This window comes from Ictidomys tridecemlineatus, chromosome 2 (genome assembly GCF_052094955.1).
Source record: "Ictidomys tridecemlineatus isolate mIctTri1 chromosome 2, mIctTri1.hap1, whole genome shotgun sequence".
NCBI lineage: Eukaryota > Metazoa > Chordata > Mammalia > Rodentia > Sciuridae > Ictidomys > Ictidomys tridecemlineatus.
Window position 1 is genome coordinate 7,501,272 of NC_135478.1, and position 72,089 is coordinate 7,573,360.

Sequence of the window (72,089 nt, forward strand, 5' to 3'; positions counted from 1 at the left end):
GCATATTGATATCATCCCAACTGACATGGTTGCCCCAGTGTTGAGGAAACAATGATGCTGACAGTTCCTCCTCTTTTTACCATCTCCCACAGAACTTACTGGGCAGTACTGCATTTCTGCTCGGGCATTACCAAGGAGTATGGATTCAGTGCTCCTCTCCTGCTTAGTGTGGGATGAAACCTCAGGCTCTGTCCTCAGGACTTGAAAAATGGCTCAAATTTATGAAGATGCCAATGGAGACAGTAGACAATGCTGTGGAGCCACTACACTGGCAAAGTAAAGGGCTAGAAGCATAGGCTAATTAGTTCAGCTGTGCAACCTTGGAGGCTCAATGCACAAAGTGCCTAATTAGCCAATAGGTGCACAATAATTCAATCTCTGAGGACTTTTTAATATTAAAGGAAACAGAAAAATAGAAAAGTAAAAGTACTTGGTCTGACTTCCAAGGTGTTGGATCTTTATGTAAAACTAAGGCTACTTTTTCTTCACTATAACAATCAAATATGGGATTTGGTATCTGTCAACTCATTGTATTAATCTGAAAATATGTGGAGAATTAGATTTCTTGTTTCAAGAATCTCACACTATTTCCATTCCTATATGTCTCTAAGGAGAAATTCATATTTCAATTTATTTTTCCCTTTGCTTGGTTTGGTACTTTACGTACTGAAGATATATGGGTTATTTACTAGTCCTCCTGAATCTTGGTTCTTTTTTCTCTAGTGAAAATATATTGATACATTATAAAACCACTGATGGTTACATAGGTTTTTGATAATATACTATATTTAAATACTCCAGGAGCAGGGCTTGGGCTGTAGTTCAGTGGCAGAGTGCTTGCCTAGCATGTATTTGATCCTTAGCACCACATAAAACAAATAAAGATACCTGTTGATCTAGATATACCAAAAAAAAAATTAATAAAATTAAATAAATAAACAAATACTATAGGAGCAGCAGGAGGAAACTATATTTTAATATTGATTTCTCTTTTTAACCAATACATAATAATTGTACATATTTAACATGACATGTAATATTTGGAATCAGGTATACATTATGTAATGTCAAATCATAATGATTATATTTCTTCAATCATCTGTCATTTCTTTATGGTGAAAACATTTAAAATTCTTTCCTATAACTTTAAAAAATTACAGTATATATTTTATTTGCTACTCTCAAACTAGAAAACTAAAATTAATCCTTCCCCATCACTCCCTCCTAATCTTCATGGCCTCTGATAAGTATCATGCTAACTATCAACTTCTGAGACCACCTTTCTAAATGATATCAGGTGGTGCTTGTCTTCAGAGTCTGGCTTATTTAATGTCTTCCCCTTCAATCCATTTTGTCTCAAATGGTAGAATGGCATCCTTTTATGGCTGAATAACATTCATTGGTGTATGTCCAACATTTTTTGTATCCATCCATTCATCCATTGATGGACAGTTAGGTTATTTCCATTCCTTGGCTAGTATGAATTGTGCTTCAGTAACAATGGGAGTTCAGATGTCTCTTCAACAGATGTATTTCATTTCCTTTGGGTACATACACAGCAAATGTATTGCAAAATAATATGGTGGTTCTATTTTTAATTTTTTTAGGAAAACTCCTTGTGTTTTCCACAGTAGAAAGCCTGATGCTTTACTTTCTATTCCCAGAAGTGACACCCCATCACTTCTTCCATGTTCTCATTGCTGAAAGGGAGTCACTAGGTTCATGCCATACATCATGGAAGTCACACAAGGGCATAAGAACAAGGAGGTAAGGTCATTGGGAGTATCTTAGCCCCTCCCCACCTCATCTTCTATCAGAACATTGGGTTTGATACAAAGAAAAGTTTAATGCATACATAATGGATATAGGACAAAGTATGCTGTTTAGCTGTACATTGATAAAATATAGAAGAAATAAATAAATTATTTTGAGGGGATCCCAAATGGCAGATATATAGAGATAGATATGAGAGGAAGAAGCTGAGTATATTCAGACATTTAGAATACCTGGTCTGTACACAATGTATTACTAAACCAAAGTCATTTCATATTAGATGGAGGGATAAAATACTAGGGTTATAGACAAGGATGAATTTACAACACATGACAAATAAACACCAAAGATAGTTATATTTGCATACCAAAATGCTTATTTTCACTTCCCCCTCCCATAATCAATATCCTTGAACAAAAAAGAAACACTAAAACTTTTTTCATTCTATATTGGATATTCACTTGAGAGTTCTCTGACCATATACTTTCATACACTTGGAGACTTTTTTTCTAGAAAGGAAAGAATTGATAAATCAACCTTTTATTCTATGAGTTAATATTGGACATACTATCGGTAGAGGAGAATAGATCCCATTATTCATATTTTTTTCAGAAGAACAACAAAAGTTTTATTTTAACTCCATGTTTACAAAACATAGTGATTCATACATGAACTGGGTTTTCACTGGGTTTAATACATTAAAATGACATAATCCAACCCTACTCATGCATTACTTTCAGAGATACAGCACAACTGGAAATAGAGTTGCCATCACGGTGGACATTTCTAAAAAGCAAATGCCTGTGGGTGCTCCTGAGCCCTCAAAACAATAATAATAGTAGTAAAAACAAAAGTAACCGACACCACAGTTCTCTAAGAATGGCTGTGTTCTGCACATTGTGGAAAGATAATAAAAATAGCCTTCTAGAGTTTCAATATGCTTCATAACATGGATTTTGTCTCCCTTAGTTTGCTTGCTGCCTTCTGAGATCACTTGATTAGAAGCCTGTTTTCATTGCTTCTTTACTAATTGCTGTTGGTCTTTGTAGGCTACATGTTTTAAGCTTCTGTAAAGAACATTACAAGTTATTTGATGTAATTTAATTTTGTACTGAATGTTCTTCAAAGAATTTTATAAACAATACAACATTTTAAATGAGTCTTCAAATTCTCTTGTTGTTAAACAATATTGTTGCTTTTTCCAACTTTATCTATACATGATCTAATTCCAGGTAAATTTAAGAGGAATCCAAGAATAGGCATTCTTCTAATAAAGCCAACCACACAGAAAAGAAGCCCCTGAACAAGTTAAAAAATCCGTAATTTTCAAATATCCTGCCTCTCAAAGGCCAACCAATAAGAACTACAAATATACCACCTAGGAAAAATCCTGTAGCTTTCATTTTATGTTTTTGGGAAAAGAATCTGAATGTGCTTTCTAAACTGATTATAAAAGCCTAGCCAGTCACAAACAAAACATTTCCAAAGGCCAGTAGTACTTTGTCAAAAAAAAGATAATCATTCCAAACAACAGGAAAAACTGTTAATCCCATTTCAATTTTCTGGGTGTCTGTTAAGGAGATCATGGTTGTAGTGGTGAGGGCAGTGGAGGCAGCACCTCAAATGCCCAGTGTGGAAAGCTGAGTAGGGAGAAAAGAAGGCAGGAAGCAGCCCAGAAGCTGTCACATCTTCCGGAGACATCCACTATTCATAATTTTAAACCATACATTTCTCTCAAAAGTTGAGAAATTAGAGAACAGGGCACACACCTATAATCCCAGCAAAAATGGAGGCTAAGGCAAAATCACAAGTTTAAGGATATCCCAGCAATTTAGTGAGGCCCTAGCAATGTAGCCAGAACCTATCTCCAAATAAAAAGGGCTGGGGATGTAGCTCAGTGATTAAGCATCTCTGGGTTCAATCCCTGGTACCAGAAAAAAAAGAGTTGAGAAATTAATCTATGGAAGGTCTAGTGGTCCTGGGAAGAAGTACCACATTGAATATGAATGTAAAAATATCTTAAGTTTCTCCTCTGAAACAGTGGATAATTTGCTTGATGTTATATAAGGTAAAAGTGTGCCTATCTCTGCCCTACTGTACAAGACTTTGGATATCTAGATAAATGACATTCAGTTTATGCTTTAAACTGCTTAGGTTAAAGAAGAATTCTCAGAGACATTTCTTAAATTCTCTCTATGAACACAGAATAAATTTCATAGGTCTCTGAGCAAAAACTTTGCATTTTAGACCCCTTCAGTATAGCCATTCCAATGACCTTGCTGATCCTCAATTTGAGAAAGCAATGTTCCCAATAGTATCTCCAGCATCTCTGTGTGCCTCCCAACACTCACTCACTTCCTTCTTAATGGGGTGGACTTGCTAATAGGGCTACTGAAATTCATTCCCTCTTTACATCTGAAGAGCAGTGAGAACTGAGGATCTTTTCTCATGAATGACAGGAGTCATTCCCCAGAGTCAGGAAGGGGCCTCCTGATACAGATGACTCTGGAAAGAGACAGAGGTGTGATTTCCACTGAACCGGAACCAGCATTCTGAAAAGCTGAAAGAACAGGTTGATATTTACTGTTGTATTGTCTTAAGCATGCTGTGTGATCAAGAGTGCTCTTGATGTTGTTCTGTAGGCACCACAAGATTATGGATCTATCCTTCTTCTTTCCAGCAAGTTACACAACCCATCAAATCACTATGTTCTCATGCAAACTTTCCTGTCACATGGGAAGAAGTAGCTCTGTATTTTATATCTCAGCAGATACCACCATGTAGCACCTTTCCATGTAGTATGGGAAAAATGACCCTAGTTTCTCTCCTACTAGCAGGATTCCTCCAATGATGTCTCAATACACTGCAATCATTCTGTGTTCAAATTCAACAAAATTTCTCATAGATTCTTATTTTTGCTTATGAAGTAATTGCTCATTTCACTCCAGAATTTTTTTCTTCTGCCTTTTTATGGGTGTTCTCAGAAAACGAAGTCTTTCTTTTTATTTTAAATAATTTATTTATTTCTTCTACTCTAGGATCCAGTTGAACTGCACATGTTGCATTTATTTATCATGACTCGTTGAACTTCAGTCTGGGACAGTTCTTCAGCCTTTATATTTCACAACCCTGACATTTTTTGAGTCAGAGTTTATTTTAAAAGGATGTCCATAAATCTGAGCTGTGAAAATATTTTATACTATAATTTTTGTAGGGTCTTACACCTTTCAGAATTAAACACACACACACACACACACACACACACGACACACTGGGAAAGAAATTAAATGAACCCAGAAGCAGTACATTTCAAGAAGCACTGATTAGCAAAAACATCAGCAGACAGGGCCTGTTTAGCAGATATGGACTGTCTTAAATAATTATTTTCTCCTGATTAGAAAAGCAGAAAACAAGCATTAAAGGCCGCTCACCTGTTAATCACCTGCACTTTCTCCCATCCTAGGAAGAAGGCCACCACCAGAATAAAAGCCCCACTACATCACAAAGTGCTCATTTTCAGGTGCCATTTAATGAAATAAACTTTTAGCCATAGAAACATCAATGAATTAGTAAGTGCCAAACCTTAATTCCTCCACAGAGACACTAAATTAACAATACATATGGACCAAGTTGCCTTTGTGAGAACTCCAAGAACTAATTAAGAGATATTAGCACATCATGCAAACACAAAGTCAGGAAGAGGTGAATAAAAATGGACAAGAAATGTTGCTGTATTTGCCATCAAGGACCTACACCCTCCCAAAAGCAGCATGGCACAATCAGGAGAAAATTCCCAAGTTCTGAATTGAAACAAGAATAAGAAGGTGGAATATTCATGTAAAGATGTATCTTTCTAGTAGGCTTATGCCTTGCCTGACTTAGAGCACTATAGAGAAAGATACACAGAAAAATGTTAAGGCTCATACATTACCAGAGAGACTGTAGTACCACAAACAGATGACAGGTGGGACAAGAGACCATGGGCTCTGAGAACAAAGGCAAACCTCTTTAATGGTGAAAATTACACAAACAAGCTCAGAGAAAATTCATTTTCTGAAAACGTTTGAGAATTTCTAGGCATTTTTATTGGCAGGGCAATGGTACGGGGAGAGCCTCTGGGGATTAAATCCAGGTCCTCCCATATGCTGGGCAAATGCTCTATTACTGAGCTACATCCCCAGTCCTAAAATTTCTATCAGTCTGTGGTGAAAGTCTTCCACTACATGAAATCAATCCATAAAAACTGTGAGAAGAAGCTATTTTCTCAAAAGCAAAAAACTCAACAAGGAGAACAAGGCATGCAAAAAAAATATGGAAACATGGCCCAACCAGAGAAATAAATTAAATATTCATAAACTTACTGTGAAATATTCTTTAAAGAAATTAGATCTATGATTTATCTGACAAAAAAATAGAAAACATCCACCTGAAGGATAGTCAGTAAGCTAAAAAAGAACACAGACAACAAAATTGGGGAAGCAATACATGAACAAAATGAGAATATTCGCAAATACCTATAAATTATTAAAAAGCAACAAAAATTTTGGAGTTGGAGATTCAATAAGTAAAATGAAATATTTGATAGTGTCATAATAGACTCAATCAACCAGAGGGACATAATCAATAAACTTAGGAACTCATTATTTGAAATTATTGAATCAGTGAAGCAAAATAAAAAGGAACAAATAAAAGTGAATAGATCCTAAGGATTTAATGGGAAACTATTAAGCTGAATTTTTTGCATTAGGGGAATTTCAGAAAGGGAATAGGGTGGAAGAGATAGAGATTCAACTTTTTAAAATAATGATTGAAATTTTAAATTTCTCAAATTTGAAGAATAGACATACATATCCAAACACTAAATAAACTCTGATAAATCCAAAGACACCCATAATATGATATATTACACTCAAATCATCAAAAGTCACAAAGTTCAAACCATGGCAGCATCAAGGAAAAGCAATTCAACATGTACAAGGAAGATCCTAAAGGATTATCAGCAGATTTCTTAGTAAAATCCTTGGACATCTTAAAAAGTCTCAAGCTCAAGCCACATGCCAGTTCAATAAATCAGAATCTCTAGTGGTGAGACTCAGGCATCAATGTTTTTAAAGATCCCTTAGTGCTTCCCATAAAGGCAATCTGGAGGACCAGCGATACACATCCTAATAGATAACCTGCACAAATAAATTTTTTATAAATGCAAAATTTATATGGTAAAGACACAGAAGCTACTGAAAATATATTTATTATAAGAAATTTTAAGTATATAAAAAGAGAGTTTCTCATCTTTCTGAGATTCTTGGATAATTAATAATAAAGTACAGAGGTTGCATAAGTATAAAAAAATTCAGAAATTCATGAGTAAGCTGTACAAAGAATACAGAAACTCCCACAGTTTCACTAAAGACAGTTTTTTTTAAAAAAGCAATATTTAGATATCAAATAGGAGGAGAAATGAAAACCACAAGAGCTTAAAAATGACGTGATGAAGGAGATGAGTTTTGCAGGCCTAGATGTTTAGTTTTGTTGCTTTTGCAGACCAGCACTGCAAATAGATAACACAAATCCTGAGACTAGACTATTTTTCTGAAAAGCCTCCACATAGCCCTCTTGATGTCCTTGTTTCTAAGGCTGTATATGAAAGGGTTAAGCATAGGGGTGACTACAGTGTATGCTACTGAGGCCACTGCACCCATCCTAGGAGAAAGTGAGACAGCTGAACTGAGATATACCCCAAGGCCTGTCCCATAAAATAAGCAAACAACTGACAGGTGAGACCCACAGGTAGAGAAGGCTTTATATTTCCCACCTAATGATGGAACTCTCAGAATAGAGGAAACTATTTTATAATAAGAGAAGAAGATCCCTGCGATAGGAAGAAAACCAGAGATGGCACCAACAAAATACATGACTATGTTATTGGTAAATGTATCAGAACAGGCAAGGTTGAGGAGCTGAGAAGGGTCACAGAAGAAATGAGAAATCTCCACATTCTTGAAGTAGGTAAGTTGTAACACCGTTGAATTATGCAGCTGGGAGACCAAAAGGCTGATGAGAACTGACAACAAAACCAATGAGCCACAAAGGCGAGGGTGCATAATGACCTGGTAGTGTAGTGGATGGCAAATGGCTACAAACCTGTCATAGGCCATTACAGTTAGAAGCAGACTATCCAAACATCCAAAAAGCATAAAAAAAGACATCTGAGTCAGGCAGCCTGCATAGGAGATGACTCTGTTATGTGTTTGGATGTCCACAATCATTTTTGGGACCGTCGTAGAGGTGAAACTGATATCAGCCAAGGACAGGTTGGCGAGGAAGAAGTACATGGGGGTGTGGAGGTGGGGGTCAGAGCTGACAGCCAGGATAATGAGCAGGTTCCCAAGCACTGTGACCAGGTACATGGACAGGAACAGTCCAAAGAGGAGGGGCTGCAGTTCTGGATCCTCTGAGAGGCCCATGAGATGGAATTCTGAAACACGTGTTACATTTTGTGATTCTATATTGGAGAGAAAACTTTTGAGAAGGAAAAATAGGTTGAAAAAAGTAAATAAGCAAACCAGTACACAGCACTATCTATTATTTTGGATTAAAGCAATTCACTAGTAAAGTTCTTTTGTTTGAGGACCATATACCCTCAGCAATATTTCTTAGTTATGACACTCCCAAACATCTTAGAACTCTGTCATCACTTATTTTTGTGGTATTCATCTTTTTCTATACACATCAATCTTAGAGACACTCAACTGAAGTATATTTTAAAAGCAAAATCATTAGAGATAAATATGTAATTATGATAAAATATTCTTTTAAGAAAAAAACAAAGATAAATATCCTTTCACCTTTGAGAAAAAGACCATTCTAATTAAAAGAAAGTAAAAACTATTTTATTCAAATATAATGCAAAAAATTCTCTCATTATATAATATTTATAAGATATATAAGTGCTAAAACCAAAGTATCTGGATTCTAATTAAAAACCAAATATTCATAATCATAAAGCATTTTTATGCGCCAGTTATCGTCATGGATTTTCATCCATTTTTGGCCTTCTGACTTTGCTCCTTTATGGAATTAAGTGTTCACTCAAAACTGTAGGATGTATGTTTTTAATTCTTCTCTAATATAACATCTAACCTTGGCCTGATACACTTCAAATTTTGACAAACATGTTTTGGTTAAATATACCAAATCATACAGCATCACCAATCTCATAGATGTCATCAGTGTATAATAATACCCAAATCATTAAATACATAATAATTAGCATTTAAGAAATATTTTATAATAATTCTCATTTTATTCAGTATTAATTTATCAATCCTATGCAATCTCAAGGAAACATCTGGTATTTCATACTTCTTTGTGTTCTCTCACTCCCTCTCTTTTAAGTTTGTGATGGCTTGGTTAAAATACTTAAAGGGATTTCTTTTATTTCATTGACAAAATATAATCATGTGTTTGGAGGGTATAGAGGAATATTAAGATATGGGTACAAAGTAATTGGATCAAGTTTAAATGAATTTCTAATCTTAAGCATTTGGAAATGTTGTGTCCTCATGAAATCCAACCTCCTTGCTGATGGTTGAGGAATTTAGGGCCATGGGTGAACCAAACCTAGGCCTGACACATAGCCTTCTTATGCCTAACTAACAGCTGTTCGCTTCAATCTTTCCTGATACAGAAATTTCAGTTCTCTTTCACCAGCTCCCTGAGGGCAACTGTAGTCCTCATTTCTCTGAAGTAAGTAAGTTGTAACACCGCTGAATTATGCAGCTGGGAGACCAAAAGGCTGATGAGAACTGACAACAAAATCAATGAGCCACAAAGGCATATCACAGTATGATTTAATTTCAGAGAAAATACAAAAGGAAAAAAAAGTCAGACAAGTGAATGTAATACCTGGAGAGTTTCCACACTGTAAAATGAAAATCATAGCTGGACTTACCTTACAGTGGTGTGTTTAAGAAATTGGGTGAAATGAAACAAAGTGCTTAGACCAGTGGTCATCAATACTAATTGATCATTATATTTACCTATGGGTATTTAAAATATACTGATGCTCTGCCATAGCTTAGAATGAATTAAATAATTATCTCTGTATATAGGGTTCTTAGTGGTCCAGGACCAAGAATCAATGTCTCAGAATACTTCCACACACTAGAAAATGTTCTATTAATAGTATATATGTTATTATCATCATTAAGACTTACTACCTATATTAAAAATATAAACAATTCAATATTTGCCTCAGAACTTCTATTTTAAAAGATCTGAAATATTACCAATAAACTCTGAGTTTTTCTATATCCATGCATAATCCCATTCTTCTATACATCTGTCCCCAAAATGCAAACACTGTCAGGAATTTGATAAGTATATTTTATCCATGATTTTCTAACATTAGTATTGATTTGCTTATGTGTAATTCTCTTGAAAATATAGGAAACCAATATACTACTCTATATTACATCTAACATTTTAATAAAATACCGAATTAAAGTCTTTCTGTGAAGTACATATATTCAGATATAACATTTCAATGCATAACATTGCCTGAAGATTGGATTTTATTTTTTAATTTCTCATGACAACAATTCTATGAAAATTCTCCCACTTCTCTTATCACACTAGTGAGAATTTGTATATGATGTGTGCCTGCAGGATAGCTGTTTTGAGTTATAAAAAAAGATGTCTATTCAATTTTACTATTTAATGCCTACATTTGTTTTTCCAATAGAAAAAATCAGGTGCTATCAAATACTTTCTTTTATTAAGATATCAAAATGAAGCAAATCTCAGTGGCACACACCTGTAATCCCAGTAACTCAGAAGGCTGAGGTAGGAGGACCACAAATTCAAAGCCAGCCTCAACAAGTGAGGCCCTAAGGAACTTAGTGAGACCCTGTTTCTAAATAAAAATAAAAGCACCCCTGGGTTCAATCCCCAATACCAAAACAATACAACAACAAAAAAAGATATCAAATAAAAAATATTCTTGAAGTCTGTCTAATATAATCACTCTCTGAGAGTTCCATGTGAAAATTCTCATCTTATATAGGAAATAATATTTCCATGTCTCAGATGTCCAAACTTGGTTATAAAAGTGCATTGTTATTAATTTTAAAAATTACATACTTATGTCAGAAATGCCTCTATAAACCACAGTTCATGCTGCCACTTCTCAGATGAACTCACTGAATTGCAAGAGAAAGAATCAATGCTTCTGCCTTGGTTTGTTCATCTGTGCTCGAGGAGGTTTTACAAGAAAAACTCTAATTTGGCTCTCATGAGGAAACAAAGTCCTGAAAATACAGTCAATAGGCCACGGTCTGAGTTCAATTTCTTTTTCTAACACTCACACTGTAGTACATAAAGAACTCTTCCCTTCTCTGTACTAGCTTTCCTTATCTGGAAATGGGGAGAATAATACTAAACTCTAGAGATGTACAGTGCCTAAACTTAATAAATATTTGTTCATTATTTTGTAAACAGAATTTGGATCATCATTGGAATTTATTCCAGGCTTATTCATAAAGTACAATCCTACACAGTTTTCATGCCCTATTGTTGTTATATGGTACAGAAGACAAGTCTCTCAGGTCTCAGGCACTGGAGCCCAAGAGAATTCAAATAGAAAGTTCTATTCCTTTCAAGTAAAACAATAATGTTTTTTACCTGGGAGTGATCATTGTAGATGAAATTAAATAAACTATATAAAGTCAGGCACTTGGGAAAGTTTAATAAAGATTCATGACATCATCATTATGGTCATCTTTGTTCTTATCTTCATCCTGACCTTCATGATCATTTTAGAGCACATAAGAGACCGTTTAGAGAGATCCATTTCTTGTGATAATGAGAGAGATACCCACCAGAGCTAGAACTAGTATGAAAAGAGAACAGAACTCCTCTCAGTCTTGGATCCTGACCAGAACCAAGACTATAAACTAGAATAGTGGTCACAGAGGGTGGGAAGGGTAGGGAGAGGTGGTAAAGAGAGAGACTGGATAACAGGTACTAAAATACAGTTAGCTAGGAGGAATAAATTTTAGTGTTCTATAGCACAGAAGGGTAGGCAAAGTTTACAATAATTTATTATATATTTTATAAAGAACTAGAAGAGAGGCATTTTAATGTTCCCAACACAAAGAAATAAGAAATGTTTAAGGAGATATAAATGCTAATTATCCTGATTTGATCATGAAATATTATATACATGTATCAAATTATCACACTGTGCTCCATAAACATATATAAAATTATTATGTCAATTAATTTTTAATTTAATTTTTTATTTCATAGGCCTCTGAGCCAAAACTTTGTATTTGGGGGACCTCCTTTCTGGATACTCCAACTTCTTGTCTGGGTAATGAGGAACTGATGCTCTCTGAGCCCCTTCTGCATCTAGTTTCTTCCACCACACTCACCAGTCAGTGCTGCCACTATGCTGGGGCATGACCAAGGAGTGAGGATCCATTGCCTCTCCTCTGCCTGGTAAGTGGTGAGGAATCAGGCTCCGTCCTCAGAATTGGCAGGAGGACAGACTCAGGCATGGACCTACAATGTAAACAATGACTCTGGAAAGAGGAGACACACAGAACCAACTGGACTGGGACCAAGAAGCTGCAGGACATAGGCCAATTGTTTATAGTTGTATGGGTGGGTCTGAGAGCTCAAGAGGCAGAGCTCATAATTAGCTAAATTGGTTCATGTAATGCTAATCTCTGAGGACTCGTTAATATTAATGGAGCAGAAGCATAAGGAAAGTTGGCTACTCCCCTCTTAAAACTCTGAAGCTTCATAAATCTCAAACTCACTTTTTTAAGTTTAAACAAAATCAAGAGTTTAATCTCATTAAAAGCATGCAAATTACCAAGAAATTTTGAGAAAATTAGATCGGTATTGAGAATCAGATTACATATCAGATAGCATAATTATCTCCAGTTAATAATTTTGACTCTAGAATGAACTGACAGAGGTGTCTCAAATCTCCAACAATAATCACATTATTAGACTTCAAGTGTCCAAATCCCCCTTGCAAACACACCCCATAAAGCAAGACATTCCATGGGACTACTCCTAGTAGCTGAGGACAAAGGCCAGACTCTCTTGGATAAGGCTAAATTTTCACTACACACATCACAACCTGGGCTTAAAACAAGACTCTCTTAGAGAAAAATGAGCATAGTTGCGGGAACATCTACTTCAGCATACCTTTTATGTAACAAAGAAACCCTATCAGTCTGAGTGTGCCTATCATTTGGAAAAGCCAGTATTGGGTTGAGATAGATTGTTTTAAACAATAACTAACCTGTGCTGGTCTTGGTGGCATACACCTATAACTCCAGTGACTCAGGAGGCTAAATCAAACATTGCAAATTTGTGAGGGCCCTAAGCAATTTAATGAGACCCTGACTCAAAATAAAATTAAAAAGGTCTAGTGTTGTAGCTTAATAGTAAAGTACCCTAAATTCAAGCCCTAGTAACAATAACAAAAAAAAAAAACCTTAATCTGTCTAGTAAATACTTTATATACATTTTCATTTATTTGTGCTAATGTACTTACCCCTCCCCCTTAATTTAATGCTATATGTACCTGTAATAAACTTGTGCAAAACTAACAGCTGAAAGTTAACTAAATTCAGTTCTAAGCATTCTAAATCCTGCGACTAAGGTAGTAATGGATTTCCTTCATTAAATAATCCATTTATTCATTGATATTCCCTCATCTCTTTCTTTCTGTCTTTCTCCCTCCCCTCACTCCCTGCCCTGGCCCACTTTTATTTTATTTTTGTTCATACTTTTTCACCTTTGGAAGGGACATTACTTTTGGTCAATATTCTGGTCCAGATTGCCAGCATAATACTAGTCTAGCAAGTTCCTACTCTTAAGTCCACTCCCATTTATATGGGGGAAAGTTACACAGGTACAAATTTTGAGAGCTATCATGACTACTAGGCAATAAGGAACCATCACCAAGAACCCCAATTTTGTCAGATGGGTGAACACAGGGTTCGCCTACTCAAACCCTAGGAATTCTGACACAGAGGCCTAAAGCTATGCCTAAAAGTTTTTGCCTTGGAATCACTACTTCTTCTGGGGCCCAAGGTTTCAGCTCTGGTCCTGCCTGGGCTACTGCATTGAGTAAGAAAAAGAAAGTTGAAATAATATGGAGAAGAATTATAGGTTTGTGCCAGCATTCTCTCCTTCCCTTCTCCTCTTCCCCAGATCCACAAGAAAAGCAGGTGAATCTATCTAGTTGGGAACAAACCTCAGTGTTGAATGTGAGCTCACACTTGCAAAGGCCCTTCATGCCTTTATCTCTGCCTAATTTAGACAACTCAAGTTATTTCAATTGCCCATCCTACTTTTCTATTAGACCTTCGGTAGTTTAGGTAAGTGTCCACCAAAGGCCCATAAAGGCTTAGTCCCCAGAGCAGCACCATTGGGAGGCGGTGGAATCTTTAAGCAGTGGGGTCTAATGAGAGGTCTTCAGAACATGGGGAACATGCTCACAGGGGATAGTTTGACCCCAGACCCTTCTTCTTCTGTTTCCTAATCATGAGGTGAATGGCTTTCCTTGACCACATACCCCTGCCATAACATGCTACTTCCTACAGTCCCAAAAGCAACAGAACCATCTGATAATAGACTGAAACCTCCAACACTGTCAGCCAAAACTAACTTTTGCTCTTTATAAGTAGCTTGTCATTTGTTATAGTGATGGAAACCTAACAGAAAACTATTAGTCTGAGGATGAAAGTGTTTCTTGGTATGAGGAATGAGACACAGGGGTCCAAATTGGTGCCTTGACTTCTGTTCTAGATCTTTTATGGTACTCTGAACATTCAATTTTACCATCTAGTAAGAAAAGCCCAGTCCAGAGATAAATTTCTATTCCTGTCAGGATCACTTATGTTTTACAGTTGGACATAAATCCAACCCACCAGCCATGTGCAGGGCCTTCCTCCTAAGGAATCTGTCCCCTCACCATATGCAGCCTCTTTCTCTCTTGTTGGCACACAGAATGTTCATATGGGCACTGTGTATCTCAGAGGTGCAAGAAAAATATGTCTACCTTCAGGTCATGTATACACTGCTGTTGCCCCGTTTGGGTCAGCTTTTTCACTACTGTGACTAAAAGACCCAATCAGAACAATTGTAAAAGAGGAAAAGTTTTAGGGCTCACAGTTTCAGAGGTCTCACTCCATAAACAGAAGGATCACTTTCACAAGGCTCAAGGTGTGGCAGGACATCATGGAGGAAGAGTGTGGCAGAGGGGAAAATCTCACATGCTGATCAGGAAAGAGAGACAGTCCACTCTTCAGATCCCAAATATATATGCCATAGCCATGTCCCCAGGGAACCACTTCCTCCAGTCACACCCCACCTGCCTCTAGTTATTACTCACTTTAACCCATCAGGAATCAATTCACTGATTAGGTTAAAGCTTTGACCTAAACATTTCTCCTCCAAATCTTCTTGCATTGTCCCACACATGAGTTTTGGGGGACGCCACATCTAAATCATAACTTTCTGCTCCTGGTCCGCAAAAGCTCACTCGCATCTGACAATGCAAAACACATTTAGTCCTTTCCCAAGAGTCCCCATAGTCTCAACTGTTCCAAGATTGCTCAAAGTTCAAGTCCAAAGTATTCTGAAGCTCAAGGCAATCTTGCATTGTAAGCTCCTGTAAAATTAAAAGCAATTTACAAGTATCCAATATATCAATGTACACAGTAAACATAAAAAATAGAGATATAGAAAGAAAGAAGCGGACCAAAGCAAGACAAAAATCCAGCTGGACAAACAAGTCCTGTGGTTCTGTGTTCATCCTCTGGAGTACATGTCATGATATCCTCTCCAAAGGGCTTGTCTAGCTCCACCTCTGTGGCCTTGATGGCTGAAGTACAAGTAGCCTTTCTGTTTTCTTGTCTCTGTTCAATTCCTACAGCTTTCCTACATTTTTGACATTTCTTAATCTCAGGGGTCTCCACTGCAGCTTCAGCTTCCTCCTCAAATCTCCACACCTTGCCTTCTCAGGGAACACTTTCAGGGAATCTGACCCTGCTACACTTTGCCTGCCTTCCAAGGCCTTCCTCTGAAATCTTGGCAGAAGCCTCCATGACCCCCTAAATCTAGCATCCTGCATTCCTGAGGAACTAGCATCATGGGGTTGACACCAAGGTCTGCCACCATCTTGAGCAGTAGCCAAGCCTCTAGGGACCTGGCTTTTTATTCCAGCAGCCTCTGAGTGTCTGGGTGTCTGAACACATTGAAAAAACTTCCTAGGCCCTCTTATGCAAGGATTCCCCACTGGTCCCTTCTCAAGAGAATTTTCACTTTTACTCCTTTGAGCCTGAGATGGGTGTGGTTTTGCCAGGTCCTGAGATGCCCTCAAGCCATCTTTCTTATTGTCTCTGGGAAAATCTTTAGCATTTCTTTAGTGTCAGTGATGTCTTTAAAAACTACAACTTCCTTAGCCCCAGTTTTACTCCTCTTTTCAAGTCAGAAGTGTTTTAAATATTTCTGTTCTGCTTTATGCTCCTGAATATCACAATAAACTTGACTAAAAGCCACCAGCAATACCCATGCCACTTCCTATATGCTATGTTGCCTAGACATTTCTTCTGCCAGATTAATAAATCCATCCCTTTTAAAATCAGCATCACAGAGAGTCTCAGGACACAGAACAAAATGCAGATAACTTTTTAGCTAGAACATAACAAGAATGACATCTAGTCTAACTATCATAGAATACTCCTTTTCCTCTAAGCCCTCTTGAGTCCTGTCTTCACTGTCCTATTGGCATTCTGGTCTTCTGAGCTCCCACCAGAATCAGCCATTAAGCTTTGCTTACAACAACCTAAAGCACTTCCAGCTTACTCTACTAAACATTTAAAAATTCCACCCACCTATTCAAAATGTTCCAAAAACTTATCAACCACACGGTCAGACTAGTCACAGCAAAGACCCCACTTCTAGGTGCCAATTTCTGTTTTAGTCAGCTGTTTTACTGCTGTGACTAAAAGACCCCACCAGAAAAATTGTAAAGTAAGAAAAGTTTATTTGATGGCCCACAGTTTCAGAGGTCTCAATTCAAAGACAGTAGACACCATTTCTCAGGGCTCAAGGTGAGGCAGGACATCATAGAGGAAGAGTGTGGCAGAGGGAAGTAGCTCACATGATGATCAGAAAACAGAAAAAGAACTCACTCTCCAGATGCAAAATATATACCCCATAGCCACATCCCTAGTGAACCACTTCCTCCAGCCACACCCCACCTGCCTCCAGTTACCACTCATTTAATCCCATCAATATGGATTCATTGATAAAGTTAAGTCTTTGACTCAATCATTTCTACTCTAAACTTTGCATTTTATCACATGAGCCAGTGCCACTCATCTCATGACACAGATGGACACCTCAAGGGAGCACACCAGAATATCAACTCACTGGTTCCAATCATCTTACATTCCTAGAAAAGGACATCTGGTCAGCACCAACATGTCCTCTATTACTACCTCCCTTAAATCTCCATAGTGATTTATTTCCCAGGGTCATGCCCAACATAAACATACCTGTAATTGGTCAGTTTGCCCAACATAGCTAGGCCATTGGCCAAAACCCATGAGGTAGTAAAAATACAAGTAGATAGGCAAACACCATGCAATTCAGCTCACTGAGATGATTTGTCTTTATCTTCCTCTCAGAGTGGCAGCCTACCATCTGTTCAGCTTGTAACTGCCATCCATAAACCAAGTAGTTAATCAGTTTAGAGCTATACATAGAGCACTGCCCAAATGACAATGGAAGTGGACATTTCCTTGGACAGTTGCAAAGGCTACCTGCTTGTAAGTAATTGCTTGCATTTATCCAGTAATACATTCCTGTATAAATCATTTCCATTTCATTATGGAACCTATCTAGGTACCCACCTCCTCATTTTTTAATTTCTCTGACATTACCTAAGACATTATAGATATTTCAGGTTTCAATATTATTGTAAGCACTTTAGCCTTAGGGGTAGTGTGTTAATCTTTTCAGGGTGTTATAAAGAATACCATAAACCAGGTAGATTATAACCAACAGAAACTTATTTTTCACAGCTCTGAAGACCAGGAGGCCTAATATCAAAGAATCTGATGAAGGTCGCTTTCACACATAGTGCCTTCTTACTGTGCCCTTACATGGGATAAAAGGCAAAGCAACTCCCTTGGAGCCTCTTTTATAAGAGCATCATGAGGGCAACACCTTCATACTCTAATCACTTCCCAATGGTACCCTTTCTAATCCCATCACGTTGGTGATAAGGTTTCATCATATTAATTTGTAGGAGGATAAACCTTCAGATCATACCAGACTATTTCAATTAATAACTACAATCAAGAGAGTAATTATCTCTCAAATGGAAGTTTTCAGGACTAAAATTCCGGTGGTCACTACAGGTTGGTGATCACAAGTTTTTTATTTAATTTGCAGTCTGTGCTCCACACAGCACTTTCATACAGATTTGTGCATACCAGTGTCCCGATTTCTTACATGACACTTTTTTTTTCTTTTGCAGTACTGGGTATTGAATCTGGGCATGTTATACCACTAAGCTACATCCTCATCCCTTTTTCATTTTTGATTGAGACAGAGTCTCACTAATTTTTCTAGGCAGACCTCAAGTTTGTAACCCTCCTGTCTCCTGGGTAGCTGGGATTAGAGATATGCATTATCATGCCCAAAGTAGTAATCTCTTTTTGTCTACCCAGATATTATATGCCTGAACATGGATTTTAGCTTTATGAGGGCAAGGATTTTTTTCACTGCTATATTCTTAGCACCTAGAACAACCTGGTACACTATAGATATCCAATAAATATTGCCAAATGAATTAATTTAACAAGAACTAACAATGATTGTTGGTAAAAAATGAACTATTTAATGTTTTATCCAAGAGTCTCTGAGTTGATATTTGAATGGTTATATAGACCTATAGGAATGCAAACATCAAGTTGAGATGTAGTGATGTAAAATGTAAAAGGAGGAGAGGTAGGGAATACAACTGAGGGTAACAGAGTGATCACCATAAAAGTTTCAGACAAAGTACTCACAGGGATATTTTGATTAAAGACAGAGAAACAGAGTTGTGAGGGGTGAAAGCCTATATAATTTAGATTCAGAATTTCTTGACGCAGAATTTCTTTTGCTGGTACTTTTGCCAGCTCAAGAGCCCAGGACCAGTATTCTTGTCACTGAACATAAAATGTTCTGCCAAGAAGTTTTTTCAGGGCCCTCTTAATATCTGTGTTTCTCAAGCTATAGATGAAGGGGTTCAGCATGGGGGTCACCACAGTATACATCACGGAGGCCATCATGCCCTTCCAGGAAGATGATGATGCTTCAGAACTGAGGTATACACCAAGACCTGTCACATAGAATAAAGAAACCACAGATAGATGAGACCCACAGGTAGAAAAAGCTTTATATTTTCCATATGTTGATGGAATTCTCAGGATGGAAGAGACAATCCGGGTATAAGAGAAAAGGATCCCTGAAAAGGGAACAAATCCAAGAAGGCCAGTCACCATGTAGAGTATTATGTGATTGATCAGTGTGTCTGAACAAGCTAGCATGAGAGCCTGAGCAAGTTCACAGTAAAAGTGTCGAATTTCCCAATTGGTACAGAAGGATAGACGCAGCATCAACAGACTCTGGATCAGAGAATATGACAAGCTGATTAACCAGGATGTAACAACCAGGAGGCCACACAGATGGGAGTTCATGATGACTGGATAGTGTAGGGGATGACAGATGGCTACAAACCGGTCATAAGCCATCACAGTGAGAAGTAAGGTATCCATGCCTCCAAAAACCATAAAAAAATACATCTGGGTGATGCAGCCTGCATAGGTAATGGATCTTCTCTGTTTCTGAATGTTCACCAGCATCTTTGGGACGGTTGTAGAGATGAAACCAATGTCAGCAAAAGACAGATTTAAGAGAAAGAAGTACATGGGCGTATGAAGATAGGAATCCGAGACAATGGCTATGATGATGAACAAATTCCCAAGGAAGGTGACTATAAACATGGATAGGAACAATCCAAATAACATCAGTTGATGCTCTGAGTCTTGGAAAAATCCCAGGAGTATAAATTCTAAAGCATTTGTTTGATTTCCTAGTCCCATGTTGTTGACACATCAGCTAGACAATTAAAGAGAAAGAACATGAAATAGACACCAGACAGACTATCTCGGCTTCTTTATTTCTTCAGGTAAAAAATTGAGCATGAAATCTTTAATATTATATAATCTAGAAAACCTACATTCTGTCATTCATTATAGGCAACATTTCATGATATTGACAAATCCATGTCTATTGGCCTATGGGAGACTCACCCATTCCCTTTGTCTCTGCCTTAGAATTAACTACAAAAAGTTAGAAGGAATTTTAGATCTAAGGGATAAAACAATCCACATCTGCTCCAATACACACGGGGCCCAGAGACCTAAAGAAAGGTCTGAGTTATCTTCCTTGTGTGTGGCAGGACTGGGACTCAGAGGAATTCAGATGACTCTGAGCAATAAGAAAATTTGAGAGGAGGGGAAATATCTGAAAAAATATTTCAGGATGAGCAGGATGAGTAGGATTTCAGTTTCCAAAGGAAAGGAAGAAATAAAAGAAGAGGAGGTCAGAAGGAAGGAAGGGAGAGATGGAGAGAGGAAGGGAAGGAGGGAGGAAAAGAAAATATTTTCAACAAATGATAAACCATATTAACAAATGACTAGTAGGTGGTGTACCTGTGACCCTCAACATTCTACAGAAACAAGTGCTTTCTGCACATTTGCTACATGCTATTATACAGGTGCTCTTCACCTATAATAAATCAACTAATTGGTCAAACAGTCAAGGAAAACATAATTATCAAGGTTTAAACCATTGCAATGCCATAAGACACAGGAAAGTTCACAAAGAGATGTGGGGATTTCGGTTTGGCCCTGTTTTTGATTTTTTTTTTTTTTTGGTTTGGTTTTCATTTTGGTTTTGGGAGTTTGGGGGTGAGTAGTTGTTGTTATTGTTTGGGGTTTTTTACTGTTCTTGTTTTGTTTTGCGTGCTTGTATTAAGGATCAAACACAGGGACTCACACATGCTAACATTCAGCTACAACCCCAGCCCTCTTTATTTTTTATTTTGATACAAGTTCTCAATAAGTTGCCCAGGCTGCCAATATTTCTAAAATGAAAACCTGGTTATTTTATTTCCCTGCCTGAAATTTTTAGATGTCTTTCTGATGCTGTTCAGGATGATACAACAAAATATCACAACTCCATAGTTAACAAACAACAGAAATTTATTTCTCTCTGTTCTGATGACTGGAAAGTCCACCATCAAAGCAGTGAGGGACCCACTGTCTTATGGGAGTCGATTTTCTTTGTTCATACATGGCACTATCTTGATATGTCCTCACAAGGTGGGAGAGGGTGAAAAAGCTCCTTTGAGCCTATTCTATAAGGACACTGATCCCATTCATGAAGCTTCACAATCAAGATGTAATTGTCTGCCAAGAAGTCCCGTCTCTTAATACCATGGCCTTGAGGGTGAGGATTTCAACATGTGAATTTTTTTCAGGTCAGTCATTCTGAAAATATCTGGAATTCTTGATCTATCATGGGTCCACTCTGATCCTACAACCTCATTTCTCAGCACTTCTCAACTGTTACTCTAAATTCTGAACATACTGAAAACCTTCCTTGTATCAAAATGGGACAGAGCCTCTTATATAACCATGAATTTCAAGCACTCTTCCCTCTAATTTCTTCCTGTATTTCTATATTTGACACAGCTCTCCCCTGTTTAGGCTCTTTCCAACCTCATCCATTCTCAATTCCAACTGATTTCTTGGCATAGAGGATAAGTTGTATTGTTTTTGAAAGAAGAAAGGAAGAGAGAAGAGGGAATATGCTTTTACTCATTAAATAACCAGGCCCTCCTCTCAAGCCTAGGCAGGATATATCCCCAAGTTACCACATCCCAGGACGCAACAGTGTAGCCAGCCCATCTTCTCTTGCCCTTCTACTTACCTCTCACCAGGAATCCTTTCCCACGGAAACATCACCAACTTCCTCTCCACAAGCTTTGTCTGAGTCACTTACATACATGTCCCTGGGTTTCTGTTCTCTTTTACAATGAAAACAAAAGGAAGAATAAACAGAGGAATCACACATTTACATGAAATTCACAGAGAACTGTCATAACAGTAGTTCTGGTGGAATTATAAATAAGGGGAGTCATCATTTCCATTCCTGTCTTGGAAGTTCCTCAGTGTTTAAATATGTCCTTTCACTTGCATGTAGAACAGCTGAATACTTTCCATCTCTGAGTGAGGAAGTTCTCTCTCTGTGTTCTCTCCTCAAACACCACTTTCCCAAAGAGAACAATAGAAGGCAAATGGATGAGAACATTCCCTCCACTGTGTCTGGCTGCAGGAGCCTCAGAACATAAAAAAGAAAAGAGCCATGCCAGGAAAATGCACTGCTCTCCTTCCCAGTGCTATGCCAAGCATCCCCCCATCCATTCAGGTGCCTATGAGAACAGTGGGATATCAGTCTTCCACAAGTAATTAATGAGCACCAGAGAGGAGAGTACTCCAAAGTATTCTTATGATCTCTGCTGATTTGTGGAATGGTTAATGAAAGGATTGGCCTCTGAAGCTGGAATCTCTTCTCAGCTCTATATTAGGTCCTCTGAGAAAAAGATATATAGTCTACACAAACATTCAGGTTTTAGAAGGGAAGTTCTTTTACGAAAGCACTTCTCCCTTAAATGTTTCTGCTGAGAACCATGGATAGAGAAGTGGGGAAGAAGGCCAGGTCTGTCAGGAGAAACAGGGTTGTTATAAGCACGTGACAGTGACAGCAGAATTCAGAAAGGCTTGTTCTCGGATATGGAATAATGAAGACTTTGGAGTTCTTGAGTCAGACAACAAAAAAATGACTAGAAAAGACCAAGACTTTACCACAAAGCATCCATTTGTAAAACCCAGACTGGTAACTCTAACACTGGACTGTGTTATCCACAGCAATTCTGTGCTGTCAGGGTGCCCTAACAACCAACACAGAGTAACCATCCCCATAACCTCCTCAGCTACCCACCCAAATACTATACAATCAAAGTAAAACTTCACTATAAAAAGGCAAGTTTAAGCAACTAATCTAAGCATTCTACTTTCCAAGTAAATATTCTTGAGAGCTCCCTCTCCATGAATATCATTTCTTTTCCCTCATCACTTACTGGGCTATGTAGGCTTGGCAGCATGGACCCACTGCAGGGCCAACTTCCTCAAATTGTGTTCTCTGATGAAGACAGAAGATCTGTCCACTGAAAGAGCAGGAAGACAGAGCCAGGCATAAGGTATGGGGTCTGGTTGACTTCTTCTGGAGAAGGCATGAGTGTCTTAGCCTGGCACTTAAAGGCCTTGGTGACTATAAGCTGATGAGTTTCAAGTTCCACCCCGGAGGCTGTATCCCCACTGAAGTTTATTAAACAAATTGATCAATGGTATGTTCCTTCCTTGATCAGTTTGGCTCCGTAAGGGCAGGAATACACAGGAAGAAGTATCTAACTAATCAATTCCTTATTCCAGGGAGACTAACTGTAGTTCCATCAGGATTCCTCTCTCCTGTGTTCTTCTCCTCTGGGAAGAGTCACTAGTCTTGCTAGATTCCCTCTTGGTGACAAATGTCACCGTTTTCCACTTACAGTTTCCTAATCAGGCAGATGGCTGAGTAGCAAAGGGTCTCAGGATTCTCTAGGGTAGGGATTCTCAAAATTTGGCCTACACCAGGATGACCATGAGGACTTGTTTAAATTCAGAGTACTGAGACCCACTCACCCCCAGTTTCTGTCTCAGTAGGTCTGACTTTAAGTCTGATAATTTGCATTTGGGCAAGTTTCAATTTTTATATCCCCAAGACAGTCTTTTTTTTTTTTTTTTGAGAGAGAGAGAGAGAGAGAGAGAGAGAGAGAGAATTTTTTAATATTTATTTTTTAGTTTTCAGTGGACACAACATCTTTATTTTACTTTTATGTGGTGCTGAGGATGGAACCCAGTGCCCTGCACATGCCAGGTGAGCACACTACCACTTGAGCCACATCCCCAGTCCCCAGGACAGTCTTTTGAGAAACACTGTCCTAGGATTTAGGTTTCTCAAAATCATCACCTTGGGATTTGCTAATATACAGCTTCCTACTCTATCCAAGACTTACCCTGTCAATATCTTCAGGGAAAGATCTCAGAATCTACTTTTTAAATATTTCAAGTGGTTTTTAAAATTTTTATTAATTTTTATTGTGGTAAAATATAAATAGCAAAACATGCCTTTGTCACGATTTTTCAGTGCATGGTTCAGTGGCACCATGTGTATTCACAATGCTGTGGGACGGCACCGCTGTCCATTTCCCAGGCTTTTGATCAACCCAAACATAACTTTTATTTCCATTAAACAGTAACTCACCATACTCCTCCACCTCTAGCCCTTGGAAACCACTATGTCTCTTTTTATGCCTATGAATTCCCTCTTCTAGGTTTCTCCATCTAAAAGGTGAATACATGGAGGTATTCTTTTTATTGCCTAATGATGTTCATCATTGGCACATAATCAGGAAAAGAACAAATTTTAAAAGGAAGAATTGAATTTTTATTTTACCATAGAGCATAATATTTTAGTTTTTATATACAATATTATCTAACCTCAGTATTGGAAGCAATATTAAATCAACGGTATGTTCCTTCCTTGATCAGTTTGGCTTCTTGGATCTACCTATTATGATTTCAATTTGATATTACATTTCGAGGGATCTACACATAATTATTTCAATTTGATATTATAATTTTTGCTACTGATCCAGCATTCTAAATTTTCTCATTATTCAATCTCTCCCTTTCCAGCCAACCTCTAAATACATGCCACTTGGTCACTTGTTCTCCGAAGATTATTCTCTGCCATTTACCCACACATATACACACTATCCTTTCTTGTATATCCATTGTGATTGGGTATGGATTTGAGTTTTCCTCATGTCAGTTAATGACAAACTAATCTCTCTGTCCTCAGTACAGAAATCTTCCAGTCAAGAGGGCTGTATATCATCTCTAATTATCAGAGAAATGCAAATCAAAAGCAATACACCATAATTCTCATATATTCCACTTGATCAACTATATAAAATACTCAGAGGTGAAGAGCACATTTATTGAAGACTTTATGAACTGCAAACATGAACAAATATAATGCAAGTATATTCTAGAGTTACATGAGTCTTTGTAACTAAGCAGAAGTGAGAATTTACTGGGACAATTATTGAGTTCAGACACAGAATAGCTATGACTGAAACTTAATGATGGGGGACTCTAGAGGTAGTGGAAGACAAACTAGATAGATTCTTCTTACTGCATGCAGAAAAATGAAACTGGACCCTTATCTCACACCATATACAAAAACCTCCTCAAAATGAATTAAATATTTAATACTAAGACCTGAAACTGTAAAGCTACTAGAGAAAAAAAAAACCCTTGACACTGGTCTAGGAAAATGGTTTTGCTTGATTTTTTATTAGGGATTGAACCAGGGGCATTTAACCCCTAAGCTACATTTCAGCCCTTTTTGTTTTTTATTTCAAGATAGGGTCTTGCTAATTTGCTGAGTCTGGCTTTGAAATCACAATTCACCTGCCTTTATCTCCCAAATTGCTGGGATTACAGCTGAGTGCACTGTGCCCTGTAAAAATGTTTTCAGGGTATACAAGCAAATGAGATTACATCTAACTAAAAAAATTTTGCACAGCAAACAAAACAATCAGTGAAGATATAACCTACAGAATACGAAAATAGTTTGCAAACCATTTATCTGACAAAAAGTTAACATACAAAATACATATGGAACACAAACAACTCAATACCAAAAATAAATAAATAATTCATTTAAAAATAGACAAAGGGCCTAAAAAGACATTTTTCAAAGAAGACATGAAATGTCAAACAGATATATGAAAAATATTCAACATCTCTAATTGTCAACTGAATGCAAATCAAAACCATGTAAGTCACATGTTTTATAATGGTTATTAACAAAAAGTCAAAATATAACAAGTGCTGTTATGGGTATGGAAAAAAGGAAACCTATGTACTTTGTTTGTAGTATATCCATTATGGAATGCCATATGGAAGTTCCTAAAAATAAACACACACAAACACACACACACACACACACACACAGAATCATGTGATTCAGCAATTTCTTTTGATTGTATATCCCAGGAATAAAATATTTGCACTTTTACACTAACTTCAGCATTATTCACAATAGCCAAAATATAAAGCAACGTGTCTGACACAGAATGGATAAAGAAAATGAGATACACACACACACACAGTACCCAAGGTGTGGAAACAACCCAAGTATTCTTCAAAAGATGAATCAATAAACAAAAGATAATGTATACATACAAGGGAATATTATTTAGCCTTGAAATTTGGAAATTCTGACACATACTACAGCATGGATGAACCTTGAAGACATTATGATGAGTGAAATTATCCAGTCACAAAAGGACAAATACTGTATGACTCCACTCATGTGATATCCCTAGAGCAGTCAAATTCACAGAGACAAGAAATGAGTGGTCATTGTCAGGGGACTGTGGTAAGTGGAAATGGGTAGTTATTGTTGAATATGTACAGAATTTCACGGGGAAAATGAAAAAAGTTCTGGAGATAGTGGAGATGGCTGCAAAACATTGTGAAGGAATTTAATGCCACTAAATTATGTACTTAAATGGCTAAAATAGTTATTTCTTATGTTGTAGACCATAATTATAAAATAATAAGGCAACATTACCTTTGCAAATTCCAAGACTTTTGGCAATCACTTACTTTTGTTTCAGAGTAGATCAGACACCAAAGTGTCTTATTGCAGTTTATTAGTGCCAGTAAATCAGAACTCTAATTTAGCCATTTTTATGAGAGTATCTCTTATCACTGGCTGGTATGACTTCCTTTGTAAATAGCATTCCCTTCTCGGATATCAGTACTGAGGAGTGAAGTTGATAGACAACTTAGCTTAATAGCAAAAAGACAAATAGCATGACATCAGCTCTATTGAGAGTTTTCCTGGACTATGTCACATCATAGCAGGTGGCATCATGAGGAAAGCACACAGAAAGGGAAAGATCACATGGTAAGCAGGACTCCAGAGATCAGGGAGGGGCCAGCCTTGCTCCTTTATAACATACCTCTCTCATGAGAACTAACTCATTCCTTGAGACCAGCATTAATCACTTTCAAGGACATTCCCCAATAATATATTTAATTTCTGGTACCCCACCACTCAAAGGTTCCACCACCTCCTATATCACCATTCTGAGGACCAAGATACCAACATATGGAGCTTTGAGTCACTGTAACCAAACCAGAGCACCCAGACTGAGGACCAGTTACATTCATCCTTACACATAACATACCTAAATATATCTAAAAGACATGAAAGTTGTATAGAAAAGAGACATGAATTCTTGAAAGGGATGAAGATTAAAATTACTTTTCAAAAACATTGGTGCATTTCTCCAAGATGCTCGGGCCATAGATGAAAAATAAAGGTTATATAGATGTTGTAGAATTCAGTTATACAGTGACTCTAATGCAGACAGCATCCCTTAATACTCCATTGATCCCATTACATCAATCCCAAAGAAGCAATGTTCATTTAGGAGATATTGAGAAAACTGAAAGACATGAGAGCTACAAAAACTACAGAACCAGATGGGCAGAGTTGGGGGACCCATAAGTTTGGGGGATCCATAAGTTTGGTTTCACTGGCTTATCCAATATGTACACTGTACTTTTGAGGAACCTCCTCATGGTCCTCTTGATGTCCCTGTTCCTCAGGCTGTATATGAAGGGATTGAACATGGGAAAGACTGTGGTGTACATCACTGAAGTCAAATAAATATATACACTGTTTAGAAAAAAATGAGTGAAGAAACTAGCCAAAGACTGGAAAAGGTTATCTGATATAATATATATGCATTTTTATGACCATATACACTATATGTATATATGTGTGTGTATGTGTGTGTGAATATAGATAGATAGATAGGTCAATGTGTATGTATCAAGATACAAAGTTACATATACATACAATTAGACAAGTAACCAGAAGGAAAGCATTCAAATTTTTTAAAAAAGAAAGAGGACAACAAATGGGTGAATTGCTTCAAAAAGTGCCTTCATAAAGATGACCAAATAACCAATAAGCACACACAAAAAAGTACTCTAAACCATTGCATATCAGAAAAATGCATAATATCACTACACACCCTATTGAATGGCTAAAGTTTCAAAGCGTGAGCCAGGTGTGTGGAACTGCTAAAACTTAAATGCTGTTGGGGGATTTCTGCTGAAACTAACATTTTTTTAAAAACGAAAGAATCTACCAAAAGTATACATAAAGTCTTCCCTTTCATTCTGTCATTGCATTACCCCACATACAGCATATACCAACAGAAGTGTGTTAGACTACCAAAAGACCATCTAAAGGACAAACCAGGCATTAAGCTGAGTTGAAGAAGTCAAACAAATAACTGTACATATTATAGTTTAACATTTATCTAAAAGCTAGAACAATGAAACCAAATCAAGTATAATAAGAGTTAAAATTGGGTTTCCTCTGTGGTGCAATTATTGACAAAGGGATAAATGAACTTCCTGGAATCCTGGAAATGTGTCCACCAGGATGTATACATCCACATGAAATTTCATCAAGCTGTACATAGATTGATGTATATTAGTGTATGTATACCTTGACAAAAGAGTAAAAAAGTAATTAAGGGAAATGGTGTAGTTATACTTTTAGAAATAAAGTATAACTTTTTTAAGAAAAAGTACCCACTAAAAAGAAATGACCAGATATGATGGCACACACCTGAAATCCCAGCCATTTGGGAGACTAAGACAGGAGGATCACCAAATTCAAAGCCAGCCTCAACATAATGAGGCCCTAAGCAACTTAGCAAGACTCTGTCTCAAAATAAAAACAAAAAGGACTGGGATTTGGCTCAGTGGTAAGTACCCATGGGTTCAATTCCTGGTATCAAGAAAAAAATCTAAATACAAAGAATGAATTCTAAGTGATGATAATATATCAACATAGGTCCATTAATTATTTTAAAAATTACCATTCTGGTGAGGCTATCCATGTTTGGGAGTAGAAAAATCTCTCTACCTTCCACTCAATTTTGCTATTAACTGAAACTTCATCTAAAAGTAGTTTGACTATCTGCTCAAAAAAAAATATACCCAGAACCTTAGAATATTGCCTTATATGAAAACAAGTTCTTTGTCAATATAGTAAAGTTAAGATGAGGTTATTCTGGATTAAGATGGACCCTAAATCAAATGACTGATGTCCCTATATGGACAGAGATTAGAAACAGGTACACAGGGAAGGTAAAGGTGGAGGCAGAGACTAGAGTGATACACCTATTAAAAAAAAAAAAAAAAAAAAAAAAAAGGTCTGCCAGCAACCCCCTGAAGCTAGAAAGTGACAGGGAAAGACTTTTTCCTTAGAGCCTTTAGAAAAAATATAGCTCCACTGATACCTTGTTTCACACTCCCAGATGCCAGAAATATGAAAGAATAAATATCTATACTTTTTACCCACCAGTTTGTGGTACTTGTTAACAGAGGGCTTAAGAAACTAACATTATCTACCCCCATAGACTCATCTCTAAATCATTCAAAAAGCAGCGCAAATTCTCTAATAGGTACTTTCTAATGTCCTCTTACTAAGATGCCTCTTGACTCCCCATGGGTATGTTCTCCCATGACTGCAAAATAATCCCTGTTTGTTTAACTTACAGGTGTGCTCCTGGTGGTCTCTGGGTAAATGACATTCACAGCAGTAGACTCTTCAAAGGTCTCAAATCACAAACTCTCCCTGTGCCCCAGAGAAGCCCCTCAATGCCCACACATTCAACACTTAATAAGCCTCAAGGCTTTCAACTACAAAAAGAAAAAGAAAAAGCAAGTTTAATATGCCCATGCTCATTTTCATGAAGAAGCCTCTAGATAGTAAGCACCCGGTGGTTAGTGACCACGTTTGTCTTATTTACCAAGCACTCCCACTCCTCAGCACAGATCCTGGAACAAGGTCGACTAGTAGATAAAACTGTTTTCTAAACAACTACATGAACAACACTGCCAATCTTACCTAGTGAGACCAGGTTCTGGAAGGTTTCCAGCATCACATCTCTGTAGAGGCTCCTCTGAGCAAGATCCAGCAAAGCCCACTCCTGCTGGGTAAAGTCCACAGCCACATCCTCAAAGGTCACCGAGTCCTAAAAGATGTCACAAATTCTGTTCAGAAAGGTACAATTCCTCCACTGTGTGCGAGATGATGCGTGAGTCTGACAGCACTGGGGACCTGAGAATCAATTCAGGGGAGGCTCAGAAGATTCTGTGTTCTCCCCGAGTCTATGTCAGGACTCAGTCAGCAGATCTCTTTCCCTTTCTACCCACATATACTTTCTGGTTGATCAAATTCTTTCTGATAGACTTATCAATCCTAAAAAAAATAAATTTATCTCTTTACAGTATAATGATAATGAGGACACACACAATTACTATTATACAATCACCTAATTTAGCACAGACTACTTCTGTTCCAAGATGTCAAGGGGATCTGCACACATCAAGCAGTCCATCAGACACCCACTGGGTATCTGATAATTCAATAAACCTATTTTACCATTACCATCTAGCTGTAGATACTTGTGGTGAGCCGTTCCTGCGGACTGTGGTCGCCATTACATGATGGCGCTGGCTCCGTTGTGGTCTGTGAAGGACAACTCCATATCAAAGAGAGTTGGCGTGTTCCCAGCTCCTTATCAGAGAAAGTTGGCGTGTCATTTTCTAGCACCCTGTGAGAAGGGTACACGTGGCAGCTTTGCACTGGGGTTCGCGGTGCTTTATTAAGGCTGGGAGGGTCATCCGAGGGATTACTATTATACAATCACCTAATTTAGCACAGACTACTTCTGTTACAAGATGTCAGGGGGATCTGCACACATCAAGCAGTCCAGCAGACACCCACTGGGTATCTGATAATTCAATAAAACTATTTTACCATCTAACTGGAGATACTGTCATTCCACAGGTTGAGCGCTCAGTCCCACAATACTTTCCCAAGTCCACAAGCCAGTCACAGGTAGTAGGTTGTCACATACACCTCTGACCAACAGGCTACCTCCTCCTTGAGGGAGGGAATTTGCTGGGACGACTCAAAAGAATGCAAAGAAATACATCCCTGTGTTTATTAGTTTCTTATAAAGAATATTACAAAGTACATATATGGATGGCCAGAAAAAGAGATGGATAGGACCTGGTATGGTGGCAAAGGTGCAGAGCTTCCATGCCCAAGAAACTCAACATGTTCAGCTATCCTGAAGCTCCCCAAACCCACTCTTCTGGGGTTCTCATAGAGGCATTACTTGTAGCCACTGGTTATCAACTTAACCCTCAGTCTGTCTCCCTTCCTATATTTTGACATGTGCCAGTGTGAAAGTTCCAGTCCTTTAATCATGCCTTCATCTTTCTGGACCAGCCATGATCCTTAGGTTATCTATAGCCTACCAGTCTCTATTCATCTTATGGGCATACAAAGCTATTTTTATCACTCCAGACATTCCACAGGTCTTAGAAACTCTGTACCAGGACACTGGACTAAGACCAAATACAGACCGCACAATATCACACTTAGTGACCAACTCCAGTTCCATATTGCTCCAGAACATGTGGCAGAAATGAGAGAAATATTCTAAATGAAATAATTTCCACAATGATCCAATCAGTTCCTTGTAACAGAAACAATTTTACCTGCAACCTTAGTTACATCATAGCAAATCTGCACAACATGAAACCCAAGATTAAATGAGTTTTTGTTTGTTTGTTCCTTCTCCACCTTGCTGGGGATTGAATCCAGAAGCACTCTACTCCTAAGCTACATCCCCAGCCCTTTTCATATTTTAATTTGAGACAGGGTCTTCCTAAATTGTCTATGTCCTTAAACTCAGAACCTCCTTCCTCAGTCTTCCAAGTAGTTGGCATTACAGGCACATGATGAGGTTTTAATGAATAAAAACACACTGAGGGAAAAGGAATTTTCCCCTTTTTCCCCCCTCACAAACCTGAGAGGCCTATGAGCCTGCACAGCACATCTTTATGGCAGGCCCACAAGCAGCAAATTTTCTTTACTCTAGGCCAGGATTTGGCAAAATAGGCATGAACCAATCAGTCCTCTATTTGTGTACATCAGTTTGACTGGAACACAGCAAAACATTTCTTTATAAGCTTTCCCTTGGTGCTTTTGTACTAAAAGGAAAATGAGAATTTCCTTGCAATAGAAATTCTCTGGCCTTCAAAACCTAAACTATTTCCTCTATAATCCAATAAAGAAACAGATGGCCAACGAGTGTTCTAAAACAGCTAAGCAATACCCATCACAAGACACACTATGATAGCAAGAACCAGAATTCCTTGTTCCTCACTGCCTAGAACATATGAACCTTTGAATATCTGATGAATGAAAACTCTTAATGGATGGATAAATGAAATCTAATCTGTGAAGCCAAGTATGTAAATCTGGAACCTCTTTTCTGTGAGACCTTTGTAATCACGTTCATGTTCAATTGAATGACATACATTCCTTTTAAATAAATACATAAAACAGCTAGAAAGCCAGACACAGAGGAACACACCTATAACCCCAGTTACCTGAGAGGCTGAGGCAGGAGGATTACTATTACAAAATTGCTAAGCCAGAGTATGACAAGTCTACTTGTCTTCAAAGCCTAAATGCCTGAGTACATTTCTGGACACATGCCTTACAATTTAGTTATTATTAGAGTTCTTTTTCCCTATTATCAGAATTTCACCTAGAACACTGTTGGGCACTATACTGTCAGGGGAAAGACTTTATTCAAATGTGCTATCTCTAAGCTTCTCTTCCAAGCCATTGGCCTTGGGCAAGGACATTTTTCTTAACACCCACAGCAACTACTCCTTAATATCATTTTACTTAGGTAATATTTGTGCTTACGCAGTCATGGGTGTTAGTTATGGAAAATGAAAAACCCTAAGATAGTGCAGCCTGGGAAAAGGGAGTGAAAAAGAAAGCCATACATTGATAGCCTTCATCTCTTGAAAGATAAATCCTTTTCAGACTCGGGCCACAAGTGGGGAGAAAGTGTTTCATCAAACCTAAAATGATACTCTCTGGGAAGCTTTTAATCTCTTTCAATCCTCTCCAGGTGCTGGCCACAGACCCCTCAACCTCAAAACTCAAAATTCCTGAGTGCCCAAACTGTCATGCCCACTAAATCACCTCTCAGTGTAACCTATTTAAGCCCAACTCCTTTGGCTAGTGGCTAATTTCCACCAGGACAGTGAGTCCACTGGAGGTATAATACTATTCCTGATAAAAAGCTGATGAGAGCTGGGACAGCGCTGAGTGGTCAAGTGCTTGCCTCGCCATGTGTGAGGCACTGGGTTCAATCCTCAGCACCACATAAAAACAAATAAAGACACTGTGTGTTCATCTACATCTAAAAACAGTGCTGCACACCTCTAAACCCAGCTACTAGGAAGGCTGAAGCAGGAAGATCACAAATTGCAGGCCAGCCTGGCCACCGAGAACCCAGTCTCAAAATTTAAAAATAAGTTAAAAAAAAACGCTGGGGACCTAGCTCAGGGGGAGAACATCCCTGAGCATGGGTGAGGCCCTTGGCTGGGTCTCCAGCACCACAAAACACACAAGGACGGTTAACCACTGGTTAGTAAAATTCACAGCATTAATAGTAAAAAGATTATCTGGTTCATCCCCCAGTTCACGACACAGTGACAAACCTATTTCAACATAGGAGCCTGGGCGACTACAATTTAAACCGCTAGAAAGTTAGGGACCCCGAGGAGACCGTCTCCAGGCTCCAGTCCCGAACCTACGCCAACAAGGCTTCTGCTCTCCGCAGAGGCCGCGGGTGGAGACCGGAAACACCCGGGGCTCTCCAACTCCCGCCTACGGGAAACACGCCAGCGCCCTGAGGAACCACCAGACCGGGAGACCCCAAGGCACACGTGTAGAGGCCTACTTCCGCTTCCGGTTTCTGCAGGCGGGAGGCGGGGCACACCAAGCAAGGGGCGGGGCCTGGAGGCTGGGATTTGGGGCGGTACATCCCAGCAGGATTGAGGCCTGCTTGGGTGCTGTCTGAAAATGATGGGTTTTTGCAGGGGCTGAGGGTAAAGAAAGAATAATCAGGTCGTTTGGAAAAGCAGAGCATGATGGCGACTATCCTCTGGCGGAGTCGCGCACAGTTACCAAGTTGAAGAGCTATGCATGCTCTCAGCTACCTTCTGGTATGCTGAGGCCAGAAGGTCAAAACCAGTCTGGGCAACTTAGTAACACCTTGTCTTAAGATAAAAACTTCCAACCTAGTGCACACCTGTAATCCCAGCTCAGGAGGCTTAGGCAGGAGGATCAGGAATTCAAAGCCAGCCTCAGCAAGGGCAAGGCCCTAAGCAACTCAGTGAGACCCTGTCTCGAAGTAAAATTCAAAAATAGGCCTGGGGATGTGGCTCATTGTTCGAGTGTCCCTGAGATAAGTCCTCACTACCTAAATAAATAAATAATTTCCAAAAAGAGCTGGGGATTTAGCTCACTAGTGGAGCATTTGCCTAGCCTGGGTTCCTTCCCAAGTAGGAAGGCAGGGGATGTTAAGGAAACCAGTTGAGAGACCACAGTGTCTGCTGTTAGTAGAACAAAAAAAAATAAAAAGATGTTTGAAGAGAATACAAAAAGAGTTGCCATCCTCCTCCATCTCTAAGCAACTCAGCATGTAGAGACACTTTCCACCTAGGCAAGGGAGAAAGAAACAGGTCTAGGCCTTAGATTTCAAACCCTTTACCAGGCCTGGGTGAAACCAGCTGCCATGCTGGCAGGTGGCACAGCCTGTAAACCCTGTAATCCCAGCAGTTTGGAAGACTGAGGCAGGAAGCTTGAGAGTTCAAAGCATTCTCAGCAACTCAGCCAAGACTCTGTCTCTAAATAAAATAAAACAAAACAGATTGTAGCTCAGTGGTAGATCAGTTGCCTTGCATGCACGAGGCACTTGGTTTGAATCTCAGAACCACATAAAAATAAATAGAGATATCCATCTACAACTAAAAAACAAAAAGAATTTTTAAAAAGGCTAGAGATTGGCTCAGTGGTTAAGTATTTCTGAATTTAATCCCCAGGGGGGGAAAAAAAAAAACCACCACCTATGGCCATGCACAGTCCCACAACCTCCAATACTAGCTGAGTGAGCTTGCTGCTGAAACTGTGTTTGCCAGGGCACAGAACTTCTCCATCACCCTTCCCCCAAGAGTGGGCAGCTGAGGGAGGAGCAGTTCTACCTTCACAGGAGAGCAGGTCATGAAAGCTAGTAGGGGTCTTTGTCTTGGAGCTCAGTGCCAGGCCTGCAATTGTGAGATGGAGCAGATTAGAGATCAAGGCCCCTGTGTAGGCCTGAGCTCAGAGATGGAGCCTCTAGACATGAACCAGCATGAACTGCAGGTAAGGCAGATAACTGCATGCCACCTGGGATAGGCTACATCATTCAGCCTGTATCATCACCAGCCTCCCCAAAATTGTATCTGTCCTCTGGATGTGAGACTCAGATGTGACCCAGCTTAGTGTCAGTCTTGGGGTCCATTTCTACCACCAGTCACCCAGTCTCAGGCAGCACAGCTATTGTGAGGCCAGTACTTACAGATGAGGCTCTAGAACTTCTTCAGCACCAGAGACCTATGGAATGAACTAATTTTTCCACCTTCATTACCGCCAGCTTCAGTTTTGGAAGAGTGAGAACTGGGCATGATCCAGTTAAATACCAGCCGGGGTGGACAAGGGGCTGCCTTTGTTATTGGAGACAGGATCTTCTGGCTTGGAAATAGGAATGACACCAAGTCCATTATTGTGGGCACACAGAGGCAAGCCTTTAATTAGGGCTTAATCAAAGGTGGACAGCACTGATTGTGGAATTGGGCTGTTTCACCAAGGCAAGATGTGGAAACTTTTATTGGTTTTCTGGGGTGAGGCAAAGTCCAATAATTTCCAATAACCAGGGGCATCATTCCAAAAGATGTTTTCTTCTTGCAAGAAACTAGAATACTGGGCCAACAGGAGGTTGAAGAATAAAATAAAGAAAAAAAAAAAAGGGTCAACCAGGCACAGGGGCACACACCTGTAATTCCAGCAACTTGGGAGCCTAAGAAAAAATTGTAAGTTGAAGGCCAGCCTGAGCAACTTAGCAAGACCCAACTCGAAATAAAAAGGGCTGGATATGTGCCTCAGTGGTAGACTTCACCTGGCTTCAATTTCCAGTATCAAAAAAATGAACAAAAACCAAGAAAAAAAATCATATCTATCTATTTATCTATATATAGATAGATACATAGATAGATAGATAGACAAGTCATTAAACAAACACCAATATAAATACAGACATAATTTTTTAAAGTAGCATGTTGAATCTAGCAAAATGAAAAGGCTGATAGACCAATATGTACATATTTAACTTATTCCAGTAATACATGTTGTTCTACCATCTGAAAATCAAAGAATGTATAGTTCATTTTGTTAACAGAATTAAGGATTTTTTAAAGACCCTGATACATGCAAAAAAGGGACTGGATAAAATCCAATATCAATTTGTGATTTTTAAAAACATTTGACAAGCCAGGAACAAAACAGAATCTGCTTAAATTGATAAAAGTTATCTATGAAAATTTACAAGTAGCATTATATTTAATGTTGAGATGTTGAATACTCTTTCATACAGGAACAAGGAAAAGATATTCAATTTCATGACCTCTATTCATTAAATAAGACCAGAAAAATAAATAAAAGGTTTAGAAACCCGGTGAGAATTACTTGAGTGAGTTAAATTTATGTCACTAGCTATAAAGCTGATGTAAGAAAAAGATATTGCAAAGGTATGTACTAATCCAAAAATTAAAAATAAAAAGAAAATTACAAAGCAAAACACACCACGTATCTAGAAATAAATTAAACAAAGGCATTCAAGACCTCTACAATTAAACTACAAAACACCTTCAGAAAAGTTAAAGACAACCTAGGTAAATGGATTGTTGCATCATGTTCATCAATTGAAAGATGCAATTCTGTAAAGATGTCAATTTTCCTTACGTTATTCTATAAAATGGACCCTGAATATTTTTATAAAAATTAATAAATTCTAAAATGAGAATTTATTATTAGATTTCCAAAAATACTACAAAGTAATAAAAATTAAGATAGTATGGTGCTGCTGCAAGGAAAGACAAACAAACCAAAAGACAGATTGCCTACCTAAGCAGAGGGAAAACATGATCTAGTGGATAAATCTGTACACATACACCTGCATCCTACCTCACACCCTATCAAACAAAAAAATACTTGAAATGGACACCAACCTGAATACAAGAAGTCAAACAATGAAGGGTCCTGAAGAAAACATAAAATATATTCAGTATCTTGGTCTAGGCAAATACTTCATAAAAAACACTCAGATCTCTACTTATTTCTATGTTCTGTAAAGACTGAGAGTAATTTTTAGCAATCTAAAAGACATATGGCATCTGACATTCTAAAAGGATTTCTAGGAACAAACACTGGGTAAGTTCCCAGAATTTATATTTCCCGAAGTCAGCATAAGGTGCAATATTGCCCCTATTTTGAGCCACCACCTGCTCACAGCTGCCTCTCTCTCCTCTCCATGTGCTTCATAAGTGCCAGGGCTCTATGATTTAGGGGTACAAATTCTAAACTCAGTTTCTCAAGGAGAAACTAGGAGCTGGTCCTAAGCAAATCAGAGTATTAACATTCCCCTGGCCATGGGGGACAAAATAAGCCATTAATCAAATTCCATTATTTTTTCATGTTTTTATTAGTTGTTCAAAACTTTACACAGCTCTTGACATATCATATTTCATACATTTGATTCAAGTGGGTTATAAACTCCCATTTTTACCCCATATACAGATTGCAGAATCACATCGGTTACACATTCACGTTTTTACATACTGCCATACTAGTGTCTGTTCTAATCTGTTGCCTTTCCTATACTCTACTATCCCCACTCCCCTCCTCAGATTCCATTTTGATAATTATATTGGAACTTTTCAAAAAAGATGCCACTCTTCTCCCTGAAGCATTATCTTGGGAAGAAAGCAGCACAGAACTTCGGAAGCCTACTGTGAAAAAAACATCCCAGCTGGAAGAAAAGACAATGCAAAAAAAATGCACAGCCAAGACATGGAGACTGACAAATTCACATCTATTAGCCTCAGGATGCAGATTCTAGCTTAGCTATAGCCAAGGACTTTTTAGCAGCAAGGAAACACTTCAAAAGAAAAAAGGAAATAAAAATGAATGAAATGCTTCAAAAGGTAGCCTAATAAAGATATTCAAATAACCAATAAGCACACCAAAGAGTACCCCAAATCATGAGATATCAGGAAAATGCATATTCCAACAACAAAAACAAAAAAAAATACATAGCACCATACACTCTGCTGAAGAGCTAAAGTCAGAAAGTGTGGGCCCAGGATGTGGAATACCCAACACACACATGCACTGTTGGGGACTTACTGGTGGAACCAACATTTTTGAAAATCTAAAGTATTTTACCATACACTTGAACTCTACCCTATCATTCAGTAATTGCATTCCCCACATACAGCATATACCAAGAGAAATAAGAGCAAACAACTGACAAACCAGACATTATGTTGAGTAAAAGAAGCCAAACATGTAACAGTACATGTTGTAGTTGTAACATTTATTTGAAAAATCAGGAAAAAGCACACCAAATCAAGAGTAATAAGAGTCAAAATCCAATTTCCTCTGTGGAGTGATTATTGAGAAAGGAGATGAATGAACTTCCTGGAATCCTGGAAATGTATCCACCAGGATGTATATATCTACATGAAATTACATCAAGCGGTACACAGCTTGCACATTAGTGTATGTATACCTTGATAAACAGTAAAAGGTGATTAAGGGAAATGGTATAGTTATGATTTTAAGAGATAATATATAATTTTCTAAAATATTTTTAGTTGTTAATAGACCATTATTTTATTCATTTATTTATATGCCATGCTGAGAATCAAACAGTGCCTCATACATGCTAGGCAAATGCTATACCACTGAGCCACAACACCACCCCCTTAAAATACAAAGTTTTAATAAAGGGGAGGAGGTAGCAAAATGTACCTGCAACAGCTCATAGCATTCCTCTTCTCACATAAAGGCAGTAAAATCTTCTCTGTCTGAAGGTATCAAGTGTAAATCCTCCTCTACCAAAATAGGATGACACCTATCTGAGGCTTGCCTCAAATTACAGTCAGGATAACTTCATTAACCACAGCTCTACTCACTTTTGGGACCACGATAGGCTTGTATAGACATCAATCCCATAAGCAGAGTGAAGGATGGGACTGGACTGTGAGCATGATGACAATCCTTCTGCAAACTGGTCAACTATAACAGGGCAGTGAAAGTGCCAGAGGAAGTACAATGAGAAGCAAAAATGCCAAAATAGCAACACCAGAGCTTGCCAGAGAAATCTAAGTTGTGTTTGGCCAGGATACAGGAGTTAATGGAGATGTTTGTGGAGGTGCAGCCCCTGAGGAGACTGAGGTCAAGCACTTAACATTCAGTTTTGAGCAAAGATGGATCACTGTGTTCAATACTAAGAAAAATGAGCTGAAAATTGAGGCCCACAAGGTCCCTACTCATCTGTCTACCTATATAGTGGTCCTAATAAGCAGGAAATTGTAGCTCCTTCCCTAAAGCCTTTCAAACTTCTTGCAAAGTTATTTTAGAAAACTATCACCTAGGATTAGAAGTGATTAAGGGAAATGTAGTCCTCAGCTATATCCAAATTAGCATAACACACTTTACTAACTTAAAACATCAGATCAAAATTCCAGCCATGAGGGCTGGGGTTGTGGTTCAGGAGTCCAGTGCTTACCTAGCGTGTATGAGACACTGGGTTCGATTCTCAGCACCACATATAAATAAATAAAATAAAGATCCATCAACAACTTAAAAAATTAAATTAACAAAGATTCCAATCATGAACAAACATAAAGAATAAAACACAAAACAGCAATAAGATGAGACTATAATCTTTCAAGGTCTTTGTACTAATTAATTTCTACTAAAACTTTTTATTACACATGAAAAGCTTTTGATAATAAACACTGATATTCTCAAAAACAGTTGGTACCCTTAGTTTAAAGGGAAGGGAGGAATTATTGGGTAAGCAACTTTCAGTATCCAGAGGAAGAAGAAGACAAAGGCAAAGGCAAAGACGAAGACGAAGAAGAAGAAGGTGCACATGCTGTGAGTTCAAACTGAAACAACAATTTAAAAAAAAAAAAAAAAACACCATTTTCCTGCCTGCAAAAAAAAAAAAATGCACTTGTGCCAGACTCAATGAAATATGCCTACCCTCCCAAACTTAGGAGGCTAAGGCAGAAGTCCAGGAGTTACAGGCCTGGACAACATAGCCAGACACTGTCTCATGGAGAAGCATACACACACATACACACACAATCTCCCAAGGGGCCAAAAGACATTGTAATGGAAATAACATTTACATCTCAGCTAAAGAAACTCACATCATACTCAAAAGTATGTCACAAAAGCTGAAAAGGGAAACATATAACATTAAATCTTCCTATTAGAAAAAAATTGGAAATCAATGACAATCTATAAGTCCACTTTAATGAGGCACTGATCTCCTTTTCTAGCTCAAATTTTGAATTTTCTTATACAAGTGTTGAGAGCAACAGCCAAGTCAAGATGGCGCCTGACACTTTGCCAGGAGGAGTGGTTTGAGAAGTAACGCCAGAGGATGAGGATTCCTTAATGACTGACTGCTGTATCTAGATGATGTTAATTGAGTTAAGCTATGTCTAATTATTAAGATGGTGAGCATTCCTTAATGACTGATTGCTGTAACTGGATGATGTTAATTGAGATAAGCTGTGTGTATTTACTTGGGTATATATACCTCTGCTGGTCTGAACACAGTGGCTCCCGCTGTTTCCACCTTCACAAGTTGCTTGTCGCCCCCCAGCTACTTTGCACAGCCCAGCCAGACTGCGGCACAAATTATGTTCAAAATCAAAAGGCTTTACCATACAACTTACAAACACAGGGTTTCTCTCAGTTGTCCTCAACTATTCAAAAGAATGAGTGATAATCTCCTACTTTCTCACATTTATAGTGTCTCTACAGTATGGGACTTCACAAAATGAGACTTCAAAAACTGCATTAGTTCAGAAAAAGTCTTGCAGAGATTCCCTTACTCCTTACATTTATATGTTGTCCCTTGTGCGAATTTTCACGTCTTCAAAAGTAGGCTGTACAAATAAAGGCTTTGCCACATTTCTTAAATTAATATGGTTTCCCTCCAATATGGCTTCTCACATGTATCCCAAAGGATGAGGGAGAACGGAAAGCTCTTCCACACTCTAGACATTCAAAGGGTTTTTCTCCAGTGTGCATTCTAGCATGTATAGTCAGGGATGAAGAATGTCGAAATGCCTTCCCACATTCCTTACATTCATAGGGTTTTTCCTCAGTGTGGATTCTCATATGGATACTAAGAGCTGAGAAACAAATAAAGGCTTTTCCACATTTTTTACATTCATAAGGTTTCTCTCCAGTGTGAGTTCTTCTATGTACTGTAAGATGGGAAGAACTACTGAAGGCTTTCCCACATTCCTTACATTCGTATGGTTTCTCTCCAGTATGGCTTCTCACATGTATCCCAAAAGATGAGGGAGAACGAAAAGCTCTTCCACACTCCAGACATTCAAAGGGTTTTTCTCCAGTGTGCATTCTTGCATGTATAGTAAGGGATGAAGAATGTCGAAATGCCTTCCCACATTCCTTACATTCATAGGGTTTTTCCTCAGTGTGGGTTCTCATGTGGATACTAAGAGCTGAGAAAGAAATAAAGGCTTTTCCACATTTTTCACATTCATAAGGTTTCTCTCCAGTGTGAGTTCTTCTATGTACTGTAAGATAGGAAGAACTAATGAAGGCTTTGCCACATTCCTTACATTCATATGGCTTATCTCCAGTATGGTTTCTCACATGTCTCCCAAAAGATGAGGGAGAACTGAAAGCTCTTCCACACTCCAGACATTCAAAGGGTTTTTCTCCAGTGTGCATTCTTGCATGTATAGTAAGGTACGAAGAATGTCGAAATGCCTTTCCACATTCCTTACATTCATAGGGTTTTTCCTCAGTGTGGATTCTCATGTGACTACTAAGTCCTGAAAAACGAATAAAGGCTTTCCCACATTTTTTACATTCATAAGGTTTCTCTCCAGTGTGAGTTCTTCTATGTACTGTAAGAGAGGAAGAACTAATGAAGGCTTTCCCACATTCCTCACACTCATAAGGCTTTTCTCCACTGTGAGTTCTTAGGTGTTCAGTGAGGGATGAGGAATGACTAAAGGCCTTCCCACACTCCTTACATTCATATTGCACCTTACCATTGTGATCTCTCACATGTGCTTTAAAGGATGAGGGACAACTGAAGGCCTTCCCACATTCCTTACATTCATAGGGTTTCTCTCTACTTTGATTTTTCACATGTGTGTTCAGGGAAGTGGGAAGATAGAAGGCTTTTCCACATTCCAGACATTCATAAGGTTTCTCTCCAGTGTGTTTTCTCATGTGGATACTTAAGGAGGAGGGGCAATTGTAGGCTTTCCCACATTCCTTACATTTATAGGGTTCCTCTCTGGTGTGTGTCCTCACATGTACAGTGAGTTTTGAGGATTCACTGAAGGCCTTCCCACACTCTTTACATTCATAAGGCTTCTCTCCTGTGTGAATTCTTATATGTCTTATAAGATGAGAGGAAGAGTTAAAGGCCTTCCCACATTCCTTACATTTATATGGCTTATCTCCACTATGAATTCTTTTGTGTTTGGAGAGTGATGAGGAACAACTAAAGGCCTTCCCACATTCCTTACATTCATAAGGATTATCTCCACTGTGAATTCTTTTGTGTTCTGTGAGGTGGGAAGAACTACTGAAGGTTTTCCCACATTCCTTACATTCATAGTTTGCCTTTTCACTATGACTTTTCATATGTGCTCTGAACATGGAGGAACAACTGAAAGCCTTTATACATTCCTTACATTCATATGGTTTTTCTTCAGTAGGAGTTTTCATATGCTTCTTAAAACAAGCAAGAAAATGGAAGGCTTTCCCACATTCCTTACACTGATAGGGTTTGTTTCCAGCATGAGATCTGGTGTGATTCTTAAGTGATGAATGAAACAGGAAGGACTTTCCACACTCACAGCATTCAAAGGATTTGACTTCAGTAGTTCTCTGGAGCATAAGATTTGAAATTTGTCCACATTGATTTTCTTCATTGTATTCACAGATGTTCTCTACCACATGACTTTTAAAAATAAAAGACAGATTATTAGTAATAAAATTTACCATTTTCAGTAAACATGTATGCTTTCTGCCCCATCAACTTATAAGTTCTCAAGAACGGTCTTCCACAGCCAACATTGTCACTAAGCTTTTGACTTATATAATTTTTCTGATAAATCTGTCAAACCAATCTATGTGTGAAACCTTCAATATTTCAGTATCATTTGTAGGAAAAACTATCTAGACAAAATTCCTTGTGAAAGCACAATATTTTTTTTATTTTGAATTTGAATCCTTTTATTTCTTTTTTTAAATTTATTTTTTATTTGCATGTATTCATGATATATTTGCATGTATACATGATAGCAGAATGCATTTTGATACATCATACATAAATGGAGTATAATTTCTCATTCTTCTGGTTATACAGGATGTAGAGTTACATTGGTCATGTAATCATATATGCACATGGGATAATAATGTCCAATTCATTCTACTATTATATCCATCCCCCTCCCTTCCCCTCACTCCCCTCTTTCTAATCCAAAGTACCTCTATTCCTCCAAATCCCTCCCCCCATTGTGAATTAGCATCCACCTATCAGAGAAAACACTTGGCCTTTGGTTCTTTACACCAGTTTCATCAATTTACTGGCAAATGCCAGGATTTCATTCTTATGAAAACATAATTTTTGACCTAGTTTTATGTTGAAAATATGTTTCTTTTTAAAAAATATTTTTTAGTTATAGATGGATGCAATATCTGTATTTCGTTTATTCATTTTTATGTGATGCTGAGGATCGAACTCAGTCCTCACATGTGGGAGGCAAGCACTCTGCTTGCTACTGAGGCATAACCCCAGCCCCAAAATATGTTTCTTAAATCTCAAAACTCTTTCCTGATGCACTACCTTCTCTTATATGAAGGGCACTCACCTTAAACCTTTCTCATGGCTTTTGTTCCAATCATCCACACCATGGAAGTCCTGGTTTTCATATAAAATAGAGGAGCAGGAACCATTTCTTTTGAATCTCACTATTTTCTGTTCATTCGATATTTTTTCTCCATTGTTATCTTGAAAAACAACTAATTCCTTAGTATTAAGTAGAGACTCAAAACCTGAAACAAAACAAAAATAAATAAAGAAAGAAAGTTATCTTTAAGCAAAGGACTTTGAGAAGTGCAGCTGTTTCAGGACTTCATTATTAATAGGTACAAGGGTCAAAAGTAAAACAGTTCACTAAAAACTATTTCCATGAAACCATAGTTTGGTAACATTACTATACTATGGTAACACATGCTTGTAATCCCAGCTACTTGGGAGGCTGAGGTAGGAGGTTCACAAGTTCAAGCACAGCCTCAACAACTTAGACCCAGTCTAAAAATTTAAAAGTGTATGGGATATAGCTCAGTGGTAGAGCACTCCTGGGTTCTCCAGTACTGAAAAATAAAAATAGTTCTATGAAGAATGACAGTGATGGTAACATGACCAGTAGAAATTATTGGGAACAGAGACATGAAAAATTGGGCTTCAAATGAATCAAAATGCATTCTGCTATCATGTATAACAAATTAGAACAAATAAATAAATAAATAATTTTTTTAAAAAACAACGTTTATGTTAAAATTTTTCTGTTACCTTGATAGTTCATAGTAGTAAAGAAAATATATTACAAATTTCCATTAATACTTTTTTAAAAATTATTACGGGAGGAAAACAGAAAAGATAAAATACACATACCAAATACAAAATTTAAAAAAGCAAATATGGAGATCTTTGACAAGAACAAGGAAAGTATGAGAGGACAGATAAACAGTCAAAATAGTCCTCTGAGGCATCTGTGGGTAATGAGCCTCCTCAGACAAAACAAACTTTTGCTTTATTTCTATTTTATTTTTGTCTCCTCCCAGGCCAGTTTCTCCCAGGGATTCTTGCCTTCCTGGTGCTGCTCCATACAGATGCCCTGGATAAGATCTGTCTTCACTGTCTGCAGCTCTTCCTCTTGTTCCCACTGGGAGATCAGATTGGGTGTGAGTAGTGGGTACCCTGCACAGGAGGAAAGGAATATCATGAGGAAAAGCAATGAAGAATCACAAACATCTTTCCATAAGATTGGGTCAAACTTTGGTCTTCTGATACTCTAAAGACAGAGAAGGATGAGTTTAACTGAAACAAAATGTCAAATCCATTGAAGAAAAACAAAAGGTAAAGGAAGGAGGGAGAGGAAAGAAGAAAGAAAACAAAAATAGAGAAGGCAAAAGAAAAAGCTGAGATGTGGGGGAAAGCAGCCTCTAATGTGAAGAACTGATCTGAATCAGACATGGTGACACAAGCCTATAATCCCGGGGTGGGATTGGGAGGCTGGAGGATCATGAAGTCAAGGCCAACCTCAGCAACTTAGCAAGATACTGCTTCAAAGTAAAGAAAAACAAAATTTTAAAGGATTGGGGATGTAGCTAGTGTTAAGTGCCCCTAAGTGTTCAATTCCCAGAACAAAAAAAGACAAAGAAAGAAAGATTGATCTGGGATGACAATGGAAACCACTTGTCTAGCATGTGCAAGGTGCTAAAATTGATCCTCAGCACCACATAAAAATAAATAAATAAAGTAAAGGTATAAAAAAATTACAAAAAAAAAAAATTGACCTACATTCACAGTGGAACCTCAATATTACTATAAGCTGATCAGACACAGCCAAAATATGTTTTATTTATTTTTAATATTTTTTTTAGTTGTTGTTGGACATGATACCTTTATTTTGTTAGGGTTAAAAAGGGTTTCAACAAAAGTCATGTCCAAATATACCAATGAAACAGAGAGCACAGACACAGATCTACATAAGTAAAGTTGGCCCTGTATATCTGTGAATTCAAGCAACCATGGATTGAAAATACAATAGGAAAAAATTACATCTGTATTAAACATGTATTTTTTTGTGCTTATGTCCAAATCAATACAGTACAAAAGGAATTATGAATAAGATAGGATAGATAGTAAAACAGGCAGACAGTTAAGAAAATGCACTCCCTGACACCAAAAAGAGACAGAGAGAGAGAGAGAGAGAGAGAGACAGACTGACTTTAAATGAAGAGGCTATTTCATAAAACTAACATATAGAAAACATTCCAAACATTACAGCCAACTTCTTTGTCCCAGGTGGCAGGAAAAAGGTAGAGCCGACCTGAGTGAAGACTACAGACTCAAGGCCTAACTAATCAGAATGTCACAGACCAAACCAAGAGCCTTGGCACTTTTCAAATACTTGCTTAGCATAGGTGTTGACCAATAGTATTGGCACTTTTTCGAGACATGATTAGCATAGATACTGACCAACACCCTTAGTATCTTTTCAAGACCTGATTAGCACAGATACTGATGAATGCCTCATACAGTAGCTACTTAAGTCCCTAGACTAGTACATTTAAGTGGAAACCTACTCTCAGGTTCCCCTCTCAGCCCCTGAGAGTTCTGCTTCTTTTCTTTTCAGTTATAGAAATACACCTTCACTCTCAAATTCTGTTGTCTGTGGATTTGTCTTCAAATCTGTGAATAAGACCTTGGGGGGAAAAAAATGGCAGCCAGCTGCTGAGGTCTGCCATTGATAGCTACAACACACTGCTCAGTAATACTGAAGAAGAGTCAGGTTCTGCCAGCTCTGACCCATAGAGCTGACCAAACAGGCATTTCCCTGCTGTGATTAGTTGCAATACTAAAATGGGCTCTCTCAGCTGCAGAGGCATGTAACTTATGTGGACCTACAGACCAGCAGAGTGGAGAATCTGGTTTCATTTCAAACTCCATTTTTAATTACATACCACTTACATTTTCTCAGGCACTAAACATAATCAAGAGATGATGTAAAGTATATGAGAGCTTAGGCTGCATATAGGGAATTTTAATTAAGAGATTTTGACCATCCACAGATGTAGGTCTCTAGGTAGATATTAGTATCAAATCCCTAAAGACCAAGCAATAGCTATGTAGTCAACTGATCTTTGACAAAGAATTGACAGCAACACAATAGAGAAAAGATAGCCTTTTCCACAAATGCTGTTAGAACACTGGACATACCCACATAAAATAATGAATCTATGCCCTTCACAAACATTAATTTTAAATGGATCATAGATCTAAATGTAAAACATAAAACTAGAAAAATTGTACAAGATAGAAGGAGAAAATCTAGATGACGTTGGATTTGGCTATAACTTTTTTGCTACTATATCAAAGGTATGATTGATGAGAAAAAGACTTGATACAATACACCCCATTAAAATTAAAATTCCTGCTCTGTGAAAGATAATATCTAGAGAAAGAAAAGATAAGCTATGCCTAAAAGAAGACATTTGCAAGAAATTTCTCTGGTAAGAGGATGTTTCACAGAGATTTATCTGATAAGAAACTGATTTCCTGTTCTTTACACAAAGAATGCTTTTTTTAAAAAAAATTATTTCTTAGTTGTATACAATAACTTTTTTTCTTTCTTTATTTTTAATCTGGTGCTGGGGAACGAACAAGGGCCTCCCATGTGTGAAGCAAGCGCTCTACCACTCAGCAACAACCCCAGCCCAGAATGCTTTTTCTTTTTTTTAACATATTTTTATTACTGTATTATCACATACATAATATTGCAATTCATTTTGACACAACCATACATGCATGGAATTAATGTGCTCCATTTCAATTCCCAGTACTTCTCCTTTCCTTTCCTTCCTCCCTCCCCCTGTCCGCTTCCTTTTCTCTACTGGTCTTCCTTCTATTTACCTATTGTTTTAATTCCTGCTTTATAGATAAACACAATAGTGAAAGTCACTGTGGTATATTCCTATATGTGCACAGCACGATTTGGCCAGGTGCACTTTGCAGTCCCCTCTTTCCCTCTTCCTCCTTCCTTCCCATCTGCCCCCTACCTATCCTACCTTTTTTATTTTCATGGGCTCTCTCGGCCTGTTTCCCTCTTATTTTGCTCAAGCTTCCACACACAAGAAAAAACATTGCACCCTTAGCTTTCTGAATATGGCTTATTTCACTTAACATGATATTTTCCATTTCCATTCATTTATCAGCAAATGCCATAATTTCATTCTTCATTATGGCAGAATAAAAACTCATGTGTCAATTGCTGCTGCCTCTGATTCTACTGCTGCCAGCCTGAGGTCGCCTGGAGGTCTTCTTTCTGGGTTGCTGCAGAAGCCAATGCTGTGCCAAGAGGTCTCTTTTCTGGGCACTACCTGGTTACCCTGACTCGATTCTGATGCTACCTCCATGGTCAATGCCGCTGAACCAGAAGTCTCCTGTTACTCAATTGCCACCTGCACCACTACTGCTATTGCTGCTGCCACTGATTTCCCTACTGCTAGACTGAGATCACCTGGAGGTGTTCTTTCTGTGTGCTGCTGCCGCAGAAGAAACTGTGGAAGCAACTGAAGCCCACATTGCTGCTGACCCCTGGAGATCACCTGGTGACGCTGCCCCCACAGCTGCAGTTGTAACTGCCAATGCAGCCGCCACTAGTGCTGCTACCACGGCCTAGACGACTGCTGCAGGAGAGATTCCAGGTTTGGTTGCATGTGACTGCACCCATTTTGGGATACCAGCCAGGGCCTGGGACCAAGGTGCCAACAGGTTTACCACCACAAGGCCCTCTGTCTGCGGACAACAATCAGGACCTGCAGGTCCAGTGTTGGGGTACTTGTGGGTTTGGAGGACCCTGGGGTCTTCCTGCGAAGAGTGCTAGTGGCCTGGGTATTGCTACTGAATCTCTTGCTGTTGCTTGTTTGCATGAGTGTATTCCTGGTGGTCTCTCTGCAAGTAGGAGCAGCACTGAGATCTTGGGACTACAAATGGCAGAGCCTGAGGTATTTGAAACCCAGGTTTGTAGGCTAGAGACTAGATTTGCAAGGGCTGATCTGGGTTTGGTGATCCCGAGAGACGTCAGAGTCAGAGCTGACAAACTGTTGAACACTGACAGAGACAGTTCGACTTTCCAAAAAGATTTACTTTATTTTTTATTCACTAATCTCTCTACCATATTTGGAACAGGATGCTTTTTATGCTATTTTCTTTCCAACTTCTCTCCAATCAAAAGCCAATCTCTGTTGGCTCCTCTTCCACTCTTCCTGTGAATTTTTACTTCTAGCTTCTCTCTTCCTCTCTCACAAATATTATATACTACACTACTCTGTTCTCTCAACCACCCTTTGAAATTGTAAACCATTTTAATAAAATTTCTGTTTATACTATAGATAGTTATTAAATTCATCATTTTGGTTTAATGCAAGAAAGCAGTAGTTGCCTTAGTGGGAGCTATTAGATTTAAGGCTACATATTAAATGCTGACTGATATTGCTCTCACCATTAAAGGTGAGGCTCTGGAAACCTTCAGACACCTAGACACTATAAGTCTACAGGGTAGATTTTATGCTGCCTTAGATCCATACTTCTAGATGGGAAAACACACTAACAACATAAAAAAAAAAAGGAAATAAAAAGCTCCAAACAAACCAAGATGCTTCAACAACAGAAGCCACTGATAACACAGTTAAAAAAAAAAAAATGTCCAAGAAGGAGTTCAGATCGCATATAGTTAAAATGATATGTGAAATAAAGGGCAGTATGAGGAGTGAAATCAAAGAACATACAGGAAGTGAAAGACTACTTCAATAAAGAGTTAGAGATCATGAGAAGAAAAAAAAAACAAGCAGAAATCCTTAAAATGAAAGAATCAGTAAACCAAATTATAAATTCAATAAAAAGCAACACCAACAGAGTAGATCATTTGGAAGACAGAACCTCAGACAATGAAGAAAAAATATATAATCTTAAAGTAGAGTTGCCCATGAAGAGAAGATGGTAAGAAACCATGAACAGAATATCCAAGAATTATGGGATAACATGCAAAGACCAGATTTAAGAATCATTAAAATAGAAGAAGGAGCAGAGATACAAACCAAAGGAATGCATAATTTTTAAATGATATAATAGTAAAAAATTTCCTCAATCTAAACAATGGAACGGAAAAATCAAATGCAAGAGGCTTGTAGGACCCCCAAATGTACAAAATTACAACAGACCCATACCAAGACACATTATACTAGAATGACTAACACAGAGAATAAACATAAAATGTTAAAGGCATGAGAGAAAAAAAATTAAATTACATATACAGGGAAATCAATTCAGATCTTAACTGATTTTTCAGCCCAGAACCACAAAGCTAGGAGGTCCTGGAATAATATATTTCAAGCTTTGAAAGAAAATGGATGCCAACCAATAATTTTATATCCATCAAAATTAAGTTTCAGATTTGAAGATGAAATTAAAACATTCCATAATTAACAAAAATTAAAACAATTCACAATTAGAAAGTCTATATTACAACACATTCTCAACTAAATATTCCATGAGGATGAAGTGGAGAAAAAAAAGTGAAAAACAGCAAAGGGAGGATGTACACTAAAACAACACTAAACCAAATGAGAATCTAAGACAAATCAAAAACCAGAAAAAAATCAAAATTATAGGGAATACAAAATCATATCACAATAATAACCTTGAATGTTAATGGCCTAAACTCATCTATCAAAAGACACAGACTGGCAGATTTTATTAAAAAGCAAGATGGAATAATCTGCTGTCTTCAAGAGAATCACCTCATGAGCAAAGACATCCACAGGCTGAAGGTAAAAGGATGGGGAAAACCTTATCACTCAAATGGATTGTATAAACAAGCAGAGGTTTCCATTCTCATTTCAGATAAGTATACTTCAAACCAAAGTTAATCAGAAGAGATTATATATACTTCCCTTAAGAGGACATTTCATACCTCTTAAGGAAAGTATATATAAGAAGGATATAATAATTACAAATATTCATGCCCCAAACAATGGAGCATCTATGTACATCATACAAATGCTTCTCAATTTCAAGAGTCAAATAGACCACAATACAGTAATACTGGGTGACCTTAACATACCTCTCTCACTATGGGACAGATCTTCCAAAACAAAAACTAAATAAGGAAACTATAGAACTAAATAACACAATCAATAATTTAGACTTAACAGACATATATAGAATATTTCATCCATCAACAAGCAAATATACTTTTTTCTCAGCAGCATATGGCTCCTTCTCTAAAACAGACTATAGCTTATGTCACAAAGCAAATCTTAGTAAATACAAAAAAACAGAGATAATGTCTTGCATTCTATGAGACCACATGGAATGAAATTAGAAATCAACAATAAAATAATAATGGAAGTAACAAATGGAGACTAAATAATACACAATTGAATGATGATGTATAGTAGAAGAAATCAAGAATGAAATAAAAAAATTCTTAGATATAAATGAGAACACAGATAATCATATCAAAATCTCTGTAACACTATGAAGACAGTACTTAGAGGAAAGTTTATTGCATTGAGCACATTCATTAAAAGAATAAAAAGTCAACAAATAAATCACCTAACACTACATCTCAAAGTCCTAGGAAAAGAAAAATGAATCAACACCAAAAGAAGTAGAAGACAGGAAATAATTAAAATCAGAGCTGAAATTAATGAAATTGAAACAATTGGAAAAACTGACAAAATATAAAGTTGGTTCTTTGAAAAAATAAATAAAATAGATAAACCCCTGGCCATGCTAACAAAGAGAAAACTCCAAATTACTAAAATACAAGATGAAGAAGGAAATATCACAATGGAAACATCTGAAATACAGAAGATAATTACAAACTATTTTGAAAATTTATATTCTAATAAAATAGGAGATATTAAAGATATCAACAAATTTCTAACGATATGTGCCCTACCCAAACTGAATGATGAGGTCATACATGCTTTAAATAGATCAATTCAAGTAATAAAATTGAAAACACCATCAAAAGCCTACTAACCAAGAAAAGCCCAGACCAGATGGACACTCAGCTGAGTTCTGCAAGACTTTCAAAGAAAAATGAATACTAATACTCTTCAAAGTATTCCATGAAATAGATAAGGAGGAAACCCTTCCAAACTCCATTCTATGAGGCCAATATCACTCTGATACCAAAACCAGACAAAGACACATCAAGGAAAGAAAATTTCAGACCAATATCCCTGATGAACATAGATGCAAAAGTTCTCAATAAAATTCTGGCGAATCACATACCAAAACATTTTTAAAAGATAGTGCACCACAATCAAGTGAGATTCATCTGAGAGATGCAAGGTTTGTTCCATATACAGAAATCAATAAATGTAATTCATTATATTAATATACTTAAAAACAAGAATCATATGATCATCTCAATAGATGCAGAAAAAGCATTTGACAAACTAAGGCACATTTTCATGCTCAAAACACTAGAAAAACTAGAGATAGTAGGAACATATGTCAACATAGTAAAAGCTATACATGCTAAACCCAAGGCCAGCATAATTCTAAATGCAGAAAAATTGAAAGCATTAGCACTAAAAACTGGAACAAGACAAGGATGTCCTCTTTCACCACTTCTATTCAACATCATCCTTGAAACTCTAGCCAGAGCAATTAGATTAAAAAAAGAAATTAAAGAATACAAATAGATAAAGAACTATCACTATTTATTGATGACATGATTCTATATCTAGAAGATCAAAGAAATTTACTAAAAGAATTCTAGAATAAGTGAATTCAACAAAATAGCAGGATATAAAATCAACACCCATAAGTCACAACACATTCCTATACATCATCAATGAATCCACTGAAAGAAAATTAGGAAAACTAACCTATTCACAATAGTCCCCCCCCAAAAAAAAACTGGAAATCAATCTAACAAAAGACCTCTACCATGAAAACCATAGATCACTAAAGAAAGAAACTGAAGAAAATTTCAGATGAAAAGATCTCCCATGCTCCTAGACAGGCAGAATTAATATTGTCAAAATGGCCTTACTACCAAAAGCATTATTCAGATTCAATGCAATTCCTATTAAAATCCCAATGACATTCTTCATAGAAATAGAAAAAGCAATCATGAAATTTATTTGGAAAAATAAGAGACCCAGAATAGCTAAAGCAATCATTAGCAAGAAAAGTAAAGCAGGAGGCATCACAATACCAGATCTTAAACTGTACTACACAACTATACTAATAAAATCAGCAGGGTATTGGCACCAAAATAGATTGTAGACCAATGATACAAAATAGAGGACACAGAGACAAACCCACATAAATACAGTTATCTCCTACTAGACAAGAATGCCAAAAACAATCACTGGAGAAAAGATAGCCTAATCACCAAGTGGTACAGCAACACTGGAAATCCATATGTAGAAAAATGAAATTAAACCTCTATCACTCACCCTGCACAAAAAATCAACTCAAAGTAGATAAAAAACTTAGGCACTAGAACAGAGACCCTATGCCTAACAGAAGAAAAAAATAGGCCCAAATATTCACCACATTGGATTAGGATCTAACTTCTTTAACAAGACTCCTGAAATGCAAGAAGAAAAGTCAAAATAATCAACAAATGGGATGGATTCAAATTTAAAAGCTTCTTCTCTCAAAGGAAACAATTTATAACGTGAAGAGAGAGCCTACAGATTGGGAGAAAATCTTTACCACATGCAACTCCAATAAAGCATTAATATCTATAATATATAAAGAACTCAAAAACTTGACACCAAAAAAATAAATAACCTAATCAATTAATGGGCTAAGGAACTAAATAGACACTTCACAAAAGAAGAAATACAAACAATCAATAATTTGCATTTCTTCTTTTTTTAACAAATAATCTTTTTAAAAATATATTTATTTTATTTATTTATTTTTATGTGGTGCTGAGTATCCAAACCAGGGCTTTGCACCTGTTAGGCGAGCTCTCTACCGCTGAACCACAATCCCAGCCCACATTTCTTCTTTTGAAAAATCTGTTTAGTCCCTTTTGCCCATTTCTTGACTGGGTTATTTGGTTTTTGTTTGCTTTGAGTTTTTTGTTTGTTTGTTTGTTTGTTTGTTTGTTTAGTTCTGCTGTTGAATTTTTTTGTTCCTTGTATATTCTGGATGTTAATCTCCTGTCAGAGGAAAGATGGAAAAGATTTTCTCTCATCCTGAAGACTGTCTCTTCACACTTAATCATTTCTTTTGCGGCGTTACACAAAGAATTCTTAAAGATCAATATAAGAGAATAAAAAAAATACCATAAAACTATAGCCAAAGACCTAAACAAAAAATTAAACAAATACAGACAAATGGCAAGTAAAAAAGTAAAAGTACGCTCCACATCCTAAAATTATCCAGGAAAAACAAAACAGTGACACACCTCTACATGCCTTTTTGAACAGCCAAAATCCAGAAAATTGACAATGCTGAATATTGGCAAAAATGTATAGAAACAGGAACTCTCATTCATTCTTCCTGGGAATGCAAAATGGTACAGCTACTTTCGAAGACAATCTGGTGGTTTCTTATAAAATTAAAAATACGCTTACCATGGGGCTGGGGCTAGCACTTGCCTAGCACATGTGACGCGCTGGGTTCAATACTCAGCACCACATAAAAATAAATAAATAAAGATATTGTGTCCATCTAAAAAATAAATATTAAAAACAAAAACTCTTACCATATGATCCAGCAATTAAATTCTGTCCCTTGGCATTCATCCAAAGAGTCAAAACTGTACACAAAAAGCTACACATGTTTATGAGAGCATAATTCATACTTGTCAAAACCTGAAAGCATCCTAGATGCCCTTTAGTAAACGGGATGATAAATAAACTGTGGCACATCTATACTACATAATGTTATTCAACAGTAACAGAAAAATCATAAAAAGACATGAACGAAACTTAAATGCACATTACCGAGTGAAATAGGCCAATCTGAACAAGCTACATACTATAAAGATTCCAACTTTAGGACATTTCACAAAAGATAAAAATATACAGATGATATAAAGACCACTGGCTGCCAAAGAGTTAAGAGAGAGTTAGGGATTCAAAAGTGAAAGCACAGAAAATTTTTAGGGGAATAAAACTACTCTATATATTATTATGATGGTACATTTGCCCAAAGCCATACAATGTACAACACCACAAATGAACCTTAATATAGGCTATGGACTCTAGTTAATAATGAAGATGTGTCAATGTACATTCATCCTTTGTAAATTAAACATGGACCATTCTGGTGTAAGATGTTCATAGTGAAAGAAGCTGTCTGTGTTGTGAGGACAGTAGTTGTTAGAAATCTCTCTACATTCCACTTAATTTTGCTTTCAAACTGAAACTGCTCCAAAAATTAAAGCCTGTGACTCTGGGGCATAGTGGTACACATATATAACTAAAGCTATTCAGGAGGCTGAGGCAGGAAGATCCCAAATTTGAAGCCAACATGGGCAACTTAGCAAGACCTTTTCTCAAAATAAAAAAGAGCTGGGGATTTAGCTCAGTGGTAGAGAGCCCCTAGGTTAAATTCTAAGTACCACATAAAAATACACATACATACATACATATGTGCATACGTACAAATGTACATACACACATACATTTTTTTAAAGCCTATTTTAAAAATGTTCACCCATACTCAGAATGATGCCTTATAGGGAAACAAGGTCTTTCTCAATATAGTAAAGTTAAGATGAGGTTATTCTGGATTAAGATGGATCCTAAATCCGATGATTATTCTTAATCCAGAATAACCTCATCTTAACTTTACTATATGGACAGAGATTAGAAATAGGTACACAGAGAAGGTAATGGTGGAGACAGAGACTGGAGTGATACATCTATAAACAAAAAAGGACTGCCAGCAACTACCAGAAGCTAGAAAGAGACAGGGAGAAACTTTTTCCTTAGAGCCTTTAGAAAAAATATAGCTCCACTGATACCTTGTTTCACACTCCCAGATGCCAGAAATATGAAAGAATAAAAATTTCTATATTTTTTACCCAACAGTTTATGATACTTATTCACAGAGAGCCTAAGAAACCAATATAATCTGCCCCATAGACTCATCTCTAAATCATCCAAAAAGCACAAATTCTCTAATAGGTACTTTCTAACACCCTCTTACTAAGATGCCCGTCGACTCCCCATGGGTATGTTCTCCCATGACTGCAAAATAAACCCCACTTGTTTAACTTACAGGTGTGCTCCTGGTGGTCTCTGGGTAAAGGGCATTCACAGCAGTAGAATCTTCAAAGGTCTCAAATCACAAACTCTCCCTGTGCCCCAGAGAAGCCCCTCAATCCCCACACATTCAACACTTAATAAGCCTCAAGGCTTTCAACCACAAAAAGAAAAGAAAAAACAAGTTTAATATGCCTGTGTTCATTTTCATAAAGAAGCCTCCAGATCGTAAGCACCCTGTGGTCAGTGACCACGTTTGTCTTATTTACCAAGTATTCCCACTCCTCAGCACAGATCCTGGAACAAGGTCAACTAGCAGATAAAACTGTTTTCTAAACCACTACATGAACCAACATTGCCAATCTTACCTAGTGAGACCAGGTTCTGGAAGGTTTCCAGCATCACATCTCTGTAGAGGCTCCTCTGAGCAAGATCCAGCAAAGCCCACTCCTGCTGGGTAAAGTCCACAGCCACATCCTCAAAGGTCACTGACTCCTAAAAGATGCCACAAACTCTGTTCAGAAAGGTACAATTCCTCCACTGGGTGCGAGATGATGGGTGAGGCTGATAGCACTGGGGACCTGAGAATCAATTCAGGGGAGGTTCAGAAGATTCTGTGGACTCTCCAAGTCTATGGCAGGACTCCGTCAGCAGATCTCTTTCCCTTTCTACTCACACATACTTAGTGACTAAACAAATCCTGTCTAAAAGCCAAAATACTTCTAAAATACTACATTAGTCTCTTTGCAGTTGATAGTAATGAAATAAGAAAAAAAAAAAATCAAAGTTATTTTCTTTCGAACCTGCAAAGAACACTGGATATTAGGTAGCTGGGTAATTTTCCACACACATCAAGCAGTTCTCCAACAGACACGAGCTAGGTTTCCTATTATTCAATAACATTCTTACACTATCTACATAAACATCTTCATCCCACAGGTTGAGGGCTCAGTCCCACAAAATTTCCCCATACTTCAAACAACATAACAACTAGTACATTGTCATTTATATCTGACCAAATGGCTACATCTCAGGGTCCCCACTGTACCCTCCTTGGGTTGCCTAATATGCTGGGATGGCTTACAGAATCTAAGCAAACACTTCATTGTGCTTATGATTTCTTATAAATACAGAGAACCATACAGATAAAGAAATATATATGGCATAGCAGGGTAGGAAAAGCTGAAGAACTTCCATGACTATTTGGGTGCCTCGTACCAGGAACCTTTACATATTCAGCTATACAGAAGCTCCCTAAATTCATTCTTTTCGGGTTGTCACAGAGGCTTTACTAGAAAGCATGACTGATTTAAATTAGCAATTTAAATAATCAATTTAACCTTCAGTACCTCTCAACTTCAAGGTTTGTGAATAGGGCTGAGGAGTCAAGCATACTTTAGTTCTTCTGGACTAGCAGTCATCCTGAGGCTATCTGTCCTGGTCAACAGTCATCATACAAAGCTACTCTTATCACTCCAGACATTTGAAGGGTTTTAGAAACTCTATGCCAGGATATGGGACCAAGACCACATATTGGACAATATCATATTATTCCTTATACAGAAACCCTTCCTTATTCAAGAATAACTTCACCTGCTACTTTATTCCTATTAAGGCACTGAGCACAACATCAAACTCAGGTTTAAATCTTGATGAGGTTTTAATGAATGAAAACCCAGTGAGTGAATGGGAACTTTTCCTTTTTTCCCCTCTCACAATCCTGAGAGGCCCAAGAGCCTGCACATCTTTCAAGTCAGGCCCACAGCTGCCTCGGTTTTATAGTATTGTGGCCTGGGCTCACCAAACTATAGCACATGCACTTATTCTAGCCTATCACCTACTTATGTAAGTAAAGTTTTATTGCAATACAATAAAACATTTGTTTATGTTCCTCTATGAATATTTTTTGTATGAAAATGACAATTTCCTTGTAATAGAAATTCTATGACCTTCAAAACCTAAAATACTTACAATGTGATCCAAAAAAAAAGAAGCAGACTGCTAACCTGTGCTCTAAAATAGCAGCAGGATATCAAATGAAATAGAAATATTCTTTTAGAGCATTATACCTTTTACTTACCTGCATCATACTTTTCTGTAACCCAACACTTATTCCTTCTTCCTCCATGTCACCTTCATAAAGAAAAGTAAGACATTGAGAAGTTATACGTAAGATAGAAGCTGACATGGGAATCCAACCCTTCAGAGAATTCCCATACTCATGAGCCTGGATATTGTACCACATCCATTACCAGTGACAACTCAAAACACATATCATGACTCCTAAGTAAATACAAACTGAACTTGTGTGAAACTGGAACAATCCTTTCTTCCCTAGAGATTCAAAACAACACTCTTATCCTTGTTAATGATACAAAAGAGGTTAATAGAAACATTTTATTAGTAAATTAACTCAAGTCTTAAGAACATCTAGCTGTCCATTTCCCATGATAACAAAAAGCATAAAATGTATCAAATGGTGCCTTCAACCCTAAGAATATATATTCTCTGACTCATATCTAAGAAAGCACTAATTTACTTAAACACTAGGCTTCTTGGGGCTCCTTGACCAACATTTTTACTTGTTTACCATTTTACAGGATAATAGGCATTACTACAAAGCCCTGAACACTGCTATCAACCCAACCCCACCCAATGGGCTCCACAAAACCTAATTTCTGAGAAAGAGAATCAACCTATTTGTTATGCTTTGAATCTGGGATGTCTTTCAAAGCCTCGTGTGTGGAAGGCTTGGTCTCCAGTGCTGCAGTGTTCAGAGTTTGGGCTTGGGGGAAGCGATTGGATTATGAGGGGTCTGACTTCATCAGTGGATTAATCCATTTTATGGATTAAGAGTTTGAATGGACTGCTGGGAGGTAACAGGAACTACAAGAGGTAGAATCTAGAAGAGATGAGAAAGAGGAAAAGGAAGAAGTAGTGGAGGTGGTGGTGTTGGTGGGTGGTGATGGTAGTGGTAGAAGAGGGGGAGGAGGAAGAAGAAAATTTCATTTTATCTAGTCATTAAAAGAATCATATTTAAAACATGCACAAGGAAACAGAAGTTGCAAATTGTTTTACAGAAAGTTTCACAAAATAAGTAGGAAATTCATAATTCCGGTGTAGAGAGGGAAGATAATTATCTACTTCCAACACCAGAAGGGTACAACTAAAAAATATGCCAGATCACATACAAAGTACAAGTAATACAAAAGTATTGGTTAAAGTTGAAAAATGAACAATAAGTATAAATCACAATTTAAGTTTATTTCATGTAGGAATGACGGATGCTTAAAAACTGAATCACTAAAAAAAGAAAAAAAAAAAAAAGAATAAAACTGAATCACTGGGACTCAGTGGTAAGGTGCCTTACTAGCGTTGAGGCCTTGGATTCAATCCCAGCACCACAAGAATAAACAAAAATTGAATCACTGATTAATGAAATTCACAGTGTTCATAGAAAGGTTATTTGACATATTCTCTTAGACACAAAGCAATGACTAATCTATTTCAGTGTACATTGCTAAGAATAACTTAGGCCATTAGAAAGAATTAGATTTTATACGTTAAAAAATGCAAACATTCTATTTAATAGTGAAATACTTATTAATTTTCTCTGAAATCAGGAACAAGGCAAGAATGAAAATTATATGCTAATCTCCATTCAGCTGGGAGTCCTGGCAAGTGCAGTAATTAGAAACAAAAAAATTAAAAAATAAAGTTTTAGGAGGAATAAAAAATTCAAACTGGCACATTTTCTGTGCAAAATTGAAAGAATCTATAAATAAGTGACCAAGCTTTTTTTTTCCCCCCTCTCCCTGCATTTTGCAGAACTAGGGATTGAAGCCAGGGGCACTCTACCACTGAAGTACACCCCTGGTCCTTCTAGTTTTTTGTGTAGAGATAGGGCCTGCCTATATTGCTCAGGCTGCCCTTGAACTTGGGATCAAGTTCTACCTCAGCCCCGAGTAGCTGGGATTACAGGCGTACACCACCGCGCCAGGCTAAAATGCATCTCTTTATTAAGGATGAAATGCACTTGCCCAGGAGGCGGGTTAACAGTATTTTAAAATCAGCTCCCTCTTGTGTATCTGAATGCAATGTGTCAAACAGGCCCCAGGTCCCGGGGAACTCTCAGACCCGCGCTGGGCAGTGCGCGAGGCCCAGGGGCAGCGGGCCGAGCTCACCCCACGCCGGGTGTGTGCAGACCAGCGGACCCGCACAGGCTCCAGACCCGGGACCACGACGCAGGCGAGGCCTCTGCTCTCGGCAGGGAGAGGCCGCGGGGCTCCCCAGCTCCCGCCTGCAGGAGACGCACCCGCCGCTGGCGCAGCCCGGAGTCCCCGATGCGGTCACTGGGACGAGCGCGGCGTCGGCGGAGCCGAAGGGACTCTGGGCCGCGCGGGTGAAGGGGGCCCGGGGACGGCGGACGAGCAGAAGCCAGCCTTCCGCCTCCCGCGGGGCCTAGACCGATAGGATGCAGCGGCGGAAGAGAGGAAGTCAGCCTTCCGCCTCCCAAGGACCATACCTGGATGGCGCCGGGCTAGGACGGATAAGTTGCGCACTGAGGCAAGAATATATCTCACACGCGGGCAGTAGGGGAAAGTGTCATGGCGGCCTCAAGCACGCAATGAGGTACCTCGCGCCTGCGCAGACTCGCTCTTCTGCCTCCCGCTACCCCCCTTCTCATTCTGAGAAACGCTCTGCGTAAGGGGCGGGGCTTCGGTTGCTGGGCGTGGCGCGGAGCACCGGGCTCAGTCCGTCAGCGCAGGGAACGTGCTAATTTTCCCTGGGGTTGTAGGTAAGAGAACCAGAACCGTGGACGAGGCTGGGAAGGGAACAGGCTAGGCCCGCCGAGTGGACTCAGGTGAGACCAGATCAAGGGTCGTGACTTTTAACATTCCAGAGGTTGGGTCTAAGATGGGACCTGGTTGCCAAGGGAGACCCCTGGAAATGCCTAGAGGCGGGGCTAAGGTTAGAGCCTGTCACACAGGTTCCCTGAGACCTAGGAGTAGGATGCTCATCAAATGCATTAATACCCTAGCTAGAGCGCTGTCCACAGGAAATCATGCTTAAAACTCTGAGTCTACCAACCTGTGCGATAAACTCTTTTCCATTGATTCGGTCCTTTAGGTCTTTCCTTTTCCCTTTCATTGTTTAATTGACTATTGCTCTGCTAGAGGAAAGCTATTGAAAAGTATTTAATTAGGTCCTTCTATCTGGAAACCTTGCTAAACTTTAATATCTGTAAGTTCGTTATTTTGGACTTAAATATAAATAATATTTCCTGTGCATTTTTGTTATTATAATATTCATAAGTCGTTTATTTTTCTTCCTGTTTTGCAGGGACTCCTAACTATAAGTCAGATAAGAAATAAGGTATTCTTGTTTTGGTTAACAATAATCACCAAGGTTCCCATTTTAGCTGCATTTTGTGGCTTTTATCAAGTCCTGTTTTGAATCTGCTTTGTGAAGACATTTTATCAGTAGTTTTGATAAATATTATACAACGTATATCAAACTATTAAGTTCATAATAGTTTACTGCAACTTGATTTATGATGTCATGTCTGTAAGAAACAGACTCTCCTGTCCAAACCTAAAGAATAGATTAAGAAACAAAAGGTATAGCCAAAAAAAGCAAGGAATGTGATTTTCCTTCCCCCCCCCCAGGCCAGGTAGGGCTGAAGGCAGATTGCTTTTTAACAAAGAAAGCATGTGGAGAATCAGTACAGTGAACTCATTTTATAGAATTATTCTCTTAACATAGTGTTCCAACCATCTTCATCTATTTGTCCCCTTACACCTTACATCTAAATCTGTCTATCCCCTTAATATAGGACAGATGTGGCTGGACATCAGAAATCAGGTTTATTTTAGCTGCAGCAGTCCAGAGGAAGCTAATGCCTAAAAAGCTTTGGACCCTGAATCTGAAAATTCTTTTAGACTTATACTCAGTGAGGTGGTTACATGTCACTGGGTGGGTACATAACAGTTACTCTTTGTCCCACATTTTTAGGCTAGACAGAGGTTTCACAAATTTTGTCTGCAAACCTGGCATTTATAAGAAAGAGGAAGCTACAACCCACAGAAATTTTTGCTGATATCCTATTGACACCCTTTGTAAAATTCTTTCTGACAAGAAAAGAAGCTTAATGGTGTCAAGGTCTTTTGGATGGGGGGTAACTGGTCTGCTTCACCCTTACAAAGCAGTAAAGAATTTTTTTTTCAATGCTAGGGATAGGACCAATGCGTTGCACATGCTAGGCAAGTGTTCTACCACTAAGGTATACCCATACCCCAGAACAAATTTTACTTAGGACAATTGCAGTAGGGGAGTAGAGACCTCAGTATAGAACTGGACTCAATTCTGAATACAGCACAGATAAGTGGAAATTTATAAGCCAAAGAACATAGTGGTGGTTCTAGGTAGACATGAGCAGTGGGAACAGGGTCTTTAAAGGGTTAATTCTATGTATAAGTGAAGAATCTGGAAAACAACATCTCCTTAGAAAAGGGAAATGACAACCCCCAGGGCTGAGGGAGAACAATGGGTCCTGGGAGAGAAAAGGCAAACAAAGTGCCTTGTGCCCTCTCTGGTCTTTCCTCCTTTCCCAGTATCCTGGAGGGGAAGGCAAACAAATGGGCTCTGGGCTCTGGATTATTATCCCAGTAACAAAGAGTTTCAAGCTTTTACAACTGTTTTCCTGACTTAGATTTTTAACCTGCACAGCTAGTTTCCTGACTGTCCAGTTTAGCTAGTCAAAGTGTGATGTTTGACATGAGGAGGAGGAAACATTTCTAATGGACCTTCCTCCATCCAATGTCTACTTCAGGATTCACTAGTGTATGATGCCTCTCTGCTGGGTTATAACTAAAGAACACAGATCGAACGCCCCTCTCCTGCTTGGAGCCCATTGAGTGCCTGCTCAGTCCCTAAGATTGCTATCAAATTCAGTCTCAAATAGGAGCTTCCTGATGCAGAACCATGGAAGGAAGAAACATGATCATGGAGGCCAGTGGATCAAATAGATCAAGCTGAAGGGCTACAGGCTGATAATTGACATTCATATGACCTTGAAGGTTCAATGCAAAAAGCCCATAATTAGACAAATTGATCCGTGTTATCTAAATCCCGAAGGATTTCAGTATTTCAATATTGAGTATTGTGATGCCTCCAGCTCTACTCTGCTTTGGTTATTCTGCATCTGAGCTGCATTGGCTATTCTGAGTCTCTTGTTCTTCCACACAGATTGTAGAACTGTTATTTCCAGTTCTTCTCAGAACTATATTTTGATGAGTATTGCATTGACTCCTGTAGATTGCTTGGTAAAGTGGCCATTTTAACAATATTAATTTTTCCTAACTCTGAACATGGGAGGGCTTCCATTTTCTGGTATCTTCTCTCTTACTTTTTCCAGCCTTCCATACTTTTCTTGGAGGTCTTTCATCTCTTTGGTTAAATTAATTCTGAAGATCTTTTGAGGCTAGTGTGAATGGAACTGTTTTGCTGATTTCTTTCTCAACATATTCATTATTGACATGTAAGAAAGCACCTGGTTTTGTGTGCTGATGTTGTATAATACAGAATTGCTCAATATGTTTATAAGCTCAAGAAACCTTTCCTCAGCTGCTTTCTCAAGGCAGTCCCCACCCCAACCCTGCCACCCCTGCCCAGTCTCACTAGAGGGAGCTTTCCAAAGTTTTCCACCAGGGAGATCTCCTCCAGCTGTGTGCATGTCTAAAAGCTTTGAGAGATGGAGATGAGCCAGAAAACACATGGGGGTCTGTCTCCCATGGTGTCCTGTCCAACACTGGGCTACCCTGACCCCGCTCTCCCAGGCTGCCCACCAAGGGCTTAATAGGGCTAGGTCAGTCCCACAGGGGAGACAGTTTAGGGCAAGTCTTTGTCAGACTCCTTCTGCTTATGCAAGTTAGGGTTTGGACTGCTGTCCCTTGTATGGGCATTGCAGACTCTCTCTCTTTGCTGTCCAGGCATGTCCTGCCACCTGGACTTCTAGCTCCTCTATCCATCTTCCCTGGAGAACCCTGAGCCAAGTGTGACTCGGAAAGCTTTTCAGCACTACCCCTGGGTTCAGCCCGCCACTTTCTTTCTCTACTACAGCAAACACCATCTCCACCATCTTAGCCTAAAGAATCAGCCTGAGGGGGCTGGGAAAAAAATTGACACAGTGAGCAAGGAACAGCTTTTAGCCAGAAACCCCTGCTCTGAGAGCCCATCTTTCTTCATCTTTCCCATTGACGGCTTTCGGCTTGACCCTTCTCCCATGGCGGCAGAATTCTTCAAGCATAATTCACGGATCTTTCCCTCTGTTTTACATTGCTAATAATGGGTGATAAACTTGAATCTTTCAGCATCTCTCCCATTGAATTAGAATGGCTTTCTCATAGTTTATTTTACAAAGATATTCAATATACTAAAGCAAACCCAAAAAAAGAAAAAAGAAAAAGAAACCATTAGTGCAGTTTTTAGGATCTTCTAAGAATAGGATTATATCATCAGCAAATAGACAATTAGACTTCTTCCACATGATTTATGTTTCTTTATTCTTCCTTCCCAAATTCAAGAACAAGGCAAAAATGTACACTTCCATCACCTCTATTCAATACCATCCTTGAAACATTTGTTAGAGAAATTAGGCAAGAAAAATAAACTGTGGGGCTGGGGATGTGGCTCAAGCGGTAACGCGCTCGCCTGGCGTGCGTGCGGCCCGGGTTCGATCCTCAGCACCACATACCAACAAAGATGTTGTGTCCGCCGAGAACTAAACAATAAATGTTAAAAATTCTCTCTCTCTCTCTCCCTCTCTCTCTCTCTCTCCCTCTCTCTCTCTCTCTCCCCCCCTCACTCTCTCTTTAAAAAAAAAAAAGAAAAAAAGAAAAGAAAAAAAAACTGTGGTAAATTTAAATCTCAAAACCATTACAGTTTTTACCATTTTCAAGTACACAGCACAACAGCCTTAATTACATTGATATTGTTGTCAAACTATCATCATCATCCATTTCCAGAAATGTTTCACCATCTCAAAGTGATATTTTGTTCCCATTTTGAAAACTCCCCAGACCTCCTTTCCCAATCCTGGTTACAACCATTCTTATATGAATTGTGATGACAAATTAAAGTCATTAATATTTTGAAGGAGATGAGATTGAAAGGACTAGATGTCTGACTTCAGGACATTTTCCAAAATACCCTGCTGCTGGACACCAAACGTCCTGGGTTTAGACAGTCCTGCTGTGCAGCCTCCTCGGAGCACTTTTAATGTCCCTGTTCCTCAGGCTGTAGATGAAGGGGTTCAAGATGAGGGTGACCTCAGTGTACATCACTGAAGACACCACAACTTTTCTGGGAGAATGTGACACAGCTGGTCCAAGGTACGCTCCAAAGCCTGTCCCATAAAACAAGCAAACAGCTGCCAGGTGAGAGCCACAGGTGCAGAAGCCTTTTACCTAACCCCTAAGGATGGGATCCTCAGAATAGAGGAAATTATTTTATAGTATGAGAAAAGAATCCCTTATATGGGAAAAAGGACACATATGGCACCAAGAAAATACTTAAGGATGTTATTAGAGAAGGTGTCAGGACAGGCAAGGTTAAGAAGTTGAGAAGAAATTAGAAATTTCTACACCTTTGAGGTTAGTAAATTGTAAGATGATCAAATTGTGCAGTTGGGAGTCAAAAAGACTAACCAAAAAAAGACACAAGAACTAAGAAGCCACACAGTTGAGGGTTCATGATGACTAAGTAATGCAGAGGGCGACAGATGGCCACATATCAGTCATAGGCCATCACAGTCAGAAGCAGAGCATCCATAGATCCAAAAATGAGAAAAAGAGACATCTGTGTCAGGCAACCCACATAGGAGATGGCTCTGCTGTGAGTCTGGATGTTCATGAGCACCTTTGGGATGGTGGTGGAGATGAAGCCCATGTCAGCCAAGGACAGGTTGGAGAGGAAGAAGTACATGGGGGTGTGGAGGTAGGGGGTCAGAGCTGACAGCCAGGATGATAAGCAGGTTCCCCAGCACTGTGACCACGTACCCATAAAGCCCCCATTTTGTAATTGGAGACTTTGACACCGGGGAATGTGCTAAGCCCCAGAGTATGGGTGCTAACTTTAATACACCTACTTAATGGACTTTCTGGTCAATACTTCCTACTATAGGGACTGCTACTTGCTTACTTGAGAGACCTAAAGGCAAGTCTAATCCATTATTTTGCCAGACCACACTCTGATTCAACTTGGGGGAAAAAAGGCAAAAGAAAAAAACAGGAAATAGTATAAACACACCTGGGCAATTTGCTCATGTGTAAAAGGAGAAAAACAATTACTTAAGTTATATGACTGTTTTAAATTTTTTATTAATTTTATGGTTTGGGTGGTGCATTATAATTATACACAACACTAAAACTCATTGTGAAATTTTTTGTACATGCACATACATAATTTTTTCAGTCTCATTTCCCAAGACCTCCCTTTTCCTTACCCTTCTTTCTCACCTTCATCCTCTTCCTCTTCTTGTCTCCTCTCTGTTTTTTTTTAATTAATACACTATAATTATACACAAAAGTGGAATTCATTGTGGCATATTTGCAATGAACATAGCATAGTTTTGTCAGTTTTGTTCCCTCGTACCACCCCTGTCTCTCCTCTCCTCCCTCCCCTCAATCCCCTTCATCTACTCGTGCTCCATACAGGGAAAGAAGAAAATTTTTATTAAATCTCTTAAATTGAGTACAGTAGTGATACTCAATCCTTTTTAACAACATATTGACCTGTGAATATTTGACATATCTAGGTACTTTGGCTTCACACACTAACAACTTAATCATAACATCTGCTTGTGAATTATTTTGTTTGTTTTTTGGTTTTAGGGTTTTTTTTGTACTATAGATTGAACTCAGGGGCCTTAACCATTGAGCCTTTTTTTATATTTTATTTAAATAGAATCTTGCTAGGTTCCTTAGGTCCTTCCTAACTTGCTGAGGTTGGCTCTGAACTTTGGATCCTCCTGTCTCAGCCTCTGGAGCCCCTGGGATGCTTGTGAAGTTCTTTAGGTCCATTCTTATATATGTGTTAAAAAAATGACCTTAAAATATTTATATTATTGAGAAACAGCCAATTAATATTACTTATTACTGATATCAAGAAGACCAGATATATATATAATATGCTAATATTTATATTATGTGTGTGGGGGTGTGTATATATGTAATATATATATATAGGCAAGCACCACCATGCCTAGCCCAGATACCTATATTAAATGTGGAAGTTAATTCATATTTGCATCAAAACTAATATTTTGTAGATATTTAGATAATTACCAATGAAATTTCAGTTCTTGGTATCTCTGCATGATTTCATTCTCCTACACACCTCTTCTCCAAAGGAAAATAGTATAAGGAATGTTGTAAGTGGATTTTCCTCACAGTGTTTCCATGTCAATTAATTTATGTATCCATAAACAGTTTTTATAGAATCTTACCAACAAATATCTGTCTAGCTATTATAAAACATATCTATTGCCCCCATTATATACTGGTTTACATGACCATGTGTATTTAATTCTGTTTTTGAAGTACATACCTGTACAATAAATGCTATAACTGAGCAAAGCATTTAATTGGAGGAAGGGATATCATTTAGTTTATCGGTTTATTATTACAACAATCCTTTAAAACATCGTGTCCCTCTCTTCATACCACACAAGGGAATTTCCATATAATATGTAGGAGGATATTTCTTTAACTTTTAACATTTTGTATATTCAATTTTACTATTAAAAAGTTACATTTGTTGTCCAAATTTTTTAAAAATCAGTCATTTTCCATCACATCCTCTTATTCTGATGACCTATTATGGCAGTATCACTGCAGTCTATTGATTAATAAAATTACACCATAAATCACCAAAAAATTTCCTCTGGTGTTATGAACATGATTTCTATTGGCTTCAGTAGAAAAGAGAGCAACCAGGGATGAGAGGCAGAAAGTGAACATGTTAGCCCTGTATCACTGACCTAATATTATGTTCAGAATAGGTGCAAGTCTCTCCACCTCTCTGTGCCCATACTGCTTAATGGAAATTAGCCCTACTGTGACCTGTGGCTGTTCTTCCATAGTGCATGCAGCAGGCACCCCCATTCCTCTGTGATCCACAGGAATCCCAAAAGAAAGAACACAGTGGACAAGGCTCTCTTTTTGCTGGTAAGAGAAATGGCTGATTGGCTTGTTGATGGGACAGCCTGCCAGGATTCTCCTGCATGATGCCATGTGTCCATGGTCAGACAGCCCAATGTAAGCATGGATTTAATATTTTCTAACTATAAATGAGTACAACTTACATAAATATAATGCACATTTTCCATTTGCTTTTTAAAATATTTTTATTCATGCACTAGTTATACATAGTAGTAGGATTTATTTTGATAAACCTATATATGCATGAAATATAATTTGCTTCATTTTAGTCCCCATTACTTTCTCATTTCTTCTCCATCTCCCATTCCGCTTACTCTACTCTATGGGTCTTCCTTCCATTTAGTTATTGTTTTTAACTGGTGATTTATAGATATATATTAAGGTGAAATTCACTGTTGTATACTCATATATGTGCACACCATCATTTGGTCAGTTTCATTCCATGGTTCTTCCTTTTCCCGTCCCGCCACCCTCCTCCTCTATTCTCTTCCTCTATTCAGTGAACTCCCTTAAACTTTCACAGGATCCCTCCTTTTTTCCATATTTTGCTCTAGCTTCTGTTTGTGAGAGAAAATGTACACTCATACATTGTTGCTGGGACTGAAAATTCATACAACTACCCAGGAAAGTAGTGTGGAGATTGGCCAAAATCTAAGAATGGAATCACCATATGACCCAGCTATCCTACTCCTTGATATTTATCCTAATGAACTAAAATCAGCATTTCATAGTGATACAAGAACATCAATGTATATAGCAGCTCAATTCACAATATCCAAATTATGGAACCAGCCCAGGTGCCCATCAACAGATGAATGGATAAAGAAAATTTGGTATATATACACAATGGAGTTTTACTTAGTCATAAAGAAAAATTAAATTATGGCATTTGCTGGTAAATGGATAGACCTGGAAAATATCATGTTAAGTGGAAATAAGCCAGACTCTTTTCATTTTGTATAAAACAGTAATAAAGTGGCCTAAATAACTAAAGTGAGATGGTATACATGAAAAGAAACAAATGACAGAACACATTGTTCAGCACCTGGAACTGGAAATGCCCTCTGTATCAGTTCATGATGCTCTGGCTTCTATCATTCTCCTCATCATCCTTATCATCACTATCATAGTCCCTTTTCAGTGCTTAGGAAACTCTTTAGAAGGACCCATTCAGTGCTGTTGTGGGTGAGATTTCTATGAGAAATAGAACCAATGTGGGTAGAGAGCAAATTTTGAATAAGATTTCTGATATTCCCACCTTAAACCAAAATGTAAATTTTACAATCCCCAAAGCTGAAATTTTCATATGGTATCCTCCCATCTGGCTTTCCAAAATGTGATGTTCATCCTCTTGGTGAAAAAACAATATTCCAATAATCCTTCCCACATCCATTGGCCCACTCTGCACTTACTGGGTTAGGCCGCTTCTCTGCTGGGTCATGAACAAAAAGTACAGATCCCAAGATCTACCCATGACTGGGGCTCAATTAGACTCAGGCCCTGTTCATGGCAATCATATGGATAGGGTATCAACTACAAGCTTCTTGATGCATTCAACCACAGCAGGAGACACAGTATGCAGCTCTCTGGGATGGACCAACAAAGAAAAACACTAAAGCCACGGGCTCTTTATTGATCATTAAAGGACCTTGGATGTTAAATGCACAGAGCTCATAATTAGCCAAATTAATCCATGTTGTCCCAGTCTCTGAGGACTTTCTAACATTAATGGAGGAAGAATAACAAGAGGAAATTGAATGTCCACAAAAGGGCTTGGACCTTCAATCCACCTTGGAGGAAGTTCATGTACTATTCACTTCTTTCACCTCTACATTTTGTAAAGGTACGTCTGCATTTTTATCCATTTTTATTGAGATAAAGTATAAATAACAAAAAAAATCACCATTTTAACCATATTGAGTACCCACCCACCATGGTGGATATTTAATATGAATTCATAGTTTTAATTAATTGTGCTCACATAATTATGCAATCATTGCCATTATCCAAATCCAGAAACTGCCTTGTTAGCCCCATTGTGTCTTCCATCACTGCTTCCCTCAAATTTTATGGAGTCCTGAATGTTGAGATGACAGAATGCCAGTCAAACCTATCCCCACACCCACTTTCCTCTAACCTCATATGCCCCTGTCTTCTCTGCTGAGAAAGCCTACCATGAAGAGCTTACTGTAGCAGAGCTCACCATTGCTTTCTTTGAGCTAGCCAACCTGATGGTGAACTGTGACCCTTGCCATGATAAATACATAGATTGCTGCCTGTTTTAACATGATGATGTGGTTCCCAAAGATGTTAATGCTGTCATTGTTGATATCAAAACCAAGCATACCATCCAGTTTGTGGATTGGTACCCTAATGACTTCAAGGTTAGCATTAATCATCAGCCTCCCTCTGTGGTATCTGGTGAACACCTGGCCAAGGTACAGCAAGCTGTGTGTATGCTAAGCAACACCACAGCCATTGCTGAGGCCTGGGCTCACCCAGGTCACAATTTTAACCTGATGTAGGACAAGTGGGCCTCAGTTCACTGGTACATGGGCAAGGGGTTAGAGTAAAGAGGACATGGCTGTCCAAGAGAAGGACCATGAGGAGGTTGAAACAGACAGTGCTAAGAAACAGGATGAGGGTAAGAGTATTCATCTTTCTGCTGCAATTTTACACTCTGTTGTCTTATATTTGTCTTATTTCTGCTTTTTATAGCGCTGGACCATCAAAAATAGTGTTTCCATTCAAAAGGAGAAAGATTAGTTTCAGGCAGTCCACTATGGAGATGAGCCCACTGTGAATGTTGATGTTTATAGTCATCTTTGGAACTGTGGAGGATGAGAAATAGAAGTCAACCAAGGATAGGTTGGAGAAGAAAAGTGCATGGCTGTGTGGAGGTAGGAAATAGACAAATGATGAGCAGTTCCCAAGCACCATAACCACACACAGGGACAGGAAACATACAAAGAGAAAAGGCTGCATTTCCAGAACACCTGTGAACCCAGAGGAAAGATCCTGACCCATGAGTAAGATTTTGTTCTTCTATATTGTTTGGACACCTTTTGGGAAATGTAAACAGGGTTGGGTGAAAGACATGAACAAACAAGAACTTACAACTCTGTTTGTATTTTAATTCACACATTCACAAGTATTCACACCTGAAGTCCACACAACTTCAGCATTACTTCTCAGTTGTGACAGGCCCAGTCTTCTTAGAACTCTTTCATTACTGGTTTCTGTGACATTTATCTCTTATACACACCCCCTTTAGAGACAATCAACTGAGCAACAGTAGTATACTAAAAGCAGGAGAGATAACAAGTCCATGATGGCTCTGTAATATATTCTATTCTTTGAAGAAGAAAATACAGAATAAAAAATGTCCATACCCTTTAAGGAAAGCCATTCTCATTAAGA

General features: G+C 38.2%; 3 protein-coding genes and 3 pseudogenes across 4 annotated transcripts; 1 reads left to right on the top strand and 5 right to left on the bottom strand.

The window, feature by feature from the left end:
* Positions 1-956: 956 nt before the first annotated feature.
* Positions 957-3,359, bottom strand: LOC144369362 (vesicle transport protein GOT1B pseudogene; annotated as a pseudogene).
* On the bottom strand, positions 2,448-8,238 carry LOC120891617 (olfactory receptor 7E178). Its single transcript, XM_078029039.1, has one exon. The coding sequence runs from the start codon at positions 8,235-8,237 to the stop codon at positions 7,350-7,352; it is 888 nt and encodes a 295-aa protein (XP_077885165.1). The 5' UTR covers position 8,238; the 3' UTR covers positions 2,448-7,349.
* Positions 8,239-19,018: 10,780 nt separating this feature from the next.
* Positions 19,019-30,163, bottom strand: LOC120891620 (olfactory receptor 7C1-like). 2 transcript variants are annotated; one of them, XM_078029028.1, is made up of 3 exons: positions 30,037-30,157; positions 23,063-23,149; positions 19,019-21,949 (listed from the first exon to the last, which is right to left on the bottom strand). In XM_078029028.1, exon 3 carries the CDS (start codon positions 19,956-19,958, stop codon positions 19,020-19,022), a length of 939 nt encoding a protein of 312 aa, XP_077885154.1. In that variant the 5' UTR covers positions 19,959-21,949; positions 23,063-23,149; positions 30,037-30,157; the 3' UTR covers position 19,019. The 2 variants fall into 2 exon arrangements, with proteins under 2 accessions (XP_077885154.1, XP_077885158.1); XM_078029032.1 differs by lacking the exon at positions 23,063-23,149 and having other exon boundaries at positions 30,037-30,163.
* A 7,620-nt stretch (positions 30,164-37,783) lies between these two features.
* Positions 37,784-61,122, bottom strand: LOC144369282 (uncharacterized). The gene is made up of 6 exons (XM_078028664.1): positions 60,974-61,122; positions 58,529-58,581; positions 56,817-56,943; positions 45,278-45,388; positions 44,277-44,460; positions 37,784-43,363 (listed from the first exon to the last, which is right to left on the bottom strand). The coding sequence occupies exons 2-6, from the start codon at positions 58,574-58,576 to the stop codon at positions 41,332-41,334; spliced, it is 2,502 nt and encodes an 833-aa protein (XP_077884790.1). The 5' UTR covers positions 58,577-58,581; positions 60,974-61,122; the 3' UTR covers positions 37,784-41,331.
* A 4,565-nt stretch (positions 61,123-65,687) lies between these two features.
* On the bottom strand, positions 65,688-66,510 carry LOC144370784 (putative gustatory receptor clone PTE01 pseudogene; annotated as a pseudogene).
* Positions 66,511-70,600: 4,090 nt separating this feature from the next.
* The window catches only part of LOC144369595 (tubulin alpha chain-like), a 1,736-nt pseudogene continuing 247 nt past the window's right edge, over positions 70,601-72,089 (top strand).

Excerpts from the sequence above, each read along its gene's own strand:
- LOC120891617 (XM_078029039.1), bottom strand. The coding sequence starts at position 8,237 with ATGGGCCTCTCAGAGGATCCAGAACTGCAGCCCCTCCTCTTTGGACTG.
- LOC120891620 (XM_078029032.1), bottom strand. The coding sequence starts at position 19,958 with ATGGGACTAGGAAATCAAACAAATGCTTTAGAATTTATACTCCTGGGA.
- LOC144369282 (XM_078028664.1), bottom strand. The coding sequence starts at position 58,576 with ATGGAGGAAGAAGGAATAAGTGTTGGGTTACAGAAAAGTATGATGCAG. Across the intron at positions 56,944-58,528 it reads TACAGAAAAGTATGATGCAG|GAGTCAGTGACCTTTGAGGA; the intron begins GTAAGTAAAAGG and ends GGCATCTTTTAG. Across the intron at positions 44,461-45,277 it reads TATGGAGCAGCACCAGGAAG|GTTTTGAGTCTCTACTTAAT; the intron begins GCAAGAATCCCT and ends GTTTTGTTTCAG.